The sequence below is a fragment of the Mus musculus genome, chromosome 3 (assembly GCF_000001635.26).
Source record: "Mus musculus strain C57BL/6J chromosome 3, GRCm38.p6 C57BL/6J".
Taxonomy (NCBI): Eukaryota; Metazoa; Chordata; class Mammalia; order Rodentia; family Muridae; genus Mus; species Mus musculus.
In genome coordinates, this window is record NC_000069.6 from 113168713 (window position 1) to 113240801 (window position 72089).

Below are 72089 nucleotides of genomic sequence, written 5' to 3' on the forward strand. Positions count from 1 at the left end.
CCTTGAAAGGGCAAAAATAAAGTGGGCGGAAATTTGACAAGAATAAATGAATGATGAAGAGTATTGGAATCATACAGGAAAGAAATACAAAAGAGATAATATGAGAAACAAGGCAAATGTCATGTTTTGAAAACAGAGAATAAAAATATCATTTGAACCTCACACTTGATGGTTACAAGTGCTAAAGCCATAACACTTCAGGACAAGGCTTTAAAAGGAAGGCAAGCTGTACTTTGAAACTCTGAGCTTTCTTACAGACAGGACTCTGAAATGTTCTTCTCAGTTTAGCTTATGCTGCAATGTAACATCTGTAAATTAAACTACCAAGTGAATTCTAGGAGAGCCATGTGTACAGTAAATAACAGGTTACACAGTCCTTGAGGTTGTCAGTCAAACCTCAAACCTCCACGAAGGACACAGAGAAGAAAAGGCTCAGAATAGCAGCAGCCTCTACTCTGAGCAGCTTGTTCTTTCTCCGGTCCTCTTTTCCACCAGAGTGCACTGTTCTCTCAATAAACACTTATGCTTTGCTATTAGGAAAAAAAAAATGAACTAGAAAAGTAAGTTATACTTGCAAGGTCTTTATCATGATTAAACAAATTACTGCAAATAATGCACTTATCCTGGTAGTTACACTGAATTAGCATGTATTTATTTGACACAACATTATTATCATTGCCGTATTGTTTTCTTTGTTACTCTCTCAGTGTCACTGCTGAAAACTCTTGTTCTGTTCCCACCCGCAGTGCAACCCTTTGAAAATTTGCCATTTAGCACTTTGCAATGTCAAATTGTCCTCTCTGTTTCCAAGAAATATTTTGTGTGCTCTAGGAGTACAAATAATGATAAGTAGGAATTTTATTTAATTTAATCTCTTTTTACAGTCTATGTTTATACCCCTCCTGGTCTACCCTCTGACTGTTTCACATCCCATACCTCTTCCCCCTATCTTGACCATGGTGTCCTCACCATAACCCTCACCCCACCAGACCTTCCCACTCCCTGGGACCACCAGTCTCTTAAGGGTTAGGTTAATCTTCTCTGACTGAGTCCAGACCTGTTAGTCCTCTGCTGTATATGTGTTGGGGACCTCATATCAGCTGGTATATGCTGCCTGGTTGATGGCTCAGTATCTGAGAGATCTCAGGGATCCAGGTTAGGTGAGACTGCTGGTCCTCCTACAGGGTCACCTTCCTCCTCAGCTTCTTCCAGATTTTCACTAATTCAGCCACAGAGGTCAGCCACTGCTGTCCATTAGTTGGGTATAAATATCTGCATCTGACTGTTTCATCTGCTTCTGGGTCTTTTGGGGGTTAGTCATAATAGGCTCGTTTTTGTGAGCATACAATAGCATCAATGATAGTCTTAGGCCTTGGGGCCTCCTCTTGAGCTGGATCCAAATTTGGGCCTGCTGCTGGACCTTCTTTTCTTCAGGTTCTTCTCCATTTTTGTCCTTGCAGGTTTTTTTTTTTTTTCTGCAGTTCTTTAGGTTAGAGTTTTGACTGTGGGATGGCAACACCATCCCTCCACTTGATGGCCTGTCTTTCACCTGGAGGTTGGCTCTACAAGTTCCCTCTCCTCATTGTAGGGTTTTTCATCTAAGGTCCCTCCCTTTGAGTCCTGAAAGTCTCTCACCACCCAGGTCTCCGGTACATTCTAGAGGGTCCCCCCACCTCCTATATCCATTCTTTCAACTGCCTCTCAAGGCATCAGTCCTGTTCCCCCTACCCAATACCTGTTCATGTTTCCCTCTTCCCCTTCCTGTCCCCTATCCAGCTCAGGTCCCTCCCTCCCTCCCCTTCCTGTGATTGTTTTCTCCTCCCTCCCAAGTGAGATTAAGGTGTCTTCAGTCCAGCCCTTCTGCTTGTTAACCTTTTTTAGTTCTGTGGATTGTATTCTGGGTATTCTGTACTCTTTTGGCTAATATCCACTTATTAATGATTACCATGCATGCCCTTTTGGGTCTTAGTTACCTCACTCAATGTGCTGAATATGTTTATATTTTCTTTTTTTTCCCTTTACTTCCTTTCTTCTCTGACTTGCCTCAAACTATCACTTCATTTTTTTTTTAAGATGTCTCATGGAATATCTAGGTTTCTTCATCTATGGTAGTTGAGAGTTTGGCTGTGTGTAGTAGCCTGGGCTGGCATTTATGTTCTCTTCAAGTCTGGATGACATTTCCAGGATCTTCTAGCTTTCCTAATCTCTGTTGATAAGTCTATTGTAGTTCTGATAGGTCTGCCTTTCTATGTTACTTAACCTTTTACCCTAACTGCTTTTAATATTCTTTCTTTGTTTTCTGCATTTGGGATTTTGACTGTTATATGACAGGAGGAATTTCTTTACTGGTCCAATCTCTTTTGGGTTCTGTACATTTCTTGTATGTTCATGGACATATCTTTCTTTAGGTTAGGGAAGTTTTCTTCTGTAATTTTGTTGAAGATATGTACTGGCCCTTTAAGTTGGGAATCTTCACTCTCTTCTATACCTATCATCTTTATGTTTGGTCTTTTCATTGTGTCCTGGATTTCCTGGATGTTTTGAGTTAAGAGCTTTTTGCACTTTACATTTTCTTTGACTATTGTGTCAATCTTTTCTACTGTATCTTCAGCATCTGAGGTTCTCTCTTCTATCTCTTGTATTATATTGGTAATGCTTGCATCTATGACTCCTGATCTCCTTTCTAGGTTTTCTATCTCCAGGGTTGTCTTCCTTTGTGATTTCTTTATTGTTTCTAGTTCCATTTTTAGATCCTGGGTGGTTTTGTTCAATACCTTCACCTGTTTGGTTGTGTTTATCTGGAATTCTTTAAGGGATTTTTGTGTTTTCCTCTTTAAGGGCTTCCACCGGTTTACATGTGTTCTCCTGTATTTCTCTAAGGGAGTTATTTATGACATTCTCAAAGTCCTCTATCAACACCATGAGATGTGAACTTAAATCAGAATCTTGCATTTCTGATGTGTTGAGGTAACCAGGGCTCACTGTGGTGGGAGAACTGGGTTCTGATGACGCCAAGTAGACTTGGTTTCTGTTGCTTATGTTCTTGCCCTTGCCTCTCAACATCTGGTTATCTCTGGTGTTAGCTGGTCTTGCTGTCTCTGACTGTGGCTTGTCCCACCTGCAAGCTTGTGTGGCAGTACTTCTAGGAGACCAGTTCTCTCTGGGAAGAATTTAGGTATGGAGAGCTGTGGCACAGGGTCAACTTCTAGAAACTGGAAGGATTCTGTCCCCAGCTGTTCCTTGGTTCCTGTGTCCTGATGGCTCTGAGTTGCTCACTCTTGGACCAGGAATTTGAGAAGTGTTGGTCTTACTTGTGCTCACAGGTTTATCAGCATTCCTGGGAGACCAGCTCTCTCCTGGCAGTATTTGGGTATGGAGCACTGTGGCACAGAATCATCTCCGGGCCCTGTGGCACAGGAGCCCAATACAGACATAGATAACAGATTGGATACGTAAACAGGACCCAGTATTTTGCTGCATACAGAAAATGCATCTCAGTGTCAAAGACAGACACTACCTCAGAGTAAAGGGCTGGAAAACAATTTGCCATGCAAATGGTCCTAAGAAACAAGTTGGAGTAGCCATTGTACTAGTGAAAAATCAACTTTCAACCAAAAGTTATCAAAATGGATAAGGAAGGACACTTCATATTCATCAAAGGGAAATCCTACCAAGAAGAACTCTCAGTACTGAACATCTATGCTTCAACATGTAATAAGGACACATACACCACTATGTTTATAACAGTCATATTTATAATAGCCAGAAGCTGAAAATAACCCATATGTCTCTCAAGAGAGGAATGGGTACAGAAAATTTGGTACATTTAAAGAATGGAATACTACTCAGCTATTAAAAAATTAACTTCATGAAATTCATAGGCAAATGGATGGAACTTGAATATATCATTCTGAGTTAGGTAACTAATCACAAAAGAACACACACCACACTCAGTATGTACTCACTGAAAAGTGGACATTAGCAATCTCATATAGAGTCACCAAACTCAAACACAAGTGTGGATGTTGGGAAGTACTTGCTGACAGAAACCTGATATGGCTGTGTCCTGAGAGGCTCTGCCAGAGCCTGACAAATACAAAGGCAGATGCTTGCAGCCAACCATTGGACTGAGTGCAGGGTCCCTGATGGAGAAATTTGAGAAGGGACTGAAGGTGCTGAGGAGGTTTGCTGTTCCATGGAGGGAGCAACAGTGTCAACCAGCCAGATACCTCCAGAGCTCCCAGGGAGTGGACCACCAACTAAAGAATGCACATAGGCAGAGAAAAGCCTTGTTGGCATCAGTGTGAGGAGAGGCCCTCGGCCCTGAGGGTGTTTGATGCCCCAGTTTAGGGGAATGCCAGGGCAGGAAGAGGGGAGTAGGTCAGTGGGTGGAGGAACACCCTCCTAGAGGTAGGGAGAGGGGGTATAGAATAGGGGGTTTCTAAAGAGGATACATGGAAAGGGGAAAACATTTGAAACATACAAGAAGAAATTATCCAATTAAAAAAGAAAGAAAGCAAAGAAAAAATAAAATTTCTCATGAAGCCAAAGTGGTTTTACATATGCTTCTTATTTCTGCCTCAGTAACTAATTTGAGGATTTTTTTTTAAATCTTTGTTTTTATCATTAAATGTGAGATGTTTTAAAAATATATTTCCAGGGATTTTCCTTTAATTTCAAATTCAATCTTAATTTTTACTGCAAACAAGTGATCTAAATAGCTGTGAAGACCACAGATTAGACCATGAAGGTGTCAAAATATGTTTTTTGTTTTATGTATAAAATATTCTATTTATAATTTTGTTTTTAGTGAAGTTTATGTCCATATAAAATATGTTAGGACAAATCCATCCACAAATTCCCACCTCAATAATCCTCCACTATTCCCCATTATTTCCCTCCTAGCTTCATCAATTCTAGTTTTTATATTCCCAAGACTTTTTTGTCTTCTAAGGAAAACCTAAACATTAATGTCCAAGGTCTTTGACATTAATAATAAAACAGAACTACAGAAGAATAAATCTATTGTTTTTTCCTGGAGTAGCTTTTCCAGAAGAATATTACTTGAGGAAGTTATTCCTAATATAAAGGTTCTACTATACACTTTCCTGTATTGCTGCATAAGTATTATTTCCCTTTAATCTATAGAATTGTGGTAATTAAATATGAGATTTCAAATTAAAATAGGAATAGATATGTTGTTCAGAGTAGAATTTCTAATTAATGTATATATGAACTTGTACTTAAATTACATCAATACTCACACACATACACATGAAGTGGTCTTTGAGGTACAGAGAGCACATGCAAATGTAAACATAATGTAGCATTAGTCACATAAATAGAGGGGCACTTAGGTCCTTTTTTATCATAACAAATGCAAGATAAAGAATTCCAGAGGCTAATGTGGGAGAATTCTCCAAGAGGACATTCATTAACCAAGGTTTTTGCTCTTTCTAATGTACAGTACTCGTAAGAAATAAAATGTACTAGGAATAAACTCAGTGGGCAAAAAGAGATAGCCCCTGCTCCAGTTGATAGGCAAACACATAAAAAACAAGTTTTATATATGTTAAATTTGAATAGGGTGCCTAGGTCCATTGCATGTGTACTCTATGGTTGCCTATTCAGTCTCTGTGAGCCCCTATAAGCCCAGATTAATTGATTTTGGAGGTTTTATTGTGCTGTCGTTGACCCTTCTGGCTCCTTCAATCCTTCTACCCTATCTCCAATAAGATTGCCTGATGTTTGTCTGTGGGTCTCTGCATCTATTTCTATCAGCTGCTGGAGGATGCCTTCCAGAGGACATTTATGTTAGATTCTTGTCTGAAAGTATAGAAGAATACCATCAATCTGTCACGGATAGGCTTTCTCATGGTATGGGTCTCAAGGGGGAGCCAATTACTGACCCTCAATTTTTGCTCTATCCTTATCCCTGTACATCTTATAGCTAGGATAAAGTGTGTGCCACAGATTTTGTAGGTGTGTTGGAGTCTGCATTCTTGAATTGGAAATCTTACCTGGTTACAGGGGATAGCTGTTTCAGGTTCTGTATCCCCTATTGTGAGGACCCTTAGCTAGGTTTCTAGTTTGTCCCAGAGATCCGTCCACCCAATCTCACTTCTCTCTCCCAATTCTCTCTCCCTCTGACATCCCCACACTTGTTTTTCCTATTCTGATTTGATTGCTCTGTTTTTATTGTATTATTATTATTTTGTTCTTATTATTGTTGTTGTTGTTTAGATGCTCGTTTGTTTTCTAATAAAGGAGAAGGGGATAGAGTGTGGAATTGAATTTTTATATGAGTATACGGGGAGGATCTGGATGGGAAGGGAAAATGATAATCAAAATATATTGTATGAAACAAAATCTATTTTCAAAAGGAAATAAAATACAAAGAAGGGATCTGTTACTCTTCTGATATTACTGCACAAGGTCATCCACAAAGCATACTTTGGAAATGCCAAGCAGGTAGAATAGAATTAATAATCCCTTATAAGCTAAAATAAGCCCATGACTCTGCAGAAAACAAAATTGGAGTCAGAGGTGATGAGTATTAATCTAGATGAAAATACAATAGGAACAAAGGTACCCTAAAAGTTGCATAGAGTATATGCACTGAATATAGATGTGGTCAAGAGATGCAAGGACCAGAGATAGCATTCTCAGCTGGGAAATGGAAAGATTGTGGGGGAGTGTAAGCAGATCAGATGCATTGCAATCAAAATGTAATCATTGCAATGACAACACTGGGGGAAAAATCAGAGAACAGATGTATCAGAGAGCCGACAATACACATATATAAACATATTTGCAAAATGAAGAGGTTTATTTATGTAGTTGCAATTACTCATGCAATAAGAAGAGACATCTCTGTAACTCCTTCCATGGGTGATTGTTTCCAATTCTAAGAAGGGGCAAAGTGTCCACACTTTGGTCTTCGTTCTTCTTCAGTTTCATGTGTTTTACAAATTGTATCTTATATCTCGGGTATACTAAGTTTCTGGGCTAGTATCCACTTATCAGTGAGTACATATCATTTGAATTCTTCTGTGATTGTGTTACCTCACTCAGGATGATGCCCTCCAGGTCCATCCATTTGCCTAGGAATTTCATAAATTCATTCTTTTTAATAGCTGAGTAGTACTCCATTGTGTAAATGTACCACATTTTTTTGGATCCATTCCTCTGTTGAGGGGCATCTGGGTTCTTTCCAGCTTCTGGCTATTGTAAATAAGGCTGCTATGAACATAGTGGAGCATGTGTCCTTCTTACCAGTTGGGACATCTTCTGGATATATGTCCAGGAGAGGAATTGGAAACAATCACCCATGGAAGGAGTTACAGAGACAAAGTTTGGAGCTGAGACAAAAGGATGGACCATCTAGAGACTGCCATATCCGGGGATCCATCCCATAATTAGCCTCCAAACGATGACACCATTGCATACACTAGCAAGCGTTGGCTGAAAGGACCCTGATATAGCTGTCTCTTGTGAGACTAGGCCAGGGCCTAGCAAACACGTAAGTGGATGCTCACAGTCAGCTATTGGATGGAGCACAGGGCCCCCAATGGAGGAGCTAGAGAACGTATCCAAGGAGCTAAAGAGATCTGCAACCCTGTAGGTGCAACATTATGAACTAACCAGTACCCCGGAGCTCTTGACTCTATCTGCATATGTATCAAAAGATGGCCTAATCGGTCACCATTGGACACACAAACTTTATATGCCCCAGTACAGGGGAATGCCAGGGCCAAAAAATGGGAATGGGTGGGTAGGGAAGTGGGGGGGAGGATATGGGGGACTTTTGGGATACATTCTAAATGTAATTGAGGAAAATATATAATAATAAGAAATATTTAAAAAAAAAGAAACCTTAACATCCAGACTTTACAAACACCTTATATTTTAAAGATGAAGAAGCTGAGTCCCAAGAACTCAGGGGACTTCTAAGAGTTGAACCTAAGCTAGACATGAGGAATTTAGGGAGATTTGTGCTTTCACTGCTAAATACAACTTTTTTTAAAAAAGCCTCTGATGATGGAATACAGTATCTGTTTTATGGAAAAAATGTTAAGTTTAGAGAGTTGAAATAACTGTGAACTCCTCAAATTCCATTCCTCATGATAGAATTGGAATGGCCCTTTTACAGTGCGGTGTGAATTCCAAAGTCAGGGAGAGGGAACAAGCTGGACATCTCCAGTGTAAGAGAAAAACAGTCTCCTGCTTCGAGAACGAGCTACAGTCAACATGTCATGGAGATAAATGAATGTGCACATTCCCCAAGCCTTAGCAAGATATTTTTATTTGTGGGGGGTGGGAGTTAGAATTTTTGATTTATGGGGATTCTTGAGAATTTGTTGCTTAATTCTCCTTCAGTAATAAAATCCTTGGATATTGCTCTTTTGAAAAAAAAGAGACACCTATAAGTGTGACATCACAAAACTAAAACCAATAAACACCATGAACTGAGTGAAAAGCAGGCTACAGAATATGGAAGTGTGTGTGGAGTGTGTGTGTGTGTGTGTGTAAATGTACTGCCTAGTTTTATGTCAACTTGAATCAAGCGAGTTTTATCAGAGAGGAGGGAGCCTCAATTGAGAAAATGCCTACATAAGATCCAACAATAAGAAACTTTCTTTTTTTCTTCTTTTTCTTTTTTCTTTTTTTTCTCTCATACAATACATTCTAACAGCAATTTCTTCTCATCCCAAATCAGCAACCCTAATCTGCTCTCTTCTAGATCCACTCCTCTTCTATTTCCCTTCATGAAACCTGTTCTCCCAGGGATTTCATCTAAACTCTGCATAACACGATACAATAAGATCAGGCTCAAACATTTATATCAAAGCTTGAAAAGGCTATCCAGTATGAAGGTAGGGGTCCCAAGAGCAGGCAAAAGAATCACACACACACACACACACACACACACACACACACACACACACACACACACACTCACTCACATTTCAAGAACTACAAGTCCCAGAAGAATACCAAGCTAAATTATCTTAACATATGCAGGAGACTTAGCACAGACCTGTGCATACACCATGATTGCTACTTCAGTCTCTGTGAGCCCTGAAGAGCCCTGTTTAGTGTTATCATGGTGTCCTCAAACCCTGTGGACCCTAAAATCTTTCCTCACCCTCTTCCTTTTAGTTCTACAAGCTCTTCCTAATGTTTGCCTGTACATCTCTATATCTGCTCCCATAAATTGATACATGAACCTTCTCTAATATAATTGGGCTAGGTACTGAGATTAACAGAATATCATTAGGAATAATTTCATTGGCTTTTTTTTTCTGTCCAGTCATATTTGGTTCTGTCCTAGGGTTTTATGCTAACCAATCCTTGGATCTTGGCTATCCACACAGTCTTTGACATGTGATTCCTCTCTTGGCATGGGGCTCAAGTTGGGCCATTTATTGGTTGGCCTCTCTTTCAAGTACTGCATCAACATTGCCTGAAAACATATTGTAGGTTGAAGGTTTTGTGGCTGGTTTGGTGTCAAAGTCCCAGCACTGGAAGCCTTGAATGGTTTCAGAAGATGGGCTGTTAAGTCCCCATATTAAGTCCTACAAGGCTTAAGTAGAGTTGCCCTCATAGATTCCAGGGAGTTTCCACTGCATTAGGTTTCCACATTGTCCTTCAAATACTGACACTGCCCCCCCCCCCCGAACACATACAATTCCAGGCATCTCTCCCAATACTCTCTCATTCCCTCTCTGTAGCACTCTACATCCTCCTGTTCCTATCTCTACCTATCACCAGTTCATCCTCCATTTCCTCTCCCTAGAGAGATCCTACTTGAGCTTTCTTTGTTACTTAATCTCTCTGGGTATGTGGACTGTAACATGATTACCCTTTACTTAACAGCTAATATCCATATAATTGACTATACACTCTGTCTTTCTGGCTCTGGGTTACTTCACTAAAAATTTATTTTTTTTATAGTTCCATCATTTGCCTGAAAATTTCGTGATTTTGAATCTTGAGTAACAGTCTCTACTGAGTAATACTTTATTTTGTAAATGTACAACATTTCTGTTATTCCTTCTTTGGAGGAGGAATTTCTAGGTTGTGTCTGCATTCTGGCTATTATAGAGTTGCTCTGAACATGACGGAATAAGTATCCTTGGGATTGGGGGGAGTATTTATTACATATATGGTCAAAAGGGGTAGAGCTGGATCTTGAGGTAGTTTAAGTCCCAATTTTTTTTAAGGACTACTACATTGATTTCCAAAATGGTTATACAAATTTGTGTGCCAACCAGGAATAAAAGGATGTTCTCCTTGTTCCATGTCCTTGACAGCATGAGTGGTCACATGTCGATTTTATCTTAGAGAATCTGACAGGTATAAGATGGAAACCCAAAGTAATTTTCATTTGCATTTTAGTGATGAGTAAGGATGTTATACATTTCTTTAAGTATTTCTCTACTCTCTGAGTACCTATTTAATACAGTACTTGATGTACTAGCTAGAGCAATAAGACACCTAAAGAAAACTGAAAGAACACAATTTGCAAAGAAAGAAGTCAAAGTATTGTTATTTGCAATGGTATGATACTATGGATAAACCAAAAAAAAAAATTATATCAGAGAACTCCTATAGATGATAAACTCATTCAGTGAGTGGCTGGATGCAAGATTAATTTAGCATACACACACACACACACACACACACACACACACACACACACAATCATGTCTCTCTTCTATACAAATGACAAATGGACTGAGAAAGAAATCTAGGAACACCCTTCACAATTGCCACAAATGATTTAACAGGTGGGAAACAAAAGTTTTCCTTGAAATGTTTTACCAAGATTTGTACAATGAAGGTCATGTTTGCATTTGGAAACTACTAGTGCACAGAGAAATAATTGCGCAATCTGTTAAAATTGGTGACCCACCAGGGGATCCATCTCATAATCAGCCTCCAAACCTGGACACTATTACATATGCCAGCAAGATTATCCTGAAAGGACCCTGATATAGCTGTCTCTTGTGAGACTATGCCAATGCCTGGCAAATACAGAAGTGAATGCTCACAGTCATCTATAGGATGGAACACAGGGCCCCGAATGGAGGAGCTAGAGAAAGTACCCAAGGAGCTGAAGGGGTCTGCAACCCTATAGGTGGAACAATATGAACTAACTAGTACCCCCCGGAGCTTATGTCTCTAGCTGCATATGTAGCAGAAGATGGCCTAGTCGACCATCACTGGGAAGAGAGGCCCCTTGGTCTTGCAAACTTTATATGCCCCAGTACAGGGGAAGACCAGGGCCAAGAAGTGGGAGTGGATGGGTAGGGGAGCAGTGCAGGGGCAGGGGGGTATAAGGGACTTTTGGGATAGTATTTGAAATGTAAATGAAGAAAATATCTAATAAATTTTTTTAAATGTTAGTGTCTTCACAATCATGTGCATTAAAATAAATCTAAAATTATATTATTAATAAAAATGGTGACTACTACATACTCATCAAAAAAAGAATAGCTCTATAATGCCTTAGAGCAAAGAATCAAGGGCCATCTAGGAAGTAATGATTTAAGATCCAGAGAATGGAAAGATCTGCCGTGAAAAAACAGAATTTTTAAAAGATACAAATGTTGTAACATTGCACCAGCAAAATTGTTTGCCTGCACAGAACACTGGAAACTTCAACATTCACTTTAGATCAGGCAATAACTTCTAAGGTTGCACTATTTCATGGGTGGCTAATTGACTATTAGTGACTGCTGGGGTAGTAGAGACATGTTTTTTAGAAATATAACCACTGGGAACTTTTTTTGTCTTTTTTATTAGATACTTTATTTACAATTCAAATGTTATCCCCTTTCCTAGTTTCCCCTCTGAAAATGCCCTATCCCCTCCCCCATCCTCCTGTTCACCAATCCACCCACTCCCGTTCCTGGTCCTGGCATTCCCCTATACTGGGGCATAGAACCTTCATAGGACCAAGGGCCTCTCCTCCCACTAGGCTGACTAGGCCATATGGATACTTTGATCCCTCTTAGAGGGGGGAACAATATACCTATGGAAGGAGTTACAGAGATACAGTTCAGAGCAGAGACTGAAGGATTGACCATTCAGAGACTGCCCCACTGGGGATCCATTCCATAAACAACCACCAAACCCAGATACCAACAAGAGCTTGCTGACAGGAGCCTGATAAAACTGTCTCCTGAGAGATTCTGCCACTGCCTGACAAATACAGAAGTGGATGCTCACAGTCATCCATTGGACAGAGCATAGGGTCCCCAATGAAGGAGCTAGATAAAGTACCCAAAGAGCTGAAGAGGTTTGCAACCTGATAGGAGCAGCAACAATATGAACAATACCCCCAGAGCTCCCTGGGACTAAACCACCAATCAAAGAAAACACATGGGAACTTCTTCCTATCACCTAAACCACCTCCCACTCACATTCATGCAAGCATTCTACTTAAGTGTCAAATGTCAACAAAAAGATTTGAACATGTATATTTATGTGTATGAGTAAGTGTGCTTTAAAGTGAACGGGAAAGATGGAATGTAGAGGCTTATGACACATATGATGAGATTTTCATAAATAATTAACTTCCATTATATATATATATATATATATATATATATATATATATATAAAATGTGTGTATGTATATGTATATATACACACATTTGTGAGTGTTGTAGAAGTAGGAAATCTTATTTTTTCCTTGGAATAATTAAATATAAAGAAATTTGAAGAGTCATTAGATGAAATTGAACAATGATGGGTTTTCAAGTAGTCAAAACATGTTTAATACCGGAGCTCTTGACTCTAGCTGCATATGCATCAAAAGATGGCCTAGTCGGCCATCACTGGAAAGAGAGGCCCATTGGACACGCAAACTTTATATGCCCCAGTACAGGGGAACGCCAGGGCCATAAAAGGGGAGTGGGTGGGTAGGGGAGAGGGGGTGGGTGGCTATGGGGGACTTTTGGTATAGCATTGCAAATGTAAATGAGCGAAATACCTAATAAAAAATGGAAAAAAAAAACATGTTTAATAAATGATTAGACTGTCCAAGAAAAGTATTGGAAATTGTTTTCACACTTTAAAAAGAATACATGAGAAGAAATACAAATAGTAAAGAAAAATACGTGTCAGGACACCATTCAGACTCTGAGAATGTTTTTAGAAAACATTTATACTTTCTGCTAATGCTACATATATCAAGGATGCTGTTATCTGATGACTATATATGAGTTTTAAGATTTCTACCTATTTGAATTTATTACTAAGAGTTTTTTTATTAGAAGGAAAATGTGCTATCCAGAGAAGCCTGATGAATTTAGTGTGGTCCTCACAGCTCATGGAAAAAGAAAGAGAGGAAAGGCCATGGCACAGGGTTGTTCAAATGTCCTACAAACATTCCAGTGCTCAGATAGACACAGCACATATATTAATAAAGAAACAAAAAAGAAATTAAAAATACAGTACAGAGCATATGAAAAAGAAACACACTCAACTGATGCTCTCTCTATATATATGTCTTTAATTTGATTTTTACAGTTTCGAGTCAGCATGGATTGCAATGAATGGATCCTCAGCAGAGTTACTAATGGAAAAGTGAGCTTTGCCATCACTGTCAACATTTACTTTAAGTCCAGTGCAATTGCCATTGACTTTATCTCCAGAATGTGCCAGCAGGAAGACTAGTCTGTACAGTTGCTGACAAAATCCTGAAAAAAAAAGGGGGGGTTAGTATTTAATTTAAATTCAACCCAATAAAGTGCAGGAACATGTATTATATATTATCCACAGACCAAGAAATTCCCCAACCTTCTGCTATAGAACAATAAGAATTCAGAGCTTAGTAAGAAAATCCAAACACCAAGACTATGTTAGCTGGAACAAGCAAATTCTCTATACCAAAACACACTCTTAAATGTGTGTTGGTTTCATGGCCTGTAGTGCCCAGACAGAAAAACACAGAGAACCCAGAGACGCTCAACACTAAAGCCCTCCCATGAGGACCATCATTGTTTCCAGTCTGTACTCTGCTGGACATATACTATGGTGATTCTTTTTCATTTCAATAGTATTAATTCTTCAAAACTGCTTCAACAACATGATGCCATATATAATTATTTAGAATTAAACATAATCTAGCATTTCTATGCATACATACAAGTTTGTAGTAGAAAAGTATCTACATGAAGTAATTCTAGTTATCCTAAACAACCAACCATGTGCTCTTCAAAAAGAAAAAGAAAAATGTTACAAATTTAAATTATTTCCTTGTAGCCAAGAAAATATGCTTTATGGAAAAGTATTCTTAACCTGATTGAAAGCTGATTGGATTGAGACACTTGATTTTGATTGTGAATACCAAAGAGATTCTCTAAGCTAGAATTCTTTTTTTTGTTTTGTTTTGTTTTGTTTTCTCTTGTTTGTGAGACAAGTACTCTCTACATAGCCATGGCTGAACTAAAACTCACTATGCAGATCAAAGATTCCTCAGACATCCAGAAATATATGTACTTCTGCCTTTTCTGTACTCACATGAAAGGCTTAGAGCACCACTTCTGGTATCTGATCTATAGTACTACAAATGAAGGAGCCATAAAAGAACACGCAGAAGAACCACAGGTGAATAGGCAATAATGAGGGTTTTTAAGGCAGAGTAAGCAACCTCTTGAAGAAACTCATAAACCAGATGCAAGTATACATATGCCTTAAAAATATTTAAAACACAGAATAGAGAATTGAACACTATGTAAAATGGATAGATATATGTGATAATCATAGGTACTGGGAAAAACACTTCAGTACTAATATGGAACATTGTTTTATGATGTTAAGATGGCCTAGTCAGCCATCAATGGGAAGAGAGGCCCTTGGTATTGTGAAAATCATATGCCCCAGTACAGGGGAATGCCAGAGGCAGGAAGCAAGAATGGGTGGGTTGGGGAAAAGGGCAGGGAGAGGGTATAGGGAGCTTTGGGGATAGCATTTGAAATGTAAATGAAGAAAATATCTAATAAAAATGCCTTAATAAATAAAAGATATATGTTTACTATTTACATGTTGTAAAATGTATCACATGAGCTTATAATGTGAATATATGCTACTCTCATTATATGCTATGGTTAAAAATCAAAAGGGAAAATTTTATTAATGCAAAGGAAAAATAGGAAAGCAGAAATTATAATTTTCTTACATACACTGACCATTTATTTGTGGCTTAAATTCAAAGTATTTCTCATGTATGAAAAATGTAAATGAATAGGAAAAGAAAGGAATTAATATTGTAATATTATACAATCCTTCTTTAATCACTATCTATTTACCAGTTATCATTGTTAAAGATAATGACTCCTCTGTTTCCTCTGCCAAAAGCTACTTGGTTGCTGTCATTACCCCACCAGTTTACTAGAGGCTGACCATTGACCACATTCCAGAAAGCAACCATGTTCCTAAAAACATAATATCAAGTGAAGTCCCTGTTACAACATTTTAACAGTTTAAAATAAAAGGTTCAACAACTTCCTTATTAGACAAGACCTGAAGGGGATTCCCACCTTATTTGTCACCAGTGATGTTCACAGACCCAGTCATTGCTACAAGTGGTGTCTGTGTTAATGGTAACAACTTTGGTTGCTCCATCGTTATTAGGTGGTTCCATCCAGTAATTCTGATCCTTAATTTTTGAAAGAATTCAGTCAGCCAGGCCTGGTGGCGCACCCCTTTAGTCCCAGCACTCGGGAGGCAGAGGCAGGCGGATTTCTGAGTTCAAGGTCAGCCTGGTCTACAGAGTGAGTTCCAGGACAGCCAAGGCCATACAAAGAAATCCTGTCTCGGGGGGAGGGGAGGGAGAATTCAAAAGAATTCGGTCATTTAAATGCTTGTAGCTGCCTGATTCTTGTCACCACAGAAAACCAAAACCAAGCCCACTGTCTAATTCTGCCTCTGTAGTGTCTAATTTTTATCTAAGTCCTTTACTGTTTTTACAGACTTTCACTGAGTTCTTTTTTTTTTCTTTTTTTTTTCTTTTTTTTTTCTTCCATTTTTTATTAGGTATTTAGCTCATTTACATTTCCAATGCTATACCAAACGTCCCCCATACCCACCCACCCCCACTCCCCTACACACCCACTCCCCATTTTTGGCCCTGGCGTTCCCCTGTACTGGGGCATACAAAGTTTGCGTGTCCAATGGGCCTCTCTTTCCAGTGATGGCTGATTAGGCCATCTTTTGATACATATGCAGCTAGAGTCAAGAGCTCCGGGGTACTGGTTGGTTCATAATGTTGTTCCACCTATAGGGTTGCAGATCCCTTTAGCTCCTTGGGTTCTTTCTCTAGCTCTTCCATTGGGAGCCCTGTGATCCATCCATTAGCTGACTGTGAGCATCCACTTCTGTGTTTGCTAGGCCCCGGCATAGTCTCACAAGAGATAGCTACATCTGGGTCCTTTCAATAAAATCTTGCTAGGGTATGCAATGGTGTCAGCATTTGGATGCTGATTATGGGGTGGATCCCTGGATATGGCAGTCTCTACATGGTCCATCCTTTCATCTCAGCTCCAAACTTTGCCTCTGTAACTCCTTCCATGGGTGGTTTGTTCCCACTTCTAAGGAGGGGCATAGTGTCCACACTCCAGTCTTCATTCTTCTTAAGTTTCATGTGTTTACCAAATTGTACCTTATATCTTGGGAATCCTAGGTTTGGGGCTAATATCCACTTATCAGTGAGTACATATTGTGTGAGTTCCTTTGTGAATGTGTTACCTCACTCAGGATGATGCTCTCCAGGTCCATCCATTTGGCTAGGAATTTCATAAATTCATTCTTTTTAATAGCTGAGTAGTACTCCATTGTGTAGATGTACCACATTTTCTGTATCCATTCCTCTGTTGAGGGGCATCTGGGTTCTTTCCAGCTTCTGGCTATTATAAATAAGGCTGCTATTAACATAGTGGAGCATGTGTCCTTCTTACCAGTTGGGGCATCTTCTGGATAAATGCCCAGGAGAGGTATTGCTGGACCCTCTGGTAGTACTGTGTCCAATTTTCTGAGGAACCACCAGACTGATTTCCAGAGTGGTTGTACAAGCCTGCAATCCCACCAACAATGGAGGAGTGTTCCTCTTTCTCCACATCCACGCCAGCATCTGCTGTCACCTGAATTTTTCATCTTAGCCATTCTGACTGGTGTGAGGTGGAATCTCAGGGTTGTTTTGATGTGCATTTCCCTGATGATTAAGGATGTTGAACATTTTTTCAGGTGCTTCTCTGCCATTCGGTATTCCTCAGGTGAGAATTCTTTGTTCAGTACTGAGCCCCATTTTTTTTTCCATTTTTTATTAGGTATTTCGCTCATTTACATTTGCAATGCTATACCAAAAGTCCCCCATAGCCACCCACCCCCTCTCCCCTACCCACCCCCTCCCCTTTTATGGCCCTGGCGTTCCCCTGTACTGGGGCATATAAAGTTTGCGTGTCCAATGGGCCTCTCTTTCCAGTGATGGCCGACTAGGCCATCTTTTGATGCATATGCAGCTAGAGTCAAGAGCTCCGGGGTACTGGTTAGTTCATAATGTTGTTCCACCTATAGGGTTGCAGATCCCTTTAGCTTCTTTGGTACTTTCTCTAGCTCCTTCATTGGGGAGCCCCATTTTTTAATGGGGTTGTTCGATTTTCTGAAGTCCACCTTCTTGTGTTCTTTATATATGTTGGATATTAGCCCCCTACCTGATTTAGGATAGGTAAAAATCCTTTCCCAATCTGTTGGTGGTCTTTTTGTCTTATTGACGGTGTCTTATGCCTTGCAGAAACTTTGGAGTTTCATTAGGTCCCATTTGTCAATTCTCGATCTTACAGCACATGCCAGTGCTGTTCTGTTCAGGAATTTTTCCCCTGTGCCCATATCTTCAAGGCTTTTCCCCACTTTCTCCTCTATAAGTTTCAGTGTCTCTGGTTTTATGTGAAGTTCTTTGATCCACTTAGATTTGACCTTATTACAAGGAGATAAGTATGGATCGATTCGCATTCTTCTACACGATAACAACCAGTTGTGCCAGCACCAATTGTTGAAAATGCTGTCTTTCTTCCACTGGATGGTTTTAGCTCCCTTGTCGAAGATCAAGTGACCATAGGTGTGTGGGTTCATTTCTGGGTCTTCAATTCTATTCCATTGGTCTGCTTGTCTGTTTCTATACCAGTACCATGCAGTTTTTATCACAATTGCTCTATAGTAAAGCTTTAGGTCAGGCATGGTGATTCCACCAGAGGTTCTTTTATCCTTGAGAAGACTTTTTGCTATCCTAGGTTTTTTGTTATTCCAGATGAATTTGCAAATTGCTCCTTCTAATTCGTTGAAGAATTGAGTTGGAATTTTGATGGGGATTGCATTGAATCTGTAGATTGCTTTTGGCAAGATAGCCATTTTTACAATGTTGATCCTGCCAATCCATGAGCATGGGAGATCTTTCCATCTTCTGAGATCTTCTTTAATTTCTTTCTTCAGAGATTTGAAGTTTTTATCATAAAGATCTTTCACCTCCTTAGTTAGAGTCACGCCAAGATATTTTATATTATTTGTGACTATTGAGAAGGGTGTTGTTTCCCTAATTTCTTTCTCAGCCTGTTTATTCTTTGTATAGAGAAAGGCCATTGACTTGTTTGAGTTTATTTTATATCCAGCTACTTCACCGAAGCTGCTTATCAGGTTTAGGAGTTCTCTGGTAGAATTTTTAGGGTCACTTATATATACTATCATATCATCTGCAAAAAGTGATATTTTGACTTCCTCTTTTCCAATTTGTATCCCCTTGATCTCCTTTTGTTGTCGAATTGCTCTGGCTAGTACTTCAAGTACTATGTTGAAAAGGTAGGGAGAAAGTGGGCAGCCTTGTCTAGTCCCTGATTTTAGTGGGATTGCTTCCAGCTTCTCTCCATTTACTTTGATGTTGGCTACTGGTTTGCTGTAGATTGCTTTTATCATGTTTAGGTATGGGCCTTGAATTCCTGATCTTTCCAAAACTTTTATCATGAATGGGTGTTGAATCTTGTCAAATGCTTTTTCTGCATCTAACGAGATGATCATGTGGTTTTTGTCTTGGAGTTTGTTTATATAATGGATTACATTGATGGATTTTCGAATATTAAACCATCCCTGCATTCCTGGAATAAAACCTACTTGGTCAGGATGGATGATTGCTTTAATATGTTCTTGGATTCGGTTAGCAAGAATTTTATTGAGGATTTTTGCATCGATATTCATAAGAGAAATTGGTCTGAAGTTCTCTATCTTTGTTGAATCTTTCTGTGGTTTAGGTATCAGAGTAATAGTGGCTTCATAAAATGAGTTGGGTAGAGTACCTTCTACTTCTATTTTGTGAAATAGTTTGTGCAGAACTGGAATTAGATCTTCTTTGAAGGTCTGATAGAACTCTGCACTAAACCCGTCTGGTCCTGGGCGTTTTTTGGCTGGGAGACTATTAATAACTGCTTCTATTTCTTTAGGTGATATGGGACTGTTTAGATGGTCAACTTGATCCTGACTCAACTTTGGTACCTGGTATCTGTCCAGAAATTTGTCCATTTCGTCCAGGTTTTCCAGTTTTGTTGAGTATAACCTTTTGTAGAAGGATCTGATGGTGTTTTGGATTTCTTCAGGATCTGTTGTTATGTCTCCCTTTTCATTTCTGATTTTGTTAATTAGGATTTTGTCCCTGTGCCCTTTAGTAAGTCTAGCTAAGGGTTTATCTATCTTCTTGATTTTCTCAAAGAACCAACTCCTCATTTGGTTAATTCTTTGAATAGTTCTTCTTGTTTCCACTTGGTTGATTTCACCCCTGAGTTTGATTATTTCCTGCCGTCTACTCCTCTTGGGTGAATTTGCTTCATTTTTTTCTAGAGCTTTTAGATGTGTTGTCAAGCTGCTAGTATGTGCTCTCTCCCGTTTCTTCTTGGGGGCACTCAGAGCTATGAGTTTCCCTCTTAGAAATGCTTTCATTGTGTCCCAAAGGTTTGGGTACGTTGTGGCTTCATTTTCATTAAACTCTAAAAAGTCTTTAATTTCTTTATTCCTTCCTTGACCAAGGTATCATTGAGGAGAGTGTTGTTCAGTTTCCACATGAATGTTGGCTTTCCATTATTTATGTTGTTATTGAAGATCAGTCTTAGGCCATGGTGGTCTGATAGGATACATGGGACAATTTCAATATTTTTGTATCTGTTGAGGCCTGTTTTGTGACCAATTATATGGTCAATTTCGGAGAAGGTCCCGTGAGGTGCTGAGAAGAAGGTATATCCTTTTGTTTTAGGATAAAATGTTCTGTAGATATCTGTTAGGTCCATTTGTTTCATAACTTCTGTTAGTTTCACTGTGTCCCTATTTAGTTTCTGTTTCCACGATCTGTCCCTTGATGAAAGTGGTGTGTTGAAGTCTCCCACTATTATTGTGTGAGGTGCAATGTGTGCTTTGAGCTTTACTAAAATGTCTGTAATGAATGTGGCTGCCCTTGCATTTGGAGCGTATATATTCAGAATTGAGAGCTCCTCTTGGAGGATTTTACCTTTGATGAGTATGAAGTGTCCCTCCTTGTCTTTTTTGATAACTTTGGGTTGGAAGTCGATTTTATCCGATATTAGAATGGCTACTCCAGCTTGTTTCTTCAGACCATTTGCCTGGAAAATTGTTTTCCAGCCTTTCACTCTGAGGTAGTGTCTGTCTTTTTCCCTGAGATGGGTTTCCTGTAAGCAGCAGAATGTTGGGTCTTGTTTGTGTAACCAGTCTGTGCCCATGATCATACAAGAAGCCTACTGAACTCCAAATAGACTGGACCAGAAAAGAAATTCCTCCCGACTCATAATAATCAGAACAACAAATGCACTAAATAAAGATAGAATATTAAAAGCAGTAAGGGAGAAAGGTCAAGTAACATATAAAGGAAGGCCAATCAGAATTACACCAGACTTTTCACCAGAGACTATGAAAGCCAGAAGAGCCTGGACAGATGTTATACAGACACTAAGAGAACACAAATGCCAGCCCAGGCTACTATACCCGGCCAAACTCTCAATTACCATAGATGGAGAAACCAAAGTATTCCACGACAAAACCAAATTCACACAATATCTTTCCACGAATCCAGCCCTTCAAAGGATAATAACAGAAAAGAAGCAATACAAGGATGGAAATCACGCCCTAGAACAAACAAGAAAGTAATCCCTCAACAAACCAAAAAGAAGATAGCCACAAGAACAGAATGCCAACTCTAACAACAAAAATAAAAGGAAGCAACAATTACTTTTCCTTAATATCTCTTAATATTAATGGACTAAATTCCCCAATAAAAAGACATAGACTAACAGACTGGCTTCACTGAGTTCTTAACTTTTGGGCAAACTCACATTCTCTAAAACCATATTTAAAACATAAGAAACAGTTTTTAAAGCTCTCATTCTCTCCTCAATATCACTAAAATTGCTTCATTGTGACTGAAACAAGAAACTTAGAGTCAGGAAACCTAGAATTAAAGAACAGACCCCCATTACTACCTAATATATTTCCATCATTATGCATTACATAATGTGTTTCAGTTTATTGATTAAAAATAAGAGGTAGTCCTTGAATAATATAAAAGTTAAAAACAACTATCAAAATTCTTTTAATATAACAATTTCTAAGTTAATAATTGATTTCTTGCTACTTGCTTGTAAAATGTGACAATGATATATTCTGACTTTACTGTTTACCAAAGTATAAATGAGCACCTTTTGTTGTCAAAATATTTGAATATATTTTGAGTTTCAATACAGAACATGGGATTCTTACATTGAAAGGAAACAAAAACAATTTCTCAGATTTATATAGAAGTGACATTTCTATTTTATACATGATGTGTCTCTATAAGGCTAGATACAATCCACTGAGATGGGAAATTCCCCAAAGCTTTCAGATAACTTATAGTCTCATTGCCTAGATCAGTTTTGAAATTGTTTAAACTTATGGAACTAACAAACAAGTGCATATTGGATATACTTGAAGGCATTCACAGATTTCTCCAACAAATAGTTGTTCTCTAATTCTTATAGGCGTTTATCTATTATAATTTCAGTCAGCTACCTTTGAAAGTCACAAAAAATAAAAGCATTTTCATATGATGATATGTATTATACCAAAGGCAGAAAGATTTTGAAATTCCTTTTAATAGTAACAGGTATCAAATCTAAAGTCAAGGCTTTATCAGGCATCGCTGTTTTCGCTCTGTATTTTGTTATTATTTCAACTATTTCATTTTCATTAACAGGTGCTTTTCAATGTCCTCACTTTAGAAAATTGTAGTGAATAAACACTTCTTAATAAGCATCATGTGCTATAACTGCACATGAAATTAAAACAGAACCACATTTTTTTCTGTGTGAAAATATGCTTCAGACAACTCCAAGACTTACTTTTCCATTCTGGAAATTTCTGTTCCAACAGTAACCTGACATTACTCTTGTGAATCCATAAGGATGAGTCAACATGAATCCGACAGCCATTTTGTACATTCTGAAAGGTTCAATATAGTATTAAAGCAGAAGTATATAAGACTTTACTGACATTAAATGCACACCCAACAGCAGCAAAGAATGTTGTCCTACCTAGCATCCCAGAATGTCAGGATGGATGCCCCTCCAGCACCATGTCCTCGCTGATTATTATCGTTGTCCTCAAACACAAGGGCTCTATCAGAAGGCACCAAACCCCAACCTTCTCTCAAGTTCCTAAATTAAAATAAAAACATTATTTTTTCATACTGCTTAGCAGCATAACTTTATATATGGCATTCTCTATTATATTATCTAAATACATTATAATTTCATAAGATGTCTGTCTTATATATATATATATATATATATATATACATATATATATATATATATATATATATACATATATGAGACAGAGACAGAGAGAGACAGAGTGTTTTCTATGGTACTATTCATGGGAATTTTCTCTACATTTAGGTTTAACTATATAATCTTTTGTTCCTAAAATGTTTACTTTAGATTTTTTTAATTTTATTATAATATTATGGACTTGGGAATTAAGATATCCAAGTTACATAGTATAGAATGGAAACTTGAATTCATAACTGTGCTGTTAAACTACAAACCATCAAATAGTTCCATTAATTCTCAAATGTAGCATAAGGAAAGTCCATAGTGTGCTCACATGATAGGGATCATTTCTGAGTATAACTATTTTTGTAATACTAATATAACTTTAGTATACCATGAACATACATTCTTACAATCTATTGGACTCATCACAAACAGACAGAAATCACTAAGTAATACTTTGGATTTCCACTCCTACCAGATGATTGACTTCCAGATTGAAATGGGTGAAAAACATAAAAGGGTTTAAGGAACAATAACCCTAAGCAATAATCAACAACTTCATAGTTGTAAGACTTAGAATATTTGAAGATTTATCTGATTGATGCCAAACGACAACAATGTATGATAGATCAAATATAAAATGGTATATATTTACTTTAAATAGCACATCTTCTCACCATCCCACTTGTGGATAACTGTCAAGTTTTGCACTAAATTTGAATTCTGTCTCGCAGCTATTTCCAAAGTATTCACTACTTTTAACTGCCTCACCCACCACCCAGATCAGTGACCTAGGAGAAACATTAAGGCCCCTGAAAATTCTAATATAACTTTAAAGCATATTATTGAAATATAATATTTTTAGAGTTGTTTAAGATAGCTCTGTTATTTGAAATGTTACTAATGGTTTTCTGTAAACCAAAATTCTGATTTTATTCATAAAGTATATGCCAAAATATTGAAGGAAATCATATTATAAGCTAAATAGTAAAAGGGCCACTCTTTATCCTAAAGGATGACTGCCATAAAGAAAAATTCATTAGTTCAAATAAAGTAACACTTACTGCCTTCTCAACATTAGAAGCGCTTATAAACTCAACTGTTACAAGAAACTCAGAGGTAGAAATGTGTCATCCTCAGTGCACTTCGAGTGACATTATTGCTGAATAAAAGGCTTCATCACTGAGTCTTAGACATCTTAAACATCTACCACCCTGACAGTATGAGACAAAACTCAAAATCAGAAAGATTGGCTTGAGACTGAAAGCATCATGATTATTCTGTCTTATAAAACATTGGTGTAGCAGGGTTCAGACTTGATGGTGACAAACACGTGTGACCTGGAGATATAAAGGCAGTTTTAGACAAACTACATAATTTAAATACAAAATTGTTCCCTCAAGGAAGCAGACCTTTCATTTTTCAAGAGGTAGATTATTATTTTTTTATTATTTTTGAGATTAGACTTTGATTACAATGTTTCTCCTTTCCTTTTTGGACCTCAAAATAATTCCCTATTCTCCTTCAAGTTTATGGCCTTTGTTTCTTATGTATTTTTATTATATGAATATGCGTGTATATATTTGAGTGTGTGTGCATATATGTGTACTTATACATATATATGTATATGTGTATATAACACATATTTATGTACTATGTATATCTACACATGTGTATGTATATATACATATATATCAATCATTTTTCGTAAATATAACTGATATAGTTCATAATGATATATATATATATATATTCAAAGATGGAGGATATTGCTATGCATATGTAAGTTTTCAGTGTTCACTTGTTGATACCTGACAATTAATTGCTGTGTTCTTCCCTCAGAAATACTCCCTGTTCTCAGCTTTCTTTGGTTTTCCATAGCTATTTGCATAATTTGAAAGCCCATGAGCACTACAGTAGATCTACGTTGGAAATAACTATCAATTTGTAAAGAAATTTTTATTAAACACTGTAGAAAAAGTGAAACTGAGAACTCTTTTGTGCATTTATATTTTCTACTGAATTCTGGTAACCCACTTTTAACATTGTATTGACTTTTTTTCTTCTTTGGTTATATTCAGATTTCCAAACAAGTGCTGGCCTTCAGATCATAAGTATAAGAAATATGCATCATAGATGCCTATTGCAGGCTTCTGAAACTTAGGGAAGTTAGGTGACACATAGGCAAGGTACAAATGAGGTTACCAGATGCTTAATGATTCTTACACAAAACAGAGGAATGTAAACACAAAGACTGGCAGGAATGGGCAATAAAACAACCGAGACAAAGTCAGCTCTATCTAAGGTCAGCTATAGTCTTAGAAGCCAGGTGTGAGGTCTTTATACTCCTAGGCCAAAGGCTTTCACACCCAAGTCATGGTTCTAATTAGGGAGTTCCACTCTAGCTAGCCATCTCATGAATAATGCAATACTCTAAAACCACAGCCCAATCTACTACCTAAACCATTGTAAATTCCTGTATATGGGAGGGACTTGGCTTTTATTCTAAGTGATAGTGTAATACCAGAGGCAATTCTGAATGTCACTGAATAAGCAACATTGAATTCTAAGCCCATGGTCAGCTCAAGGACTTTCTAGGACGTTGAAACACTGGCAAAGGCTTAGCTATGTCAGAATTCAATCTTAAAAGATTATAATCTTATAATAAGATAATACTAAAAGAGAGCATATGGATCCATACACCAGACTAACTCGGGAATAGGGTATGGGTTAATGAGAATGCCAAAACTCCAGGAAGTGAGTTTCTGTGAAACTTTGCCTCATGAGCGCTTCCAGGCCTCTCAGCCTGACAAGCAGACATCACCAGAGTGTGCGTGGCAGAAAAGAATATAGAGCACTTAAGGAGAGAGAAACAGACACAAGCATAACTACAAACAAAAGATCAATCTTTGAGGAAGACAGGGCATGATATAAATTTAATAGTCTATATTGTTTAACATTTTACAAGGTCACGAGGAGAAAGAGCTTAGCTTAAAACGTACTATGTGGCAGAAGACCAAAGAGAAAGGATGTGTCTTTTTCTTATAAGTAGATATTTACCATCTAAAATAATGATAAGTAAGAAAATATAAATATTTGGGTTAGAAAAAGAAATCACATAAAAATTACTTAGTCCTCTCATATGGACCAATTCCCATGGGAAATTTTAGTAGTTATTAATTTTAAACGTCAATATTTTGCTTCATGAGAACATTTGTTCCAACTTTAAATGCTATGTATTCAAGAATTTCAAAAAGTAACAAGAAAGAACTGTATTTTCAGTATTAAGTAACAAATAAGGAAAAATTTTAGATACTTAATATCTGTTAAATCAGAAAGAGCTAGACACAAAAGAGACATATGTTCATATACAATAATTTCAAAGAAAACGTGTCTTCACTTACACCATCATTGTTGCACCTTGTTACCATATCTCTGAATTCATCTTCATTTCAAGATCTTGTGGAAATTTTGTAGCTGGTTAGTGGTATTGAAAGATCCTGACAGAATGTAAAAGAACACAGAAGCTCTGAAATTGGCAAGATAGATGTCAGTGTTAGCAGAACTAGCTTCACTGACGTGATGTGGGCTGTAGCAAAAGCATACCTGCTATTGGTGTAAATGTTGATGGACTGCCCCTCAGCCATCCGAAGGGCCTGGGTAACGGCAATTAATTCAGCTTTTCTGAGCTGACATACCTTCTGGCAGGCTGCCAGCCCACACATCTCGCTTACCATCTACCACTGCCGCCCCTGCCATCCTCTTACCTTCCACTAGGAGACTGCTTCCATCTGTGTACCAGTTTGGAACACCTGGCCTTGGCTGGTCACGTAGATCACTTTGCAGGCAGGAAGGTGGCAGGGTTGAGAAAGCATTCTCTCTTCGTGGTTGCAGCAAGGAGCAAGTCATCAACATATTGAAGCAGAGTTATCTGGGAGTTTTCAGCTCTGAAGGAGGCTAAATCTCAATGTAGAGCCTCATTAAAAATGGTGGGGGAGTTTTTGAACCCCTGGGGTAACCATATCCAGGTCAATTGACCCATTTGTCCAGTGTCAGAATCTCCACTGAAAGGTGAATATGGGCTGGCTGGAGAGATGTAACTTCAGGCAAAAGAAAGCATCTTTTAAATCAAGTGCTGTGTACCATTTTCACTCCGGAGGGAGTGAGCTGAGGAGGTTATAGGGATTAGGGACAGGTGGGTGAATATCTTGGACCCTCTTATTGACCTCTCTCAGGTCTTGGACTGGTCGGTAGTCACTCGTGCCAGGTTTCTTTACTGGCAATAAAGGAGTATTCTAGGGTGACTGGCAAGGTACCAAAATACCTAATTTTAACAGTCTCTGAATATGTGGCCTGATTCCATCTCTTGCTTCACGGTTCATTGGGTAGTGTCACACTCCTATAGGGGTTGCATCCATTTTCAGTCCCACAACCACAGGGGGAACTCTGACAGCCATTCCCATGCCTCTCGTCTCTGCCCATACTCTACGGAAAGCAGTCAACCAATCTTTTAGGTCTGGCACCTCCGTTTGCTTTATGCCTTCATGCAATCAGTATTCTTCCTCAAGCTGCAGGGATAAGACTACGGAGGTGGGAGAGTTCCAACTTACTCTTGGCCCTTCTTGGGTAAATCTGATCTGGGCCTTTAATTTAGTCAGACGATCTCTTCCTAGAAGCGGTGTGGGACACTCAGGAATGACCAAGAAGGAATGACTCACTTGGCCTTTCCCCAGATCTACAGTGCATGTAGTGGTCCAGGGGTATTGTTTCTGACCAGTGGCTCCAATCACTATGGTTCTTTTATTTTTTAATTTTCTCAGTGGATGTTTCAACACAGAATGCTCTGCCCTGTGTCAATTAAAAAGTCTATGGGAGTCTCCTCCACCATCAGTGTTACCCTAGGCTTGGGGAGGGGGTCTGAGCCCCGTCTCCCCTATTCATCATCTTTCAGATTCAGGACCTTAGGGGCCCTTCCCTTCTTCTTTGGGCATTCCCGTGCCCAATGTCCTTTTTCCTTGCAATAGGCACATTGGTCTTTCTCTAAAATCTTCTGGACAGATCTTCTTCCTTCAGGTCTGGGTTCCTTGTTGCCCAGGTACCCTGTCTGTCTATTCTCTGGCCTGTTCCTTCCTTTACATTCCCCTACTACTGCAGCCAAAATCCTGCTTAAATTCCTCTCCTGTCTTCTTTCCCTCTTATTCTCCCTCACTTCTTCTTCTTGCTTTTCCCTCTCTCTCTTCTCTTCCTCGGTTTCTCTCTTGTGATACACCTTTTCTGCTTTCTTAACTAAATCTTGTAAAGCCATGGCATGTAATCTTTAAAAGCCATAGCAACCACGGCTTGTTGACCCTCAGAGGTCGGGTTAAAAGGAGTACAGTATCTATAAGCTTTTATCAATCTTTCTAGAAAAACAGACAGGGGCTCTGTAGGGCCCTGCATCACTTCTCTTACCTTAGCCAAATTGGTGGGGTGTCTCATTGCTCCCTTTAGACTAGAGCTCAGCCAGTAAACTGTCAACCTCTCCTTACCTTGAGCCATGGTGTTGTAGTTCTAATCTGGCCGGTCCAGAGGGAACCCAGCGTTCCAATTATACATATCAGCCGATGAGAAAGGCCAATATTGGAGGGTCTGCGCTCTGGGTCCCAGCTGCAGGTCCTCGGTCCTCAGACTGTGCCTTTAGCAATCTCAGAGCCAGGTGCAGGGACTGCTTCTTAGGGCAGAAATCGAGGGCACTGTGCTGACCCACCCATGTGCATGGGAGCAGCCGGGAGAGGGCTCTGAGAGGTGCGGGGGAATCCATGGTTTGATTTATGTAGGTGAATTCTGAATGAGGTAAGGCTGTTGATCCAGGTGGGACGCAGGTCTGCTCTGAAAAACAATGGCTTTAACTTCAAAGATAAGAGTCAAACCAAAAGTCCCCTCCAGTGACCATTTAACATTAAAAGTCAGCCACTGGGAAGCACAAGAAAGTCTGCCAAGGTCCCTTCATAATTTCTACTGAAAGATTATGGGACCTTGATCTAACTTCAGTCCAGTGGTCTAAAGTCAAACTTGGGGGGGGGTCGTTACAGTCCGTCCAATACCACAGAAAACAGACACAACACACACACACACACACACACACACACACACACACACACACACACACTGACAAATACCTGAAAACAGACACAAAAAACAAACACATACTGACAAAAACCTCATGTGGTTTGCAACAAGCTTGGTCTATCGTGAGTTCTTGGGTGTCTGCTATTGTCCTGGGCGAGGGACTCCTTTCAGAGTCTTTCAGTATCTTTCCCACCAAGTCCTTGATGGATTATGAACTACAATATTTTCATTGTGTGGAGAGACCTTTGAATAAATCAGTTACAATTAGTATCATATTATAGTTTGCATAATTTAATCTTGTAGCAACCTGTCATTAATCCAACATTACTTCTCATCCTGTAAACATGTAGTTCTGTTGATTAGCAATCAACTGAAATTATAGAAGAGTATTGCAGAGATACCCCTGATATTGTACAATAAGTACAAAGATGCCACAGGTACCAAACTTTTTCGTTTCTCAGAAAAGTTATTTGGGAAATGAAGTTGTGCTCTAGATTCTCTAGTCTTGACTAGAATACTGTAAATGTGATATCAGCAGCCTTGAAGATATCTGCCCAAACACTGTAGCCTATGTGCTTTCCAGGAGGTCCAAAGTGACCAGGGACACAGGTGGAATTTCACACAAATACACACATCAGCTGGGATACCCACAGTGCACAGCTGACACAGGTACTATACTCCCCCCAACATACCCCAAACTCCACATTCATTCTGACCCACTTCCTCACCCAGGCCAGAGCAGTGGTCTGAAACCCACCCAAATGCTAGAGCTTGTGAGCATGCCAGGAGGTCCACAGTAACCACAGCACAAGAGGTCCACAGAAATGAGGGTCACAGGAGGCCTGCTATAACAGACACCAGGAGACCCACCCTAACCAACAACAACTCTTCCTGCTTCCAAGGAGACTAGTCCTAACTCAGGTCACAGAGATCTACCTGCCTCTAAGGAGACCTGTTTCAGCCAGAGACTCCCAGAGCAGTTAACACTAGAGAGAACCAGATCACCAGAGACAAGCACAGGACTATAAGCCACAGAACCCAATGAATTTCAGACCATCAGAACCAAGTTCTCCAAACACAGCAAGCCCTGGATACCCTAACAGGTATGAAAAGCAAGATAATGAGGTAAAGATAAAGCCCATCTCATGAAGATGACAGAGACCTTTAAGAAGGATATAAAGAACTCCCTTGAAGAAATATAAGAAAACACAGGCAAACAGGTAAAAACCCTTAAAGAACAAACAAATGAATCCCTAAAAGATATAAAGGAAAATACAATCAAGCAGGTAAAGGAATTGAACAAAAGTGTCCAAGAATTTAAAATGGAAATAGAAACGATAAAGAAAACCACATGAGCATCTTGGCAGGTATTACAGCCCTAGAGGAGATACTGGAATGAAACCTCCAACACAAGAATAGTAACTACACCAAAGAAAACCCAAGAAACTAAACAGATCAAAACAAAAAACAAAACAAAACAAACAAAAAAAAAAAACAAAAGAGAGAATCATATACACATAATACCACCTTCAGCAACAAAATATAAAAGAAACTAACAACCATCAGTCTTTAATATCTCTCAACATAAATGGATTCCACTCCCCAGTAAATAAGACATAGGCTACCAGACTGGATACGCAAGCAGAACCTAGCATTTTGCTGCATACAAGGAACATAACTCAGTGGCAAAGGCAGACACAACTTCAGAGTAAAAAGATAGAAAAAAACTTTCCAACTTATGTAATATAATTTCTGGCTATTATGAAGGATATCATTTCACTAATTTCTTTCTCAGCCTTTTTATCCTTTGAGTAGAGGAAGGGCACTGATTTGTTTGAGTTAATTTTGTATCCAGCCACTTTGCTGAAGTTCTTTATCAAGTTTAGGTGTTCTCTGGTGAAATTTTTGGGGTCACATAAGTATATGATCATATCATCTGCAAATAGTGATATTTTGACTTCTTCCTTTCCTATTTGTGTCCCTTTGACCTGTTGTCCAATTGCCCTAGCTAGAACTTTAAGTACTATGCTTAATAAACAGAGAGAGAGAGAGTTGGCAGCCTTGTCTAGTCCCTGATTTTAGTGTGATTGCTTCAAGTTTCTCTTCATTCAAATTGAGGTTGGCTACTGGTTTTCTGTATATTGCTTTTACTATGTTTAAGTATGGGTCTTGAATTCCTGATCTTTCCAAGAAATCAAGAACTTTTGTCAAATGCTTTTTTAGCATCTAATGAAATTATCATGTTTTTTTTTCTTTGAGTTTATTTATGTAGTGGATTATGTTGATGAATTCCCATATATTGAGCCATCCCTGCATCCCTGGAATGAAGCCTACGTGATATTTGACCGTGGTAAATAATCATTTTGATGTGTTCTTGGATTTGGTTGGCAAGAATTTTACTGAGTATTTTTTCATCAATGTTCATAAGGGAAATTGTTCTGAAGTTCTCTTTCTTTGTTTGGTCTTTGGGTGATTTAGGTATAAGCTTAATTGTGGCTTTATGTAATGAATTGGGTCGAGACTCTAATCAAGCAAGTGAAAGATCTATATGACAAGAGCTTTAAGTCTCTGAAGAAAGAAATCAAAGAAGATCTCAGAAGATGGAAAGATCTACCATGCTCATGGATTGGCAGAATTAATATAGTAAAAATGGCCATCTTGTGGAAAACAATCTACAGATTTAATGAATTCCCCATGAAAATTCCAACTAATTTCTTCATAGAGTTAGAAAGAGCAATTGGCAAATTCATTTGGAACAACTAAAAAAACAAATAAACAAAAACAAAACAAACAAACAAAAAAACAAAACAAAAAACAGTATACCAAAAACTATTCTCAAAAACAGGGAGAATCACCATACCTGACCTCATGCTCTATTACACAGGAATAGTTATAAAAACAACAACAACAACAAAAAAAAAAAACCCTGCATGGTATTGGTACAATGATAGGCATGAAGATCAAGAAGACCCAGAAAAGAACCCACACACATATGGTCACTTGATGTACTGGCTAGTTTTGTGTCAACTTGACACAGCTGGAGTTATCACAGAAAAAGGAGCTTCAGTTGAGGAAATGCCTCCATGAGATCCAACTGTAAGGCATTTTCTCAATTAGTGATCAAGGGGGAAAGGCCCCTTGTGGGTGGGACCATCTCAGGGCTGGTAGTCTTGGTTCTATAAGAAAGCAGGCTGAGCAAGCCAGGTGAGGCAAGCCAGCAAAGAACATCCCTCTATGGCCTCTGCATCAGCTCCTGCTTCCTGACCTGCTTGAGTTCCAGTCCTGAATTCCTTGGTGATGAACAGCAGTATGGAAGTGTAAGCCGAATAAACCCTTTCCTCCCCAACTTGCTTCTTGGTCATGATGTTTGTGCAGGAATAGAAACCCTGACTAAGACAAATTGGTACCAGGAGTGGGGTATTCATGTGACAACCTGACCATGTTTTGGGGAAGACTGTGGATGGACTTTGGAACTTTGGGCTTAAAGATTCATCTGTTGTTAAGAGCTCTCTCGGATGTTGTGTAGGAGCTTGGAAGATAATGTTGAGAACACTGCAGAAGATGGAGGTCTGGTTTGTGAAATTTCAGAGGGAAAATTAAAGACTCTTTTCAGGGCCATTGCTGTTTTGAATGTGAAGATTCTGTAGATCTGGTTAGCTGGGGCTGAAGAATCAGCTGTGATTAACAAGATACCAGAACTACCAAAGCAAAAACTTTGCATTACTGGGATTATTGATGCTGGTTAGCTGGAGCTAAGAAATTAGTGGTGATTAAGAAGAGACCAGCATCATTGAGGTGACATCTTCTGGGAAGTGTTTTCTGAAAGCACAAAGAGGCTGTGTTCCAGAGATGGCCAAGGTTGTACTCCAGCTGCAGCAGGACTTGGTAATATGTAAGGGTCACCCAGGTGGTACTGGTTTTGAAGGCATGAAGGGGTCACGCAAAGCAGCTGAGGCTCGGCACTGTGAGAGGCCGTGGAAGGCCACTGGTGAAGGTGCAGCCTCAGTTGCAATTGAAGGCCCAGGACTGAAGGGGTCATGCAGTGTTTTGGAGATGCCAGTACCATGAGATGACCACCAAGAGCAGCAGCAGCAGTGGAGTACAGGCATCTGGAGCCTAGAGGATGACACGTGTGCTACAAAGGGCCTGGCTGGAGAAGTGACCCAAGCCCTTGGAGGAGCCCAGAAGATCGTGAGTTGGATCCCAGACATTGGACGGTTGGAGATTGACTTTTGCTTTTGATTGTGACTGTGCCCTGATATTTTCCCTCTTGAAGGAAGAAACTGTTTTAGTGTAGCCCACAGTTAAGAGACTTTTAATTGTAAGAAGACTTTGGATTTTAAAAGAGATGGATATTTTAAAGAGATTGAAATTTTAAGAATATGTAAAGACTGTGGGACTTTTAAAGTTATTTAGAATGGGGATGAATAAGATTGTAAGGGTTGAGGCTTACTAGTGATGTTTTTGTGTGTCAAGTTGACAAGGGGTCAATTGTACTGGCTAGTTTTGTGTCAACTTGACACAGCTGGAGTTATCACAGAGAAAGGAGCTTCAGTTGAGGAAATGCCTCCATGAGATCCAACTGTAAGGCATTTTCTCAATTAGTGATCAAGGGGGAAAGGCCCCTTGTGGTTGGGACCATCTCAGGGCTGGTAGTCTTGGTTCTATAAAAAAGCAGGCTGAGCAAGCCAGGTGAGGCAAGCCAGTAAAGCTTGATCTTTAATGAAGAAGTTAAAACCATCTAGTGGAAAAAAGTATTTTCAACAAATGGTGCTGGCTCAACTGTCAGTTAGCACGTAGGAGAATGCAAATTAACCCATTCTTATCTACTTGTACAAAGCTCAAGTCCAAGTGGACCAAGGACCTCCACATAAAACCAGAAACTAAGAGAAAAGAAAGTGGGTAAGAGCCTCAAACATATGGGCACAGGGGGAAAATTTCTGAACAGAACACCATTGGCTTGTGCTATAAGATCAAGAATCAATAGACAAATGGGACCTAGTAAAATTGCAAAGCTTCTGTAAGGCAAAGGACATTGTCACCAAGATGAAAAGGCAGCCAAAAGATTGGGAAAAGATCTTTATCAATCCTACATCTGATCAAGGGCTAATATCCAATATATACAAAAAATAAAAGAAGATGGACTCCAGAAAATCAAATAACCCTGTTAAAAAATGGGGTATATAGTTAAACAAAAATTTTCACCTGAGGAATGTTGAATGGCTGAAAAGCATCTAAAAGAAAAATTTTCAACATCCTTAGTCATCTGGGAAAGCAGATGAAAACAACCCTGAGATTCCACCTCACACAAGTCAGAATGGCTAAAATAAAAATCTCAGGTCACAGCAAATACTGGCAAAGATGTGGAGAAAGAGGAACATCCCTCCATTGCTGGTGGGAATGCAAACTTGTACAACCACTCTGGAAATCAGTTTATCCTTAGAAAATTATACATAGTATTACCTGAGGACCAAGAAATACCACTCTTGGGCATATACCCAGAAGATTATCCAGCATGTAATGAGGACACATGTTCCACTATGTTCATAGAAGCCTTATATGTAATAGCCAGGAGCTGGAAAGAACCCAGATGTCTTTTAACAGGGGAATCGATACAGAAAATGTGGTACATTTATGCAATGGAGTACTACTCAACTATTGAAAACGATGAATTCATGAAATTTTTAGGCAAATGGATAGAACTAGAATATATCATCCCGAGTGAGTTGACCCAACTGTAAAAGGAAACACATGGTATGCACTCACTGACATTTTGATATTATCCCAAAAGCTCCAAATAACTAAGATACATTTCACAGACCACATGAAGCTCAAGAAGGAAGACCAAAGTGTGGTTGCTTTGGTCCTTCTTAGAAGGAGAACAAAATACTCACAGGAGCAAATATGGAGATAAAGTGTAAAGCAGAGACTAAAGGAAAGGCCACCCAGAGACTGTCCCACCTGGGGACTCATCCCATATACAGTTACCAAACCCAGACACTATTGTGGATGTCAAGAAGTGTTTGCTGAAAGGAGCCTGAAATGATTATCTCCTGAGAGACCCTGCCAGAGACTTACAAATACAGAGGCAGATGTTAGCAGCCAAACATTGGACTGAGCACGGGGTCCCTAATAGAGAAAGGACAGATGAAGTTCAAGGGGTTTGGAACCCACAGGAAGAACAACAAAATCAACCAACCAGACCCCCAGCCCCCAGAACTCCCAGAGAATAAGCCATCAATAAAGGAGTAAATCTTTCCAAGCAAATTGTACCAATAAACAAGCTAGAGTTGCCATTATAATATCCAATAAAAAAACTTTCAATAAAAATTATCAAGTGAGATGTGGAAGGACACTGCATTCATCAAAGGAAAAATCCAGCAAGAGGAAGTCTCAATCCTTAACATCTATGCCCCAAATGCAAGGCTACCCACATTTGTAATGAAAACTTTAATAAAGCTCAAAATACACATTGAACCTCACACAATAATGGTGGGAGATTTCAACACCCCAATCTCACCAATGGACAGGTCATTGAAACAAAAAGTAAACAGAGACAGTGAAACTAACACAAGTTATGAACCAAATGGATTTAACTGAATATTTCACACACACACACAAGAGAATATACTTTCTCAGCACCAAGCCAGGCTCCCATCTGAAAGCACATCGCATAGCATAGTAGGTGTAAGTCCTTGGTTCACCCCCTGAGATGGATCCCAAGGTGGGATGGTTATTTGACCTCCTTTCCTTCAGCCTCTTCTCCATCTTTCTCCCTGCAGTTCTTTTACACGGGAACCATTCTGGGTCAATAATTTTGGCTGTGGGTTAGTGTAGTGGCTAATCCTGGTTGTCAACTTGAATATATTTGGAATGAACTACAATCCAGAATTGGAAGGCTCACCAGTGACCCTTATCTGGAGGCTTGGAGATAGAAGATTCTGATCTGGATCTAGGTATGGAGAGCTTGAGGCATAGGGGCTATGGATTCCAGAAGATTAAATCTCCAAGTTCAAGGTCATCTGGGATTAAAGGTGTGGTGGAACACATCTTTAATCTGGACTACACCTTCTGCTGGAGACAATATAAGGACATTGGAAGAAGGGGGTCTTGCTCTTGCTCTTGCTCCTTCGCCTGCTTGCTGTGTGTGACTGAGCAACTGCTAGATCCTTGGACTTCCATTCACAGCTACTACTGAACCATTGTTGGGAATTGGGCAGCAGACTATAAGTCATCAATAAATTCATTTACTATATAGAGACTATCCATAAATTCTTTGACTCTAGAGAACCATGCCTAATATATTTTGTAATCCTGTTCCTCCACTTGAGGTCCTGTCTATCTACCGGAGCCTGAGGCCCTACCTGCAACTGACTGAGACAGAAGCAGATACTTACACCCAACCATTGGACTGAAGTCAGGGACCCTTATGGTAAAATTTAGGGAAGGATTGAAGAAGTTGAAATGGTCAGATATTCGAACAAAACTATGCAGCAGGTGGGATGAAGAACTGGGGATAGCCACTGGGGGGGGTCCCAGACACAAGGGAAATGTGAGGCTCTCAGGACTCAATGGGGATGACTTTAGCAGAATTTCACAGAGAAGGGGGAGATAGAACCTGTTGAGACCACCTCCAGTAGACAGGCAAGGTCCCTGGTTGAGGGGATGGGATCACCTACCCATCTCAAAGTTTTTAACACAGAAATGTTCCTGTTCAAAGGAAGAACAGGGAAAACAAAACAAACAAACAAACAACAACAACAAAACATGAAACGGAAACTGAAGGACCAGCCAGCCTCGGATTGCCCCCAGGGATCCATCATGTCTGCAGACACCAAACCCAACACTGCTCCTGTGGTCAACAGGTGCTTGCTGACAAGAACCTAGTGTGGTGGTTCCTTGGGAAGTCTGGCTAGCAAATGACCTATGCAGATGTGGATGCTTGGAGCCAACCATCATCCTGAGCTCAGGGAATCTAGTGGGGTTGCTCGCAGAAGGACTGGAGGAGCAGAGTGGGAATACAACCCCATTGGAAGAACAAAATAGGCTGGTCTGATCATTCAGTTCTCAGAGAGTCTAGAACACTAACCAAGAAGTATACTTGAAGGGATCCATGGCTCCAGATACATATGTAGCAGAGGATAGCCTTACCTGACAACAACAGGAGGGGAGGCCCTTGGTTCAGGGGAGGTTTGATGCCCCAGCATAGGGGGATGCTGGAGCAGTAGGGTGGGAGAAGGTAGGTGAGCACCCTCATGGAGGCCAAGTGGAGGGGAGAGAGGGTAAATATGGAACGGTGGGTTTTTGGAGGGGTAATCGGAAAGTGGGATATCATTCCAGATGTAAACCAATGGAATGATAAATAAAAAAGAAGGAGGAGGAGAAGGAGGAAGAGGAGGACGAGGACCAGGACAAGGAAGTTATTGAAAGGAAGAGTGACCTGATAGAAAGCGCAGCAGTCTCAACTAACCCAGACCCCAGTGAGATCTCAGAGACTGAGCCACCAACCAGGAGCATGCAAGGACTGGTCTGAGTCCTCACACATATGTAGCAAAGGTCTACCTGGTCTGGCCTCAGTGGGAGAAAATGTGCTTAATCCTGGAGAAGCTTGAGGCCACAGGGAAAGGGGAAGTTTGGGGATGGAGTACCCTTTCTGAAACAAGGGGGAGGAGGAATGGGATGAGGAACTGTGGGGGGGTGGACCAAGGTGGTAGGAACCACAAGAATGTAAATAAATAAAATAAATATTAAAAAGAGGGAGGAAACCAAAGAATACTGTATACGTGAACACAGTAAGTTCTACCTTTAATTTGTGAAGTAATACCTGCACCCCTGCAAATCCCTTAGGAGCTAAATATCGCTCACATTCATTGGCAATATCAACCCAGCCCCACTCGAACAGGTGGACAATAGTAGTCCTCCCATCTGAAGTATGTGGGTCATATTGAGCCCAGCAGAACCCAATGAGGGAAAGCAGCAGAATGAACTTCATTTTGCTTTGAAGTTATCAGTGTTCTTTCTATTGCCTATTTATATTTCTGCACAAAGTAAATTTCCAAACTAAATTCTTGTGAGTAAATATTTAGAGTACAATGTATAATCTGAAAGCGATTAGCAGCAACGATATGCACAGCTGGTGGATATTCAGAAAATCACATGGAAAATAAAGAATGCTTTATAATATCAACCATTATTTGATTGATATTTGCTCTTATTTGTCATGTCATCCATCAGTACAAGTAGAATTACAACTAAAATCAAATATATCTGGGAGTTCACGTCTTTAAATCTTTTTATTCCACCATACCAAGTAGCAATGGGATAACCAATTTTTCTCTTTTTGCTCCCAGACCTAGATTTTTTCAAAATTTTTCAATATATTCACTGAATTTTAAGAAGCTGCTAAGCTCTGTAACATGTACCTACTCTCTCCAGTACTAGGGGGAAGAAAAGTTATTATTTTGTGAAAATAAGTAGATTATGTAAAGTTACCTAAATAAATAAACCATAATTAATTAAAATAACAAATAAATGAATAAATAAAAACAGTATATAAGTGAAATCGTTAAATTTAAATGTCTCTGGATTAGAGAAATAGGCATTTGTATTTCAGCCGTCTGGAGACTGACACCTGAGTGCTCTTAGCAGCCTGAGAAACGATAGAACTTTCAAAAACAGCACATGCTCAGATAACAGTGAAAAGCACAAGTGTCATGAAAAGCAAGAAAATATGTCTCCTCTAAAACCTACCAATATCAGAGTAAACAATCCAAGACACAATGACTTAATTCTAATTACACACAAATAATTTGAAAGAAAATAATATCTATGCTCGAAATAAATGAATAAAGTCTTGGACAGATTCCAAGAGAATACAGGGCAAATGCTAAATAAGATATGTGTATCACTGAAGAATAGCAAAACAGAATTCAATAAGGAAATGGAACTACTGAAGATCACAAACTAAAGCAATACTAGAAATAAATAACGCATTCATTGAGTATTCCCAGTAATAGAATAAACCATTAGCATGAGAAAAAAATAGTCTTGTCCCCAAGGTGTATGGAATAGCTTATTCAGCTAATGAAAAAAAATGAATTTAACAAACTAATGAATGTATTATGTAAGATGTCTGGAAAAACTTGAAGAGAACAAATCAAGGAACTATTGACAAAGAAGAAGAACCATGTGCAAAAAACCCAAAATCCAGGAAATATTTTCGATATCATCATAGCAAAGTTTCCCTAGATCTAGGAGACACCTGTGCAAGTAAAAGAGACACATGATATACTAAAAGTAGGCCAGCCCAGAATATTTCGCACTATTGTCCTATAGTTAATTTCATCTTCTGAGTTAAATTCAAGCATACTCTCATGGAAGTTCCATGTTATTTGTTTTCTTTGGGTCTGTGTATTTTGGCTGGTTTATTCTGTACTTTATGCCTAATATTCACTTATAAGTGACTAAATACCAGACATGTCCTTTTGAGCCTGGGTTACCTCACTCAGGATGCTATTGATTTAATATGCTTTTTCATGATGACTAATGAATTTGAATATTTCTATTTTTAATTTTATTCTTTATTTATTTTATTAATCATGTTTATTCATTTACATTTCAAATGATATCCCCATTCTGGTTACCCATGTACAACAACCTCCATCTCATTCCCCTCACTACCTCCACTTTACCTCTATGAGGGTGCTTCTCTACCCATTCACCCACTCCTGCCTCACCCCCCTACCATCCCTGTATGCTGGGGTGTCAAGCCTCCCTCAACTTCCATTGATGTCAGATAAGGCCATCCTCTACTACATATGATGTATCTGGGGTTCTGGCTCCCCCCCATGTATAGCTTTCTGTTGGTGATTTTTGTCCCTGGTAACTCTAGGTGGTCCAGTTAGTTGATATTGTTCTTCTTATGGGCTTGCAATCCCCTCTTGCTCCTTCAGTCCTTCTCCTAGTTCTTCCTATAGAGTCCCTGTGCTCACTCTAATGGTTGACTGTGAGAATCTGCATCTGTATTGGCCAGTGGCTGGTAGAACTTCTCAGGCAACAGGCTCCTGTCATCAAGTGCTTCTTGGCATCAGCAATAGTGTAAGGGGTTGGTGTCTACTGGTGGGATGGATCCCTATGCGGACTGTCCTCAGAATGGCCGACCTTTCAGTCTCTGTTCTATTTATTGTCTCTGTCTTTCCTTTGGACAGAAACATTTCTGGGTTTAAATTTTTGAGACGCCTGTGTGGCCCCATTCCTTAACCGGGGACCCTGCCCATCTACTGGAGGTAATCTCTACCAGTTGCATGTCTCCTTTGTTGAGTATTTCAGCTAAAGTCATCACCATTGGATGCTGGGTGCCTCTCACTTCCCTGGAGTCCGGGATTTTCTAGTGGCTAACCCAGTTGCCCATCCCCCTCTGCTACATGTTTCAATTCAATTTCCTGATGCTATGTACATGTCTCCTGTCCCTTCTAATTCCTGTTCCTGCCCTCCTTTTCCCCTCCCCCTCCTATCTCTCTCTCTCCCTGATCCCTACTTCCCTCTAGCTCCTATGATTATTTTGTTCAACATTATAGGTAGGACTGAAGCATCTATACTTTGATCTTCCAGTGATTCTCAGCCAATTGAGATTCTGCTGTTGAGAACTCTCTGTTTAGCTCTGTACCCCATTTTTTAATTGGGTTATTTGGATTGTTGGTGTCTACCATCTTGACCCCTTATATATTTTAGATGTTAGCCCTCTGTCAGATGTAGGTTAGTGAAGATCCTTTCCCAATCTGTAATTGCTGCATTGTCTTACTGACAGTGTCCTCTACTTATGGAAGCTTTCTTTTTTTCTTTCTTTCTTTCTTTCTTTCTTTCTTTCTTTCTTTCTTTCTTTCTTTCTTTCTCTCTCTCTTTCTTTCTTTTTTTAATTGAATATCTTCTTTATTTACATTTCAAATGTTTTCCCCATTCCAGGTCTCCCCTTTGGAAACCCCCTATCCCATTCGCCCTCCTACTACCTTTATGAGAATGCTCCCCCTCACACCCCTACCCACTCCAGTCTTCCCCCCTACATTCCCGTACACTGGGGCATATAGCCTTCACAGGACAAACGGCTTCTCCTCCCATTGATGTCCAACAAGGCCATCCTCTGCCACGTATTGGCCAGAGTGTGTCCCTCCATGTGTACTCTTTGTTTGGTGGTTCAGCCCCTGTGAGCTCCAAAAGGTCTAGACAGTTGACACAGATAATCTCTGTATGGGGCTACAAACCCCTCATCTCCTTCAGTCCCTTTTCCAACTCCTCCATCAGGGACCACATACTCAGTCCAATTGTTGGCTGTGAGCGTCCGCCTCTTTATTTGTCAGACTCTGGCAGAGTCTTTCAAGGGGCAGCCATATCAGGATCTCATCATAAAGAACTTCCAGTCATTCACAATAGCATACGGGTTTGGTGTCTGAATATGGCATGAATCCCCAGGTGGTGCAGTCTCTGGATGGCCTTTCCTTCACACTCTGCTCCATACTTTGTCTCCATATTTCCTCCTGTGAGTATTTTGTTCTCCCTTCTAAGAAGCACTGAAGCAACCACCCTTTAATTTTCTTTCTTCTTGGACTTCATTTGGTCTGTGAATTGAATCTCGGGTATTTTGAACTTTTGGGCTAATATCTGCTTTTCAGTGAGTGCATACCATGTGTGTTCTTTGTGACTAAGTTCCCTCACTCAGGATGATATCTTCAAGTTTCATCCATTTGCCATTGAATTTCATGAAGTCATTGTGTTTAATATCTAAATAGTTTTCCATTTTATGAATGTACCACATTTTCTGTGTCAGTTCCTCTGTTGAGGGATATCTGGGTTGTTTCCAGCTTCCAGCTATTATAAATATGACTGCTATGAACGTAGTGTATCATCTGTCCTTATTACATTTTGGAGTATCTTCTGGATACATGCTCAGGAGTGCTGTAGCTGGGTCCTCAGCTAGTATTTTGTCCAATTTTCGAAGAAGTGCTAGACTGATTTCCAGGGTAGTTATACCAGCTTCCAATCCCACCAACAATGGAGGAGTGTTCCTCTTTCACCACATCCTCTGCAGCATCTGCTGTTGCTCGAGTTTTTGATCTTAGCCATTCTTACTGCTATGAGGTGGAATCTCAGGGTTGTTTTGATCTGCATTTCCCTGATGACTAATTCATCATGACTAATGATGAACATTTCTTTAGGTGCTTCTCGACTATTCCATATTTGTCAATTGAAAATTCTCTATTTAGCTTTGTACCACATCTATTGTATGGTTTTTTTTTTTTTTTTTTTTTTTTTGCTCCTTTTTCAAAAATAGTATATCCATAATTGTGGGGGTATTTTCTGGGCCTTTGGCTCGATGCCATTGATCTACCTGTCAGTTTCTATATCAATTTCTTTATTTTTGAAGGTATTTTCTGGGCCTCGGAGTGGAAAGATTCTCCTTTTTCTGTTCCTATTATTCTTAGGTTTGGTCTTTTCATTGTGTCCCATATTTCTCAGATATTTTGTTTTATATTTAGCATTTTCTTTAGCCAATGTATAATTTTCTTCTACCCTGTTTTCCATACCTGAGATTCTCTCTTCTGCTTCTTATATTCTTTTGGTGATGCTTGTGTTAGTTGTTTCTGTTCTCTTTCCTAGTTTTTCCATCACCAGACTTGTGCACAGTTTGTGGTTTCTTTATTGCTTCTATATTCACTTCAGGTCTTGAACAAATTCATTCATTTCCTTGCCTTTTTGTTTGTATTTTCCTGTATATCTTTACATTTACTCATTTTTTTTACGCATCTACCTGTTTGATTCTATTTTCTTGTATTTCTTTAAGGGGTTTTTCTTGTTTCATCTTTAAAGGCCTCTAAAATCTTCTTAAGATTAGATTTCAGGTCATTGCGTGTTAGGATATCCATGGCTTGGTGCAGTAGGATAGCTGGGTTCTTGTGGAGACCCCATTCAGCAGGCTTTTGTTGGTTATGTTCTAGCACTGCAATTTAGTTATCTGGTTGTCCCTACTGTTAGCAAGCCTGGTAGTCCCTGTGGGCAGCAGGCCTCTAGAATTGTTGGTGCAGCTGGTTGCCACAGTGGCAGCAGGTTTCTAGAGATGAAAGCAGAGGGGATGGTCACTGATGACTGGAGGCCTCTGGTTGTTTCATGTGACAGCAGACTTCCAAGGATGTAGACAGAACTATAGCCCAGAAATGGAGTGCTGAGGGGACAGGGGGGAACATCCTGTTACTGCAGAGTGGAGCCAGAAGCAGGAAATTGGGGGAAAAGATCTCACCTGGTGGTCCCTGATGACTATAGGCTTCTGGCATTTCAGGTGGAGGTGAGGACTGGAAGGTGGAATGCAGAGGAGATTGGGCAGCCCTCAGGGCTGCTTGGCTTGCCAGTGGTTTCAGTGGCCTAGGGCTTTAGGCTTAGGGCTTGGGTATCTACCTAGTTGTCCCAGGAATCAGCAAGCCTCCAGAGATGCAGAAGGAACTGTGGCCATGAAATTCAGTGCAGAAAGACCAGGTCAGAACTCACTGCTGCTGAGTTTGGAAAGAGCCTGTCAGGTAGGCAATTGTAGTCCTTACCTGGTGGTGCCTGAGGGGTAGAAGGCTCTGGAATTTCCTGTAAAATTATGGACCAGAATATTGCCTGAGCTTTTGTCCCCGCCGGCAAGAACACACTGAGGACAACCGGAATCTTCTGCAGCAAAGCTTTATTGCTTACTTCTCAGGAAGACCCCAACCCCAGAAAATGGAGTCGCTTATATAGCCCTCAGCCATGGCTATTCAGCACCTGATATGGTGTGTCAGCTCCTGATTTGTTGCTTGCCCATCACCCCACTATTACACCCCGAGAATGGGCAGTGACTAAGAGTGAGTTCACTCTCGCGCCTGCATACAAGGCTTGTTTACTACTTAGGCTCAGTGGAGGCCAGTGCCATCATATAATGGCGATTGTTCGTGGCACGCACGGCTCTCCACAGCGATTGCTCTTTTTATTTTATTAAAATGAGGCTGGACTAGGTCTGGGTAATTATGCCCATCCGCTGTGGCTCCTGTCTTAGGTCATTCCTCCAATGTCACAGCCTTTCCTGTCATAGGGTAACCCTATTGCCACCGGGCCCCGTGTCCTAGGTTGATCTGTGAATGAGGAAAGTTGCCCGTCCCTGGATACCACAGTGCTATGTGACAGCAACTACTAAATGACCTACGGCGAACTCTACAAAAGAAGCCATCCACCAATGTCAACTAATTTTTGAGCATAGATAGCCAAATTTCGGGGGAGGCTCCTTGCTCTAAGGCAGCAAGTGCTTGAGCTATCACAACCTTGTCACGTGTTCGTTGGGTTCTGAGCTTGCAAACCAACCAGAGCATGAACACAAGTCCACAGCAGGTGGCAACATCAAATAAACCCACCCCAACCATTCCTTAAAATAAGAAAATGCAGATGAAATCCAGGAGGAAAGGCCCTCTGTCAATGACAGGTCCACTCACGTTGAGTTGATCTTTAAAACTGCCACCCTCAGGGCCTCAAGAGTCTCATTGAATCCCTCAGACCAATTTCCTGCAAGATACAAGGAAAGCTGTCTAGACAGATTAGCTGCATAAGTAAAATTTTCATATTGGACACTGGTAATACACAGAGCTTCCAGTTTGTTTTCACAACCCAACTGGGCCATCTGGTATAGAATGCCTATCTGTTCCCCCTCCAGGTCAAGGCGCTGATTCAAAATCATCAGTCCTCCCCTTAACTTGGTACTAGCAGAAGTTTGGACAGTGATGGCATCAGCCAGATCTGCTGAAAGCTGATTTAATTTTGTGCCTGATTGAACAGTACTAGCCATAGCGTACCCTGCAGCTGTAGCAGCAGCTGCACTGGCTGAAATCGCTATGATCCAGGCAGCAGTAATGCCAAAACCTCTCTTTTGTCGAAATAGAGATAAGTTGGAGGGTGTTTCCACCGGCACAGGGATCCAACGTGGGATCCATGCCACCATGGCACGGATGTTCTTTGTTACATCCCAACATTGAGAAATCCAACAAGAATCATTGGAACAGACTTCATATGAATCATTTGAAAGAATAAACAAGAAAGGGGGGTAAACACAGACTGGGGTAGATGGATAATTAATCTGGTTTACCAAAGTTTTATTGAACCCAGTGATCTCTACACTGGTATTAGTATATCCATAAGAGTCCTGGAAGGTATCATGTATTCCCCAATACTGAGCAAATCTTGAGATACCAGTAAAAGAAGCCTTTCCAAATGCTCCTCTGTGAATAAAGATCAAAGGATTGAGTTCTGTACAACTGCCATTACCTTTACAAAGCACCCACTTATGAAAGAGATGCATTCTAAAGTCCTGTACTAAAAGTCCCTTTTTCATAACAAATTCCTTCTCTGGGTCATCTATCATGTTGGGAGAAAAGGAAAAGGTTTTACTCTGATCTGCCCAATGAGTGATAGAGGATTGACAATCAGACCAAGGCAGGATCAGCCCTTCATCTTCCAAGCTACAATGAGGGGCTATTTTTGGTTGGTGGGGACGTTCTTTGTCTGAAAAGTTAGGTGGTAGAAATGTACCATTAACCCAAATTGCCTCCTGCCAAAAGGTCCAATTTGTAAAGGTTATATCTACATTGGAAGTATCTTGGGTTGTGCTCACCCAACCTCCTCGGTGCTCATTAAACTTCCCCAAAGCTTGAGCTGTGAGATTGATACATTTTCCTGGTCCATCAATTTGAAAACATAAAGAACCCTGTTCTAATAAAGAGCGATTTTCTCCTAATGGTGCTCGGGTGGGTCATAGGGTAAATATGGCAAATCCACTGTTTTATTAGTAGTAAAGTATTTTGGAAAAACTATAGCATCATGGCGAACCGGCATTGGTTTAGGGAAAGTCGAGAGAATAGCCCATCTCTGTTCGCCCCTCATTCTAGGAACCTGAGACAAGTTCAGCATTGTCAAGATCAGGAGCAGTCCTCGGGAGGTCAGCATCTTCTGCACCATCCTTGATGAATATCTTGCGGGTGAGTCATTCCGGCAGCCAAAATGGATTGTCTTCACTCTGTAGAAAAGCACAGACAGCTCCCCTGGATCTTATCAAAATAGGATCCGGGCCTTTCCACAGACCAGTTAAAACATACTTCCATTTGACCATTTCTTTTGGTCTATCAGGGTCTGAGCTATATCGATCAGCTGCAGAACGTCCTTGCTCATCGAGATTCAAAAAATTAAGTGTAAAGAGTGCTATAGATACAGCTACTCTTGGCACTGAGGGCAGAGTCTCATCAACTCCCCCTTTTTGTTTTATAAGATAAGACTTGAGCATATGATGGGCACGTTCCACAATGCCTTGTCCTTGAGGATTATAAGGAAGGCCAGTCAAGTGAGTGACATCCATTTGATGACAAAATTGTTGAAATTTAGTAGAAGTATACGCTGGCCCATTGTCCGTTTTTAGGATTGTGGGCTTGCCCCAAGCACTCCACGCTTCTAGGCAGTGCTGTATAAAATGAGAGGCTTTCTCACCTGTTAAAGATGTAGCAAACATAACACCAGAGCAGGTGTCAATGGAAACATGTAAATATTGATTTCTCCCAAAGGAGGAAATATGAGTGACATCCATTTGCCAGACCTGTAATGGCCTGATGCCTCAAGGGTTTACCCCTACATGAGGAGTAGGCAGAAATTGACAACAGTTTTGACACTGGGTGACAATGTCACAAGCTTCTTTCCTGGTTAAATTGAAATGGTGGCGTAATGTTTCAGCCATCACGTGGGAACATTTATGAAACTCCCTTGCAGCCTCTGCCTGCAAGGACAGAGCAGCAGCCATGATTCTAGTAGATTTGTCTGCTAAGTCCTTTCCATGAGACATGGGGCCAGGAAGGCCAGAATGAGCCCTGACATGAGTAATATACACAAGATGTCTTCTATGTAACAGGGCTGACTGAATTTGCTGAAAAATGTGAGCAAGCTTACTAGATGGTTTAATTAAGCCTGCAGCTTCAAGCATATTAACTGCATTAACTACATATACGGAATCAGATACAATATTGAGCGGTCCTGGAAAAGTTTCAAGGACTTCTAGAAATATTAAACACTCTACAACCTGGGGTGATGTCTCATTATATTGTTTAGATGTTACTTGGCCATTTACTACATATGCACCTATACCAGATTTGGATCCATCTGTATACACTACTACCCCATCTGGAAGTGGGTGTTTGGCTGTTATTACTGGAAACACTACAGCTTGGCTTAAGGCAAATTGTAAAATTGGATGTTTTGGATAATGATTATCAATTTGTCCTGAATAGGAGGCAACCAAGACTGCCCAATCGTTAGTTGTTGCTGCCAGGGTTTGAACTTGAGCAGAAGTATAAGGCACAGTTAGCATATAAGGTTCTTTCCCAAAATAAGTAATGGCTGCTTTTATCCCCCTAAGTGCAAGTTAAGCAACTGCATTAGGATACCACTCAATGATTTTTGCAGGGGAAGCATTAGGATGGACCCACAATAAGGGCCCGTTTTGCCATAAGACCGCTGTTGGTAACTGTGCAGTTTTTAGTATGCACAATTCAAATGACTTTGACTCGTCAAAGTGTTGTAATTGAGCATCTTGTAAGGCCTTTTCTACAGTTTGTAAAGCTTGACATGCAGCTGGGGTAAGTGCTCTGTGGGAGGAGATGTGGGTATCTCCCTCTAATATGTCAAATAATGGCTTTAATTCTGCTGATGGAATTTTCAAAAATGGTCTCAGCCAATTAATATCTCCTAACAATTTTTGGAAATTATTCAAGGTATGTAGTTGATCTTTGCGAATCTCTAATTTTTGAGGAACAATTTTGTCAGGATAAATACGCGATCCTAGGAAGGTTCCCATTTGAGCAATTTGCACTTTTTCGGTGGCCACGTGCAGTCCCCATTGCCCTAATGTTTTTATTAATATAGGGTATGCATCTTGCAATAACTGTGAATTTTTATGGCAAATCAAAATGACATCCATATAAATTATCACCTGTAATGATGGAAAATGCTCTCTAACTGACTTAAGTGACAATTGCACATACAGTTGACACATGGTGGGGCTATTCGCCATCCCCTGAGGTAGGACCTTCCATTGGTATCTTTGATCCAGCTCTAAATGTTTAATGGCTGGGATGGTAAATGCAAATCTTTGCCTATCTTGAGGGCATAAAGGTATAGAGAAAAAGCAATCTTTAATGTCTATAATTATAATTTCCCAATTTTGGGGTAAGGCAGAAAGCAATGGTAGCCCTCGCTGAACTGGTCCAAACAGACGCATTTGTGCATTAATTGCTCTAAGATCATGTAATAAGCGCCATTTGCCAGATTTTTTTCTTAATTACGAAAATAGGTGTATTCCAGGGTGAGGTAGAGGGCTCTAAATGACCCAAGAGTAGCTGTTCAGAAATTAGTTTTGTGGCTGCTTCTAATTTTTCAGAGGAGAGAGGCCATTGAGGAACCCATACAACTTCCTCTGTAAGCCATGGTATGGGCATGGAACCCTCAACAGCTGTTTCTAGAAAAAACCCAAACCTTGTCTTCCAGTATTACCCTTTTGAGGGATAGGTACAAGTCTACCCTGTTCTCCTTTCCCTAATCCCCTTCCTTCTTTATAGCCCATTTTCTTCATCATCTGAACAGCTTGTGGCGAGTATTCGTTAGTCAAGGTCAGTCCTAGTGCCTGTAAGATGTCTCTCCCCCAGAGATTTACTGGGAGTGGTAAAACATAGGGAGTGAATCGTCCCATTTGACCTTCAGGCGCTGTCCAGCTCAAAGAACGGGAACTAAGAGTGGGACAGGACTGATAACCTAAACCTTGCAAAGAACATGATGACTGAGTAATGGGCCAAGTTTTTGAGAAGTGAGAAGAAATAATACTTTTGTCTGCTCCTGTGTCTAAAATTCCCTTAAATTGTTTCCCTGCTATAACTAACTCTAAGGATGGCCATTATTAAGTAAGCCAAATCATTTCCTAGTTGAACCAATCGCTCTGGTAGCTCAAGGAATACCAGAGGAGGGAAAACAGCCATGTAGGCTTGGCAGAATTATTAACTGAGTTATTCTATCCCCTTGTGAAATAGAAAAGACACCCTGAGAACAGGAACAGAGAACTTGAAGTTCCCCTTCATAATTCTGATCTATGACTCCAGGGTGAACAATAAGATCTTGTAATGTAAGGGAAGCCTGGCCCAATATTAGGCCGACACTCTCGGATGGCAGAGGCCTTTTAGAGTCAGTAGGAATAGGCTGCACTCCCATTTGGGGCATCAGCATGAACTGGGTGGTGGTACAGAGGTCCAATCCAGCTGAGCCTTCTGTTGCCCTGCAGACTGTGGGGTCCACCTTTCGCCTGTCGAGGTCCCGTATGTTTTCAAGCCCTGAGACCTGAGGGTCCTGTACTGGTTTTTTGGAATGGTCTCATTATCTACTGATTGAGGGAATCCTGGCTGCAGGGGCCTGCCTCAAATGTCCCTGACTGAACGACAATCACTAGCCCAATGATATCCTTTTCCACACTTAGTACACAGTCCTGGCGCTCTCCTTTTTATAAGGGCTCTTCAGTCCTTTTTTAAGTGTCCCGGTTTGCCACAGTTATAGGAGAGTTTGAGCTCAGCCATGTCAGGGTGTTTTTGCCCTTGTAGAATGGCAGCTGCTAAACAGGCATTAGTGAGTGGCCCTCCAAGCTCACGGGAAACCTCCAACCAGTCCTACAGTCCCTTGCTTTTTCTAAGCGTAATAGCCACCCTGCATTCCTGGGTAGCCTGTTCATAGATCAACTGTTCAATTAAAGGCATAGCTGCTTCTGGATCTCCAAATATTCTCCCTGCTCCCTCTGTCATTCTAGCCACAAAATCTGAGAACGACTCCTGGGCGCCCTGAGTGATCTTGGTCAAATGCCCACTTGCCTCTCCCTTCTTAGAGAGTGCCTTCCATGCCTTAACAGCAGCAGCTGAGATCTGGGCGTACGTTCCCCAATGATAATCTGTTTGGTTAGCAGCATGCTGTCCCTGTCCTGTAAGCAATCCAAACGTCCATGTTCTTTGGTCCCCTTCCATGGTGGCATTGGCCCTTGCCTGCGTCTGGCAGGAGTCCTGCCACAAGGCTTTCCACTCAAAATACATTCCCATACTGGGGGCTGCAGCTTTTACTACAGTCCGCCAATCACAAGGAGTCATGGCGTGAGTTGCAAGCTTTTCGACTTGTGCTACAGTGAAATTAGCGCTGACTCCATAATTGCGGACTGCTTCTGCAAGCTCCTTAATCTGTATATACTCTACCGGAGGGTGAACACGCACTCCCTCAGCTGTTTCAAAAACTGGGAATGCTTGCTGCACTTTTCTCTGTTCCTCTTTTGGAATGAATTAGTCTGAATGATACCTCTGCACATAAGGTAAAGGTGCACTAGGACCCTGAAGCCGACAGTCCAGAGGCCGAGCAGCAAGCTGGCTTTCACCAGCCGCTTTTGGCCTTTTTCTGGACTGATTAGCTTGCATTTTATCTTGCTGGTACCTTTCTCCCTTATAACAAACTCCCTTATTCCTTCTCTAAGTCTGTTTCTTCAGAGGAGCTAAGTTCCTTATCCAATTCTGAGCTTCTGACAGCTAGCTGCTTAAACTCATCTAGTGGTGGGTAGAGGCTCCTTTCCTTATGTGCCTCTCCAGCACGATCTCCCTTCTTCTCTCCCTTTCCATCCCTTCTTCTAATCTCTCCCAAGCCATTCTTTCCTTTATATCTCTTTTCCTCGGGCTCAAGACCCGTGGAAAGGCCTAAATTCTTCAATGCACTTTGTTTCCTCTCTACTTTTATTCTCTCTCCCCGCTCTGCCTCTGATAGACTGTCTTGAATTTCGTCCAAAACTTTTTTGTTTGTCCAAAGGGAGGTTTGTTCAAAGGGGAGGAAGTCAGGAGATTGAAGTAGGGGTGTCTCTCCTGGTGGTCCCTAATGCCTGCAACACTTTAGGATTGCTGATAGAGGTGTGGAGACGAAGATGGATCACAGAGGGAATAGGGCTGACCTTATGGCTCCTGGACTTGCTGGAAAACCCAACTGGCAGGGGCTTGGGGCTTGGGGCTTGGGGCTTGGGAAGCTCACTTGGTTGATTCTTGCACTAGCAGATCTGGGAAGAGTGCAGGGAGGAAGACTCACATCATACTCAGGCTATATCATGCAAAAACAGTATTTTCAATAAAAAGGAAAAGTGATGGAAAAATGAATTAAGTTTGAAAGTGACACATATACTTTCATATATGTGCAAAAAAAAATCTCTGACTTAAATTGTGAAAAACAATGACTTGTATTTTTCCTCTCCAAATCAGTTGAGAACTATGTATTGCTAAATTTCTCTGGCAATATAAACCCAGTGTCACTCAAACTTATTGACAAGAGCAGTCTGTCTATAGACTCTGTTGAGTTTATCTCTGTGTAATACTGAACTGAGTTGAACCCACTGACTGAAAACAGAAAAAAAAAAAAAAAGATACCAAAACCAGACCAAAAAAAGAACTTTATTTTTGCATGAACATCTCTGCTAGCAATGAATTATATACTGAACATGCATAAAGCAAATGAATAAATATTTATAGAGTTCATACTGATTGTACATAGTGTGAGATAGATTGCCAATAATGATGTTAACAGATGAAATAAACTCAGAAAGTCTCACAGAAAGTAAGCAATATGTCCTTTGAGGACAAGTATTACTTGAGTGGCATTAGGTCTTATTTCAGATGCTATCTTCTAAGACAAAGACATTAAAATTAAATACCAATAGAACTATAAATATCTGTTTAATATATATAAAATATCCAACTCCCAAGTAGGAAGAGGTTACTCAATTCATCTTAGTTTTGTTCCTGTTACTATTTTTTTATTATTTGAATATTTTGTTAATAAATTTGAAACATCGGGCATAAAATCCTGGCCTTAATCAGTATCTATGACAATAGGATTGTAATGTTAGTTTCCCCCCATTATCCAAGTATCTTTTAGACCAAAAAAAAAAAAAAATTCTCTTCCTTATTTACTACTAGGGAAATGGTATGAGAGATGATGACAGTACAGGTGAGAAAACAACCTTCTCCATCTACTCAGCTAGTGTTGAGAGACTGTCCTCATGCTGCCAGCACTGAGGATATTAGGGATATAATCATGAACCAGACAGACAGATTTCCAATCTAGTAGTTTATTTTCAATAAAAGAGAAGAAAATATAATAGTAAACATAACTATAATTATAAAATATTGGTAAAAATAATCCAGTTTGAAAAATGATTAGGTAATCAAAGATAAAAATATTGAGTTAAAGATTGGGGTCTTTCATACTTGTTGGCTAGGGTACACCACTCTGATGATGTAACCTTAGCTCTGACTTAAAGGATGAAAGGCAGAAGTCCTTTCAAAACTAGGAAAAGCAATCAAGTAAACTAAGATAGAGGACTGAAGCAAGCTTAGAATAAATGTTAAGAAGTCAAAAGCAAGTGCTTCAGTATGTGTAAGGAGCAGGTAATGACAGTAGGAAAGGTGCATTGGATATGCTCAAAGTCAGGAAAGAGAAAACATAATTTTTTCTGAGAAACCGAAAATATATCTCTTATAATCTGAATATTATTATTTTGAATTGTATTAAAGGCATTAGAATGCAGAGAGAACCGAGAAAAACTATGAAACTTGAACATCATTGAACCAACTTAGTACTGTTAACGTTATTTCTAAACGTTTGATTGCATGGCTCTTTGATTCCTGTGCCTTCGTTTGAATTTTTGATTGTTTTGTTTTGTTTTGTTTTGTTTTGTTTCCCTCTGTTGGCTTTTTCTTATTACTATTATTATTTGACTGTAAATACTGTGAAAAACACTACCAACATGCCAGGAATAATGCACCCATTGGATTTTTAAGCCACGTAACTGGAGGAATTCTTACCTGGTACTATAAACCCAACCAAAAGCTCATAGTTCAGTATGTCAATGGACTTAGGTAGAGCTGGTGCCATTTGAAGTAGGGACTTAGGTGCAGTCAGTAATGTAAGGTGCCATATGTAACATGGTTTTCCACCAGACCACTTTGTTCCCAGAAATAATGATTCTGAAACTTCTTATATGTGAATAAATACATAGGCTAATTGTTTTACCACTTTCTGCGACTAAATCAAAACTTACCTGTTTATTCTATTCTAAGTCATGCCACATGACTGGTAACCTGTTCCTCGGGTTTGTGCAGCCATCTTCCTTCTGAGTTCTCAGGCAAATCTCTTCCCCACCCCCACTCCATCTCTATCTTAGGATCTCTCTCTCTCTCTCTCTCTCTCTCTCTCTCTCTCTCTCTCTCTCTCTCTTAGAATCTCTCTCTCTCTTAGAATCTCTCTCTCTCTTAGAATCTCTCTCTCTCTCTTTCTCTCTCTTAGAATCTCTCTCTCTCTCTCTCTCTCTCTCTCTCTCTCTCTCTCTCTCTCTCTCTCTCTCTCCCGCATATGACCTACCTTCTAATCATTGGCCATAGGCTTTGTATCCACAGGTGAAATGTCAACACATTGCACAAAAGATTCCCTGTATACTTAGGGGAAAAACTACTATGGTTCATTTGCTAAATACATATATCTTGGTATCCAAATATTTTCTATAAGATTATGGTTATACCGAATGACTTACATTGCTCTCACCCTTGGCCAGTGTGGTTTTATTTTCTGTGGCAACAGCTAAATGGAGACTCATAATTGGTCAAAGTCCTAAAATTAAGTGACTGTTGAGTCTTCATCCCAAAAGGAGACATGTATAAGCTTTTTTCAGACATCAGGTAGTATCATGGAAGATGTGATGGAAAGAATGAAAAATCAGAAGATGGAGAGGAGTGCAGTTAGATGTTATCTTTGGTATGTGAAATGGATGCTGCATCCATGAACTCACAGAGCAGTGGTCAACTACTCAAGTTCTGCTTGAAATTTTGATCATCAAGAATCTACCAGGAATTGGAGAAGATGCCAAGAGGTCACATTACTTCCAGAGCTATAAGCAATTAGGCTACTAGGGTGGGAGAAATTATATTTCTCAGTGTCTTATCTACTATAAAGTAGACTTTCTTTGTATAGTAACTTTCCACTCATCGCCATCTAGGTAACCCTATTTGAGAGTAGTGGGACATGGGGAAAAAAGACATCAGGAGGTAGGGGATTTGTTGTTGAGAAGACAGGATCTAGTGAAAACTGGGAGGAAATAATAGAAGACCAAAGTAATGAGAAATTAGGGTACTATGAAATACATGGTATATGTTATTAAACAATTTATTCATCAGGAAGTTTTCATAAATCTGAGCAATTCCTCTAACAAATAATTTAAAAATGATTTTCTAAAACATATTCATATCTTAGCTATCATTTTCTTGTGATTATGTATGATTTTAATGTGTATTTTCTATACCTTTTCATGATTATTACTGAAAGATTTGACTAAATGAAGTATAAAAATTATACTATGCATAAAACAGAAATACAAGTAATTAATGCTCTCAACATGTGAACCTGGAGCATATTTTGTAGCTAATTGGTTGGAATCCTTCCCATCATGGTCTTGAAGAGCTGTGGACAACAGTATTTTCATTGGGTAGATAGACCTACAAAAACAAGTTAAGATGATTACATTTTGGCTTACTTTACATAAATAAATCCTGTATACGATTATTGATGAACCTACAGTTCCTAATCTGTGCAAATTCATTTACATTCCTTCAGAATCACTGCAAACACTGACAGCACAACAAAGAGGGCCTCTTGCTGTCTGAGCAGAAAATATAAAGTTTCCATCCCCATCCCATTATTTGTTTTACTTCCACATGAAATTAATAAGTGAAGTGAAATATTTCCTTTGAGTAATTAAAAGATATTAGAAAACAATCTTATAAAATCACATTAAACTTTGCATTTAAACTGTAAATAAACCAGTATCTCTCCAAATACATTAGGAGCTAATTATCTCTCAAATTCCTTTGTTATATTTCCTTTCAACAACATACATAGTAATCAATTAATCTCTATTTTCTCCCCCTAAACAATTTTGTGTTTCTATGAGAAATGCCTATGAATATAAATTGCTTAAAATATCTAAATTATACTAATAATGAGAACAAAAATATTAGAAAGACTAAAGCTTATTTGAAAAGTGGAAAGGCACCAGAATGTGCTTCACTGACTAAATATTGATTAGCAATTATGTAGCTTTGAGTTCAATATGTGTGTGATTATGTATTACTATAAGAATATATATAATGTATGTATATGTATATGTTATGTAACTATATGATAATATATTTTATAATATTTTAGAACATTTGATAACATCCTCACAATAAATATGTTCATCTATTTAGCAATGGGTAGTTCTGTTTTCAGTAAAGACCACCCAATATTTATGATTACTTTGTAGAATTACAATGCACATACACTGTGCACACTTTTAAAAACAGATTATACGATGTTCCTTGCTCCTCATCATAACTTCTTTTGCAGCTTTCCACAACTTTCCATTAAGTGATTCGCAAGATATTTGGTAGGCTATTGTGAAGTATAATCACTATGTAATACACACAGAAATTAAAAATTTATCAAAAACTCTGAGGGAGAAATGATGGTAACCCCACTTTGGTCACTGTTTGAATTACTATTAAATTACCACATAATATTCCATAAATATACATAACATGAATTAAAATTTGAAAGAAGAAAATTTAATAATTATTTTTAACATTAAGAAATATTGAAAAATTATACATATTCTCAAAAGCATTTTTCTAATCAATTTTATTACTTCAATATTAATATTACAGAGGGAGGTCTTTAATATGAATTCAGAATTCCTCTTTATGCACCAACTATCATAAATTTAGGCCTTTAGCTGAAACTCTTCTAATGGATATCAAAATCATATAATTTGAAGACCCTTGATTTAACTAAACCACTAACCAAAGAGGACACATGGAGGGATCCATGGCTCCAGCTGTGTTTGTAGCAGAGGATGGCCTTGTCCAGCATCAATAGGAGGAGAAGCCCTTGGTCTTGTGAAGGTTAGATTCCCTAGTGTAGGGGAATGTCAAGACTATGAGTTAGGAATGGGTAGGTGGGAGAGGGAGCATCCTCATAGAGGCAGGGAGGGGGGATGGGAGAGGGGGCTTCTAGAGGGGAAATCGGGAAAGAGGATAGCATTTGAAGTCTAAATATATAAAATATCCAATAAAAAAGAAGAGCGAGACAGAAAAAAAAACAATATGAACCAACAAAAAATTAAATAACTTGGGACTTTGTAGCCTCCCCTAGCCTTGAGCAGGCTGGCTCAGACCTAGTGCCACTGTGAAGGAGACCACCTAGGGTGGAGTCTTCCAATGTCTATTGTTCTGCCACTTCTGCTGTTTTCTCCAAGACACCCTACCTGCTGAGAGGCTGAACTTGTCTTCCTGAGGCATTCCTAAATAAGCAACAGCCTGGTGACCAGGTGTTAACAGCATGGCAACAACAAAGCATCCAGAACCTGGCATGGTGGGGGATGGGTCTTCCCCCTTTATAAGCTCAGACTCTTAAGTAAACTTTGGGCCTTGATCAGTATCTTTGTCTTGGTCTCAGTATCTTTCTTTCACCATTTTCTTTCATGCAGCCCCAACCTCCCATTCAGGAACCCAGTTCGTGTAGATGCAAGCAGTTACCAGACTTGGATCTTGATTAAAAATGCTTGCAGACTCTAGAGAAAGCACCCAAGGAGCTGAAGGGGTCTGCAACTCTATAGGTGGAACAACAATATGAACTAACCAGAAACCCCAAAACTCGTATCTCTAGCTGCATAAGTAGCAGAAGATGGCTTAGTCAGCCATCACTGGGAAGAGAGGCCCCTTGGTATTGCAAACTTTATATGCCCCAGTACAGGGGAATGCCAGGGCCAAGAAATGGCAGTGAGTGGATAGGGGAGCAGGGCAGAGGGAGGATATAGAGAACTTTCAGGATAGCGTTTGAAATGTATATAAAGAAAATATCTCATAATAAATAAATAAATAAATAAATAAATAAATAAATAAATAAATAAATAAGAGTTACAAAACACACACAAACAATCCAAAAACGAACAAAATCACAAGCACACAAACCCCTTCAAAATCTGAAGCACCTAGTTCAGAAGATTGTATCACTTGATTGGGATACATAATGGTTTTCCAAAGCAATTGAGTTCCACACTGTACATTTGAAAGGAGAAATGGATAAAAGAAAAAAAGAAAAGGAAATTAATTCTAAAGTATTTGTTTTTCCATATCTTCTTTTGCATATATAAATACTCATGTTTACAAAATTAATATTCATATTTTTACCTAAAATATAAGGCAGAAAAAGACATCTCAAAATCTGTATCTCTATAAAAATTATCTCTAAGTGTTGACAGATGCATGTTTTATTTTTTAAAAAAATTTAAAAAGTTTTTAAAATTCTAAAATGCTAGGAAGTTATTTTACATAGAATGTAAACAAGTTGTGGTTTCTTTATTTAAATTTATTCATCCTCTGAGGGCATTCTACCTCAAAACAATCATCATTTTCCCACCAGTACTACCCACCAGAAAAAAAAACAAAAACCTGCAACTTCAGCTTAGCATAACTTGCACATGAAGGCTAGAGAAAGACAAAGTTTATCATGTTTACCTACCACATCTGAAACTAAAGATAAGTTTTGAGCCAAAGGTCAATACTCATTCCAAGTCAAATAGTACTGACTGTGCAGAGGGGCAAGCAAACAGGATGCATTAACAAACGGCCCCACCTCTCCCAAAACCCTAAATGGCATCAAACCATTTTTTAAAAGTCTTTTTTTTTTTTTTTTTTTGTATATGAGTATACTGTCACTGTCTTCAGATACACCAGAAGAGTGCATCAGTGTACATAGATGGTTATGAGCCACCATTGCTGGGAATTGAACTTAGGATCTTTGGAAGAGCAGTCAGTGCTCTTAACCACTGAGGCATCTCTCCAGGTGCACGGCTTTAATCCCTGCTGTGGAGAGCCGTGCCATGAGCAATTGCCATTATAAGATGGCAATGGCTTCCACTGCTCCTAACTAGTAAACAAGCCTTATGCGCAAGTGCAAGAGTGAATTCACGCCCAGACATTGCCCATCCTGGCGCTTAGTAATGGGGTGATGGGCGAGCAACTAATTAGGTACTGTCATGCCACATCAAGTGCTGAAACTTCACGCTGCGGGCTATATAAGCAGCGCCATTTTCTGGGTTCAGGGTCTTCCTGAGAAGTAAGCAATAAAAGCTTTGCCATAGAAGGATCCGGTTGTGCAAGTGAATTCTTTCCAGCAAGATACTAGCTAGGGCGAGACCCAGCACTCTGGAGGCAGAGGCAGGCGAATTTCTGCGTTAGAGGCCAGCCTGGTCTACAGAGTGTGTTCCAGGACAGCCAGGGCTACACAGAGAAACCTTGTCTCAAAAAAAAAAAAAAGTCTATTTTTTATTGGATATTTTCTTTATTTACATTTCAACTGTTATCCCCTTTCACTATCTACCTCCCCGAAACACCTTATCACATTCCTCCCTACACCTGCTTCTTTGACATTGTGTTCCCACACATCTAGCCACACCCACCTCCCTGCCCTTGCATTCCCCTACACTGGGGCATCTAGCCTTCACAGGATCAAGGGCCTTGCCTCCCATTGATGCTGGACAAGCCCATCCTCAGTTACATATGCAGCTGGAGCCATAGGTCCCTCCATGTGTATACTTTGGTGGATGATTTAGTCCCTGGGAGCTCTGGGCAGCAGGGAGGTGGGAATGGTGTCTGGTTGTTTGATATTGTTGTTCCTATGGGGTCTCCTTCAGTTCCTTCAGTCCTTTCTGTAACTCCTCCATTGGGGATTCCATGCTCAGTCCACATCTATATTTGTAAGGCTCTGGCAGTCTTTCAGGAGACATTTATATCAGACTCCTGTCAGCATGCACTTCTTGACATCCACAATAGTGTCTACTTTTGGTGACTCTATATGGGATGGATCTCCAGGTAGGGAAGTCTCTGGATGACCTTTCCTTCAGTTTCTTTCTATACTTTGTCTCCATATTTGCTCCCATGACTACTTTGTTCCCCCTTTTAAGGACTGAAGTACTCAAACTTTGGTCTTCCTTCTTCTTGAGCCTCATGTGGTCTGTGAATTGTATCTTGGGTATTCCGAGCTTTTGGGCTAATATCTGCTTCTCAGTGAGTGCATACCATGTGTGTACTTTTGTTATTTGGGTACCTCACTTAGGATGTGTCCCGACCCACAGAACTCATTATTCGGGGGGTCCAAGGGGGATCATGCCTGGAAGAGAATCGAGCAAGAAAGAAGGAACAAGACCAATCAATGGCTGACAACGTCTGTTTACTGTGAGCAAGGTTACAGAATATAAGTGGTAAAGAGGGAGAAACTTGCCCTTGCCTCAGCCCGGGGTTGGAGGTGGTTCTGCATAACTCCGGGGAACATGCTATCTACTCTTAGCTCAGGGAACATTCTGTGGTTTTTCTTGGAAACTTTGCAGATAGTATTATCTGATCTTGATGTTCTGTCAGCTGTCATTTCAGAAGGTCAGAAGTTTCTCAAGAAGGGAGTGGAACTTTGGCTCACAGTGCAATATCCGTCCCCAACAAGGATGCTATTTCTAGTTACATCCATTTGCCTAAGAATTTCATGAAGTTTTTGTTTATAATGGCTGAGTAGTACTCCATTGTGTAAATGTACCATGTTTTCTGTATCCATCCCTTGGTTGAAGGACATCTGGGTTCTTTCCAGCTTCTGGCTATTATAAATAAGGCTTCTATGATCATAGTGGAGCATGTGTCCATGTTATATGTTGGAGCATCTTTTGGGTATATGCCCAGGAGTGGTATAGTTGGTACCAGTTTTCTGAAGAACTACAAGACTGATTTCCAGAGTGGTTGTAACAGCTTGCAATCCCACCAACAACAGAGGAGTGTTTCTCTTTCTCCACATCCTTGATAGCATCTGTTGTCACCTGAGTTTTTTATCTTAGCCATTCTGATTGGTGTGAGGTGGAATCTCAGGATTGTTTTGATTTATACTTCCCCAATGACTAAGGATGTTGAACACTACTGGGGGAATCACTATCCCTGATCTCAAGCTGTATTGCAGAGCAATAGTGATTAAAAACTGCATGGGATTGGTACAGAGACAGGCAGGTAGATCAATGGAATAGAATTGATGAACCAGAAATGAACACACACACATCTGGTCACTGGATCTTTGACAAAGGACCTAAAACCATCCAGTGGAAAAAAGACAGCATTTTCAACAAATGGTGCTGATTCAATTGGAGATTAGCATGTAGAAGAATGCAAATCAACTCATTCTTATTTCCTTGTACAAAACTCAAGTCCATGTGGATTAAGGACCTCCACATACCCTTCCGGTCCACTGCAGCACTGGGGATCCTTGCCCTCTGAGTGTCTGGACAACCACAAAGACCCATAGAGGATTCCCCATGGGATCCTAAGACGTCTGGTGAATGGAACACAGCGTCTGCTCCAATCCAAACGTGGGGGACCTGAGACTGCATTAACTAGGGAAGCAGATAACCCGGCCTGATCAGGGTCACTAGTCCCTTCCGGTTCACTCCAGCAGCAGGGTTCCTTGTGTGTGGAGTTTCTGGACACCCCCAAGGTCCTCACAGGACCCTCCACAGGATCTTAAGAACTCTGGTGACTGGAACACAACTTCTGCCAGGAGGCAGGTTTGAACACCAGATATCAGGGCACCTTCCCTGCAAGAGGAGAGCTTGCCTGCATAGAGTAATCTGACCACTGAAACTAAGGAAAGATCTAGTCTCCCAGGTCTGCTGATAGAGATTAAAATAATCTCCTGAGGAACAAGCTATAACCAGAGACAATTATAAAAACTAGCTCCAGAGAATACCAGATGGTGAAAGGCAAATGAAAGAATCCTACTAACAGAAATCAAGACCAATCACCATCCTCAAAACGCAGCATTCCCACCCCATCTACTCCTGGGCACCCCAACACAACTGAAAAGCTAGACCCGGATTTAAAAGCATGTCTCATGATGATGGTAGAGGACATCAAGAAGGACTTTAATAACTCACTTAAAGAAATACAGGAGAACATGCTAAAGAGTTACAACTCCTTAAAGAAAAACAGGAAAACACAACCAAACAGCTGAAAGTCCTTAAAGAAAAACAGGAAAACACATCCAAACAGGTGATGAAAATGAACAAAACGATATTAGACCTAAAAAGGGAAGTAGACACAATAAAGAAAACCCAAAGTGAAGCAACACTGTAGATAGAAACCCTAGGAAAGAAATCTGGAACCATAGATGCAAGCATCAGCAACAGAATACAAGACATGGACAAGAGAATCTCAGGTGCAGAAGATTCCATAGAGAATATCGGAACAACAATCAAAGAAAATACAAAACGCAAAAGGATCCTAACTCAAAACATCCAGGAAATACAGGACACAATGAGAAGACCAAACCTACGGATAATAGGAGTTGATGAGAATGAAGATTTTCAACTTAAGGAGCCAGCAAATACCTTCAACAAAATTATAGAAGAAAACTTCCCAAACCTAAAGAAAGACATGCCCATGATCATACAAGAAGCCCACAGAACTCCAAATAGACTGGACCAGAAAAGAAATTCCTCCCAACACATAATAATCAGAACAACAAATGCACTAAATAAAGAGAGAATATTAAAACCAGTAAGGGAGAAAGGTCAAGTAACATATAAAGGCAGGAGTATCATAATTACACCAGACTTTTCACCAGAGACTATGAAAGCCAGAAGAGCCTAAACAGATGTTATACAGACACTAAGAGAACACAAATGCCAGCCCAGGCTACAATACCTGGCCAAACTCTCAATTACCATAGATGGAGAAACCAAAGTGTTCCATGACAAAAACAAATTCACACATTATCTTTCCACGAATCCAGCCCTTCAAAGGATAATAACAGAAAAAAAACAATACAAAGATGGAAATCACGCCCTAAAAAAAGCAAGAAAGTAATCCCTCAACAAACCAAAAATAAGACAGCCACAATAATAGAATGCCAACTCTAACAACAAAAATAAAGGGAAGTAACAATTACTTTTCCTTAATATCTCTTAATATCAATGGACTAAATTCCCCAATAAAAAGACATAGACTAACAGACTGGCTACACAAACATGACCAAACATTCTGCTGCTTACAGGAAACCCATCTCAGAGAAAACGACAGACACTACCGCAGAGTGAAAGGCTGGAAAACAATTTTCCAAGCAAATTGTCTGAAGAAACAAGCTGGAGTAGCCATGATAATATCGAATAAAATTGACTTCGAACCCAAAGTTATCAAAAAAGACAAGGAGGAACACTTCATACTCACCAAAGTTAAAATCCTCCAAGAGGAACTCTCAATTCTGAATATTTTTGCTCCAAATGCAAGGGCAGCCACATTCATTAAAGACACTTTAGTAAAGCTCAAAGCACACATTGCACCTCACACAATAATAGTGGGAGACTTCAACACACTACTTTCATCAATGGACAGATCGTTGAAACAGAAACTAAACAGAGACACAGTGAAACTAACAGAAGTTATGGAACAAATGGATCTGACAGATATCTACAGAACATTTTATCCTAAAAAATAGGATATACCTTCTTCTCAGCACCTCACTGGACCTTCACCAAAAGTGACCATATAATTGGTCACAAAACAGGCCTCAACAGATACAAAAATATTGAAATTGTTCCATGTATCCCATCAGACCAACATGGCCTAAGGCTGCTCTTCAATAACAACATAATTAAGGGAAACCCAACATTAATGTGGAAACTGAACAACACTCTTCTCAGTGATACCTTGGTCAAGGAAAGAATAAAGAAAGAAATTAAAGACTTTTTAGAGTTTAATGAAAATGAAGCCACAACATACTCAAACCTATGGGACACAATGAAGGCATTTCTAAGAGGGAAACTCATAGCTCTGAGTGCCTCTAAGAAGAAACTGGAGAGAGCACACACTAGCAGCTTGACAACACACCTAAAAGCTCTAGAAAAAAAGGAAGAAAATTCACCCAAGAGGAGTAGACAGCAGAAAATAATCAAACTCAGGGGTGAAATCAACCAAGTGGAAACAAGAAGAACTATTCAAAGAATTAACCAAACGAGGAGTTGGATCTTTGAGAAAATCAACAAGATAGATAAACCCTTAGCTAGACTCACTAGATGGCACAGGGACAACATCCTAATTAACAAAATCAGAAATGAAAAGAGAGACATAACAACAGATCCTGAAGAAACCCAAAACACCATCAGATCCTTCTACAAAAGGCTATACTCAACAAAACTGGAAAACCTGGACAAAATGGAAATATTTCTAGACAGATACCAGGTACCAAAGTTAAATCAAGATCAAGTTAATGATCTAAACAGTCCCATATCCTCTGAAGAAATAGAAGCAGTCATTAATAGTCTCCCAGCCAAAAAAAAAAAAAAAAAAAAAAATTCAGGACCAGATGGGTTTAGTGCAGAGTTCTACCAGACCTTCAAAGAAAATCTAATTCCAGTTCTGCACAAACTATTCCACAAAATAGAAGTACAAGGAACTCTACCCAACTCATTCTATGAAGCCACAATTACTCTGCTACCTAAACCACAGAAAGATCCAACAAAGATAGAGAACTTCAGACCAATTTCACTTATGAATATAGATGCAAAAATACTCAATAAAATTCTCACTAACCGAATCAAAGATCACATTAAAGCAATCATCCATCCTGACCAAGTAGGCTTTATTCCAGGGATGCAGAGATGGTTTAATATATGGAAATCCATAAAAGTAATCCATTATATAAACAAACTCAAAGAAAATAACCACATGATCATCTCGTTAGATGGGGAAAAGGCATTCAACAAGATCCAACACTCATTCATGATAAAAGTCTTGGAAAGATCAGGAATTCAAGGCCCATACCTAAACATGATAAAAGCAATCTACAGCAAACCAGTAGCCAACATCAAAGTAAATGGTGAGAAGCTTGAAGCAATCCCACTAAAATCAGGGACTAGACAAGGCTGTCCACTCTCTCCCTACCTATTCAACATAGTACTTGAAGTCCTAGCCAGAGCAATTCGATAACAAAAGGAGATCAAGGGGATACAAATTGGAAAAGAAGAAGTCAAAATATCACTTTTTGCAGATGATATGATAGTATATATAAGTGACCCTTAAAATTCCACCAGAGAACTTCTAAACCTGATAAACAGCTTTGGTGAAGTAGCTGGATATAAAATTAACTCAAACAAGTCAATGGCCTTTCTCTACACAAAGATTAAACAGGCTGAGAAAGAAATTAGGGAAACATCACCCTTCTCAATAGTCACAAATAATATAAAATGTCTTGGCAAGACTCTAACTAAAGAAGGAAAAGATCTGTATGATAAATCTTCAAGTCTCTGAAGAAAAAAATTAAAGAAGATCTCAGAAGATGGAAAGATCTCCCATGCTCATTGATTGGCAGGATCAACATTGTAAAAATGGCTATCTTGCCAAAAGCAATCTACAGATTCAATGCTATCCCCATCAAAATCCCAACTCAATTCTTCAACGAATTAGAAAGAGCAGTCTGCAAATTCATCTGGAATAACAAAAAACCTAGGATAGCAAAAACTCTTCTCAAGGATAAAAGTACCTCTGGTGGAATCACAATGCCTGACCTAAAGCTTTACTACAGAACAATTGTGATAAAAACTCCATGTGACTGGTATAGTGACAGACAAGTAGACCAATGGAATAGAAATGAAGACCCAGAAATGAACCCACACACCTATGGTCACTTGATCTTCAACAAGGGTGCTAAAACCATCCAGTAGAAGAAAGACAGCATTTTCAACAAATGGTGCTGGCGCAACTTTTGTTATCATGTAGAAGAATGCGAACTGATCCATTCCTATCTCCTTGTACTAAGGTCAAATGTAAGTGGATCAAGGAACTTCACATAAAACCAGAGACACAGAAACTTATAGAGGAGAAATTGGGGAAAAGGCTCAAAGATATGGGCACAGGGGAAAAATTCCTGAATAAAACATCAATGGCTTGTGCTGTAAGATCGAGGATTGACAAATGGAACCTCATAAAACTGCAAAGCTTCTGCAAGGCAAAAGACACAGTCAATAAGACAAGAAGGCCACCAACAGATTGGGAAAGGATCTTTACCTATCTTAATCAGATAGGGGACTAATATCCAATATATATAAAGAAATATATATAAAGAACTCAAGAGCGTGGACACCAGAAAATTATATAACACTATTAAAAAATGGTGCTCAGAGCTAAACAAAGAATTCTCACCTGAGGAATACCGAATGGCTGAGAAGCACCTGAAGAAATGTTCAAAATCCTTAATCATCAGAGAAATGCAAATCAAAACAACCCTGAGATTCCATCTCACACAAGTCAGAATGGGTAAGATCAAAAATTCAGGAGACAGCAGATGCTGTACTACCGGAGGATCCCGCAAAAACTGTCCTGGGCATATATCCAGAAGATGTCCCAACCAGTAAGAAGGACACATGCTTCACTATGTTCATAGCAGCCTTATTTATAATACCAGAAGCTGGAAAGAACCCAGATGCCCCTCAACAGAGGAATGGAAACAAAAAATGTGGTACATTTACACAATGAGGTACTACTCAGCTATTAAAAAGAATGAACTTATAAAATTCCTAGGCATGGTGGACCTGGAGGGCATCATTCTGAGTGAGGTAACACAATAACAAAAGAACTCAAATGATATGTACTCACTGATAAGTGGATATTAGCCCAGTAACTTAGTATAGGGAGATATAAGATACAATTTGCAAAACACATGAAACTGAAGAAGAATGAAGACCAAAGTGTGGACACTTTGCCCTTTCTTAGAATTGGAAACAATCACCCATGGAAGGAGTTACAGAAACAAAGTTTCGAAGTGAGACAAAAGGATCGACCATCTAGAGACTGCCATATCCAGGGATCCATCCCATAATTAGCCTCAAAAAGATGACATGATTGCATACACTAGCAAGCGTTTGCTGCCAGGACCCTGATATAGCTGTCTCTTGTGAGACTAGGCCGGGGCCTAGCAAACACAGAAGTGGATGCTCACAGTCAGCTAATGGATGGATCACAGGGCTCCCATTAGAAGAGCTGGAAAGAGAGGTCCATTGGACTTGCAAACTTTATATGCCCCAGTACAGGGGAATGCCAGGGCCAAAAAGTGGGAGTGGGTGGGTAGGGGAGTGTCGGGGGGAGGGTATGAGGGACTTTTGGGATAGCATTGGAAATGTAAATGAGGAAAATACCTAATAAAAATATTTTAAAAAATACTGTTATCTTTAAACTTATTTTACAAGAATTTTTCCCCTATTATTGTATAAGTGATTCAGAGGTAAAGTTGAACGTAGAAGAGGAGGTTGCATAGTGAGAAAGCAAAGTGATAAATTATGTTTTAATAGAGGAGGTGATAAAGCAGGCGCCGAGAGAAGCCTGTGGCTTCCTAGGACACCTGGATGGTGGTGCCCAGTACACAATAGGTCGCCATGGAGCTCAGATCACACAGTGGTGACAGAATCCACAATTGAGAATTATATAAAGTTTGAAAGAGAGAATAATGAAAAGATGAGATAACAAATTTATGATGTTCTAATTTCTTTGTACAAAAAAAGTTTATTTCCGATAATGCCCATCACAGGTTATTAGAATTCTCTTTTTATTATAACCGGTCAGAAAACCAGCCTTCTTAATACTGTCCACTACCAAATTTACTTGTGTTTCTTCTGAGCATAAGGTAGAATTGCATCTCCTTAGAAGTTAGATGAAATGTGACTTACATGGCTGGTAGAAAGTAATCTGGCCTTTCTGATACTCCAAAAGAGGAAAATTGAAACCAAAACAAAGAAGATTTCTGTTGTTTATAAACACTAACTGTAGGTTTTTATGATTGCTGATTTATACAAGTTGGTGTGGAAAGTTCTTTAGAAATATATGTATTTTTAAAAATTTCCTCCTTTTGTACTCTATAAGACTTTTAGGTGCTTTTCAGCTATTCTATATTCCTCAGTTGAAAATTTTTGTTTATCTCTATACCCCATTTTTAATAGGGTTATTTGCTTCTCTGGACTCTAACTTCTTGAGTTCTTTGTATATATTGGTTATTAACCCTCTATTGAATGTAGGATTGGTAAAGAACTTTTTCAATCTGTTGGTTGCCGTTTTATCGAATTGACAGTGTCCTTTGCACACAGAAGCTATGCAGTTTTCTGAGGTCCCATTTGTTGATTCTTGATCTAAGAGCATAAGCCATAGGTGTTCTCTTCAGGAAATTTTCCCATGTGCCCACATTTTCGAGGCTCTTCCCCACTTTCTTCTATTGTAAGTTTCTGTGTATCTGGTTTTATGTGGAGGTCCTTTTTTTAAATATTTTTTTATTACATATTTTCCTCAATTACATTTCCAATGCTATCCCAAAAGTCCAACACACCCTCCCCCCTCCCACTTCCCTACCTGCCCATTCCCATTTTTTTTGGCCCAGGTGTTCCCCCGTAATGGGGCATATAAAGTTTGTGTGTCCAATGGGCCTCTCTTTCCAGTGTTGGCCGACTAGGCCATCTTTTGATACATATGCACCTAGAGTCAAGAGCTCCGGGGTACTGGTTAGTTCATAATGTTGTTGCACCTACAGGGTTGCAGATCTCTTTAGCTCCTTGGGTATTTTCTCTAGCTCCTCCATTGGGAGCCCTGTGATCCATACAATAGCTGACTGTGAGCATCCACTTTCTGTGTTTGCTAGGCCCCGGCAAGATAAAAGTATTTTAATCATTGAGCTGAATTGAATCAATAAAATAAATAAGAGAATAATTATTGCTCGAGCTTTTGTCCCCGCTGGGAAGAACACACTCAGGACAACCGGAATCTTCTGCAGCAAAGCTTTATTGCTTACTTCTCAGGAAGACCCCGAACCCAGAAAATGGAGTCACTTATATAGCCCTCAGCATGACGTTTCAGCACCTGATGTGGCGTGATAGCTCCTCATTCTTTGCTTGCCCATCACCCCACTACTATGACCCTAGATGGGCAGTGACTAGGAGTGAGTTCACTCTCAAACCTGCATTAAGGCTTGTTTACTAGTTAGGCACAGCGGAGGCCAGTGCCATCTTATAATGGCGATTGCTCGCAGCATGAACTGCTCTCCACAGCAATTGCTCACAGCACGGCTCTCGCCATCTCCCCCTCTTTATTTTATTAAAATGAAGCTGGACTAGGTATGTGTAATTATGCCCATCAGCTGTGGCTCCTGTCTTAGGTCGTTCCTCCAATGTCACAGCCTTTCCTGTCATAAGGTAACCCTATCGCCACTGGGCCCCATGTCTTAGGTTGATCTGTGCATGAGGAAAGTTGTCCGTCCCTGGATACTGCAGTGCTATGTGACAGTAACTACTAAATGACCTAGGGCAAACTCTACAAAAGAAGCCAGTCACCAATGTCAACTAATTTTTGAGCTTAATAGCCAGATTACGGGGGAGGCCCCTTGCTCTATGGCAGCAAGTGCTTAAGCTATCACAGCCTTGTCACTTGTTTGTTGGGTTCTGAGCTTGCAAGCCAACCAGAGCATGAACACAAGTCCACAGCATGTGGCAACACCAAATAAACCTACCCCCACCCATTCCTTAAAATAAGAAAATGCAGATGAAATCCAGGAGGAAAGGCCCTCTGTCAATGACTCCACTCACGTTGAATTGATCTTTAAAACTGCCACCCTCAGGGCCTCAAGAGTCTCATTGAATCCCTTGGACCAATTTCCTGCAAGATACAAGGAAAGCTGTCTAGACAGATTAGCTGCATAAGTAAAATTTTCATATTGGACACTGGTTATACACAGAGCTTCCAGTTTGTTTTCACAACCCAACTGGGCCATCTGGTATAAAATGCCTATCTGTTCCTCTGCCAGGTTAAGGTGGTGATTCAAAATCATCAGCCCTCCATTTAACTTGGTACTAGCAGAAGTTTGGACAGTGATGGCATCAGCCAGATCTGCTGAAAGCTGATTTAATTTGGTGCTTGATTGAACCATACTAGCCATAGCGTACCCTGCAGCTGTAGCAGCAGCTGCACTGGCTGAAATTGCTATGATCCAGGCAGCAGTAATGCCAAAACCTCTCTTTTGTCGAAATAGAGATAAGTTGGAGGGTGTTTCCACCGGCACAGGGATCCAACGTGGGATCTGTGCCACCATTTCACGGGTGTTCTTTGTTACATCCCAACATTGAGAAATCCAACAAGAATCATTGGAACAGACTTCAAATGAGTCATTTGAAAGAATAAACAAGAAAGGGGGGTAAACACAGACTGGGGTAGATGGATAATTAATCTGGTTTACCAAAGTTTTATTGAACCCAGTGATCTCTACACTGGTATTAGTATATCCATAAGAGTCCTGGAAGGTATCATGTATTCCCCAATACTGAGCAAATCTTGAGATACCAGTAAAAGAAGCCTTTCCAAATGCTCCTCCGTGGATAAAGATCAAAGGATTGAGTTCTGTACAACTGCCATTAACTCCACAAAGCACCCACTTATGAAAGAGATGCATTCTAAAGTCCTGTACTAAAAGTCCCTTTTTCATAACAAATTCCTTCTCTGGGTCATCTATAATGTTGGGAGAAAAGGAAAAGGTTTTACTCTGATCTGCCCAATGAGTGATAGAGGATTGACAATCAGACCAAGGCAGGATCAGCCCTTCATCTTCCAAGCTACAATGAGGGGCTATTTTTGGTTGGTGGGGACGTTCTTTGTCTGAAAAGTTAGGTGGTAGAAATGTACCATTAACCCAAATTGCCTCCTGCCAAAAGGTCCAATTTGTAAAGGTTATATCTACATTGGAAGTATCTTGGGTTGTGCTCACCCAACCTCCTCGGTGCTCATTAAACTTCCCCAAAGCTCGGTTTGTGAGGTTGATACATTTTCCTGGTCCATCAATTTGAAAACATAAAGAACCCTGTTCTAATAAAGAGCGATTTTCTCCTAATGGTGCTCGGGTGGGTCATAGGGTAAATATGGCAAATCCACTGTTTTATTAGTAGTAAAGAATTTTGGAAAAACTATAGTATCATGGTGAACCGGCATTGGCTTAGGGAAAGCCTAGAGAATAGCCCATCTTTGTTCGCCCTTCATACTAGGAACCTGAGACAAGTTCAGCATTGTCAGGATCAGGAACAGTCCTCGGGAAGTCATCATCTTCTGCACCATCCTTGATGAATATCTTGCGGGTGAGTCATTTCGGCAGCCAAAATGGATTGTCTTCACTCTGTGGAAAAACACAGACAGCTCCCCTGGATCTTATCAAAATAGGATCCAGGCCTTTCCACAGACCCGTTAAAACATCCTTCCATTTGACCATTTCTTTTGGTCTATCAGGATCTGAGCTATGTCAATCAGCTGCAGAATGTCCTTGCTCGTCAAGATTCAAAAAATTAAGTGTAAAGAATGCCATAGATACAGCTACTCTTGGCACTGAGGGCAGAGTCTCATGAACTCCCCCTTTCTGTTTTATAAGATAAGACTTAAGCGTGAGATGGGCACGTTCCACAACACCTTGTCCTTGAGGATTATAAGGAAGGCCAGTCAAGTGAGTGACATCCATTTGATGACAAAATTGTTGAAATTTTGTAGAAGTGTGTGCTGGCCCTTTGTCTGTTTTTAGGATTGTGGGCTTGCCCCAGGCACTCCGCACTTCTAGGCAGTGCTGTATAACATGAGAGGCTTTTTCACCCGTTAAAGGAGTGGCAAACATTACACCAGAGCAGGTGTCAATAAAAACATGTAAATATTGATTTCTCCCAAATGAGGAAATATGCGTGACATCCATTTGCCAGATCTGCAATGGCCTGACACCACGAGGGTTTACCCCTACATGAGGAGTAGATAAAAATTGACAACTACCTCTGCACATAAGGCGAAGGTGCACTAGGACCCTGAAGCTGACAGTCCAGAGGCTGAGAAGCAAGCTGGTTTGCACCAGCCGCTTTTGGACTTTTTCTGGACTGAGTAGCTTGCATTTTATCTTGCTGGCACCTTTCTCCCTTATAACGAAGTGCTTCCTCCTCCAAGTCCTTTTCTTCAGAGGACCTAAGTCCTTCATCTGATTCTGAGCTACTAAGAGCTAGCTGCTTAAACTCATCTAGTGGCGGGTAGAGGCTCCTTTCCTTAGGTGCCTCTCCAGCTCAATCTCCCTTCTTCTCTCCCTTTCCATCCCTTTTTCTAATCTCTCCCAAGGCATTCTTTCCTTTATATCTCTTTTCCTCGGGCTCAAGGCCTGTGGAAAGGCCTAAATTCTTCAGTGCACTTTGTTTCCTCTCTACTTTTACTCTCTTTCCCCGCTCTGCCTCTGATAGACTGTCTTGAATTTCGTCCAAAACGTTTTGCCCCACTTCTACCATTTGCTGACAATCCTCGTCTGTTAAGCACGATCTCACCAATTTCCACAATGGCATGATCCCTGCTTTAAGTTTGCCATACTGCTGTTCCCTAACTAGATCTCCTTTCAGTTTGTCCCAAGAGGCGACAGTTAACGACCCTGAGCAAGCATACCATGGTGCCACACGGTCTATCTCCCTGACAAATCCCTCTATAGTCTTAGTGGCGATTTTTAGGCCACACTGCTTCAGGACCGACCTTAACGCCACTATTACAAATGAGAGATACTGCCGCTGTCCAGGCCTAACCGCTACTGAAACTGGTCGCTGTCCAGGCCTTACCGCAACTGAAACTGGTCACTGTCCAGGCGCTGTTCAGGCCTGACCGCGACTAAGAACCAGTCAGCAGTTCCAGTGGTGGAAGCAAAATGAAACCGAAAGGAAAAGTGCAATCACTGTGCAAACAATCAAAAGGGCATCTAACTCTGGAGAAATTTCAAGACTGTACGTACCTTACAGAGCCTTACGTGTTCCTCAGTTCTGGTTCTGCCCCGTGAATGAGGGATCTCCCTTGCACCAGTGTGATGGTATAAAGTTCCCGGGTTCCTCGG

At 40.0% G+C, this 72089-nt stretch overlaps 1 pseudogene; it reads right to left on the minus strand.

Annotated features, from left to right (window-relative positions):
- Amy2-ps1 (amylase 2, pseudogene 1) lies at positions 13522-37982 on the minus strand (annotated as a pseudogene).